Consider the following 72,089-nt stretch of genomic DNA (forward strand, 5'->3'; position numbering starts at 1 on the left):
TGGTATTGGATCACCAAAAAAATACAACTTTTACATTACCATGTAGTTTCCCAATAAAATGGTCTGAAAGGATTAACTATTAAAGGATTAGACCACTCACCTGATTCATTTTCAGAGTCAGAGAGAGTCAGCATGGCATAATCGTCCTCCAGAACGTCGTCCACCACAACTTTTCCCCACTGATCTCCGTCGATAGACCCTGCTAAATTCAGGGCAGCAATGTTGTTAGCAACACTTTTGCTGTTCTCTTAATCTTTCAAAAAAGCCATGGCTTCAAGGATTATCTACACATACTGAGCAATTCAATTTATAGACAGAAGCATGCTACATGTCATACCAATCCAAACTCATCTCTCGGCATGTCCAGCCCATGCCATTCATTATCTCAGCCAATCATGGCTAGCGGGAAGGTTTCTTGTCTTTTTCCATATGGCTAAACCAACTAGGCTCGTAATGTAACAATTTTATTTGTCATTTCAGATGGCATACAAGTTTATTATTAAGGCACATGCAAGTTCACATGTTCCAGAAGGCTTTTCTGCCAAAAAATGCATTTTGATTTAAAGAAATGTTTTTGTTCAAATGACTCTCCTGTGAAGTAGTGGCATGCGACATGCGCCTAGCTTCCTGAAACAGGTGTCAAATGTGTTAGCTCAACCACAGTATTAATATGCTACTGAAACATGTTTTTCACTTGTTTGTACAGATGACTGTTTTTGAGAGGTGGTGCAGCATGTTGTCTCTGGGTGTTGCTGACTTGTGTGTGGGACTTTTGGTTAAGCACCAATTGGAGTGGGACTGGAATAGTTTATGGCATAAATGTCAGTGCGAGTGATGAATATTCTCAACGGCTATTTTTCGAATGAATTGTGTGTCTGTGCATAATAACAGCATCAGACAACGACAGATTGCACGAACACAAACTGACACACACACATACACTCACACAACACACACACTCCTGCCCCCATTCAGTGTGCTGATTTCCAGGGGTGTTTTCTTAAAGAGTGGATAGTCAAGCCAGGTGATTTATGGGTCGGACCGGAGTGTCTCTCCCCTGCTCTGAAATATTTGCATTGAGCTTCTATACATCTCCATGGGAGATTTTGAGACCAGGGCCAGTGACATCAGCAGCATCAGGAGGAAGGTGCTAGCTAAATAAATGACCTTTCTAAAAATGTTGCTTCCGAATCAGACGTTCCGTTCCATGTTGAGGCGTTGAGTTGGCTAAGAGCAGAGTCCTTATGTGTACTAATAAAGTCCAGCCAGCTCATACCTGAGGGGGTGAGTGAGGTGTCTGTCAATTACACTTTAGGCTCCCACTCTATCTCTGTCTGTTGCTTGCTGTAATTGTTTGGAGCTATTAGCACAGTACTGTAAATCTGTAGAACGTCATATTTTAAAATGGAGAAAGAGAGGAGCTTTCTACGTGACCTTGTCTGTTTCACTCAGTGCTTGATGAATCTGTAATACTGTAAGAACAGTAACATTAATTATTTCATATTGTAATCATAACAGATATGGTTTTCAACCCTCTGATTTGACTAGTCTAAAAGCCTACACATTGGCCTACATCAGGGGTGAGGCAAGGGCCAAAACAGTCCCACAAGAGATTTTTATGGAACCCACAAGTTTTTGTTTTCTTGTATTGAAGGTTTTGGTTAAAATATACTGTAAAATCACCAGTGCTTTAGCTAAATATAATTTTAATTCAGGAAATCTGTGCACCAAGTATTCCCACAAATAAAAAAAGACACTTATGTGATCATGTCTCAATTATTATGTTATTTTCAAATACAATCTATTTTTGGGCTTCTTTCAGTCAATTTGCAGTGTACATATTATTATAATTATGTTCCAGCCATCCGCTCAGACAAAAATCAGCTCACGGCTGAATCTAGTTACCTACCCCAAAAACGACATAACACATTGTGTGAGCTCCCATATATTCTCTCTAACTGCAGTTTGATTTTGATCTGGCAACACCACAACCAACATACTCCAACCAATTTCCCCTAGTCATAAATGGATAGTCTTTGAGCAGTTATTACTAAGGCCAAGATTTTTTCCTGGTCAGGGTGTTTGGGACTTAATGATGCCTGTTAACCTGTGGCATGTAGAGCCATCAGTTGAGTGTTTAAAGGCCAGGAGTCTGGAGCTTAGCTCTCCTCTCAGTGAAGTTTTCCCAGTCCTGCTGGCTTACTGCAAGTTCATTCCTCATCTGTCCATGGTTTCCTGTGGTTCAGGCATCAACCTGCAGACAGCACCGCAGGATTCGCTGGTCTGATAGTGCTCCACACCGGCCACGCTATAAACAACCTATTTCATAAAAAAGAGAGAAAAAGAGAGAGAGGGAGGGAAGGTGGGAAGTAAAGTCCCCTCAATCAGTGGAGAGAGAGAATGAGAAGGGATGGGAGAGCAAAAGAGAGGGAGGAGGGTTAGAGTCCCCTAGGTGAGAGGGTTAGAGTCCCCTCAGTGAGAGGGTGAGAATCCCCTTAGTGAGAGGGTTAGAGTCCCCTAGGTGACAGGGTTAGAGTCCCCTCAGTGAGAGGGTGAGAATCCCCTTAGTGAGAGGGTGAGAATCCCCTTAGTGAGAGGGTTAGAGTCCCCTAGGTGACAGGGTTAGAGTCCCCTCAGTGAGAGGGTGAGAATCCCCTTAGTGAGAGGGTTAGAGTCCCCTAGGTGACAGGGTTAGAGTCCCCTCAGTGAGAGGGTGAGAATCCCCTTAGTGAGAGGGTGAGAATCCCCTTAGTGAGAGGGTTAGAGTCCCCTAGGTGACAGGGTTAGAGTCCCCTTAGTGAGAGCACAGTGTCAGTTGCCGTTCATAAGGCCATCCACGGGGCAAACGCTCCTGATAGATGTTCCAATAAGACGTAAGGGTTTTGGGGGCATGAAGAAGGCCATCAATAACATAGCCCTCTCTCTCTCTCTCTCTGCAGTCTGCACCCTTCCTCCCCCAAAGCGGGGCCAGCCAAATATCAGACCCCTCCATCTCTCCTTTCACCCTTCCTTTCCTAGCCTACTCTCCCCCAGCTCACTCTTCTTCCCAGGAGGTGATAAACGCCACAAATAAATCCGTGCAGGGGCCTTGGAGGTTGATGGGAAAAAGATGTGAGGTTTTATGAGTAACCTCCCCCTTCCTCGCCCTATCCCTCTTCCTCCTCCTCGTCCTGTCCCCTCGCCCTCCTCTCTCCAGTGGGACTAATGTGCTGTAAGTGAGATATGGTGAACAAACAGCTCACCGCAGGGGTGGGTGGAGAGGTGTAAAGGTGGAGATGGAAGCTGTTCCCTCACAGACACACTCTGTATGGGCTGTCTGCGGTAGAGGACAGGATATAGTTCCTCTTGAGTTGGGGTTTAGTCTCTGATGTGAACTGAATCCCCAAAGCCATCTGGAGCCTCTGTGACTCATGTGTTTCATAGAGTACACACCACAGAAGATACACACACACACACACACACACACATCCTTGCATTGACGAGTTCTATTCAGCTGTAGTGAGGATCAAAGTGCTACCACGTCAAAGCCTACTCATACTTTGTGTCAGATCAGCGGTACTCCACTCACATCATTCTCATTGAAGCATCGAAAGCCAACAGGTGTTGTGATGTCATTTTGCATCACTCTTACCATCCTCTGTGTCCTCTACCTGTGTGTGATGATGCGGTCTGACAAAGGTGTTCCTGTTGTGTGTGTCCTCTGGCCTGACGTAGTGAATGAGCCCACACACTGAAGTGCTTGCTGATGTGTGGCAGCTTTTATTACTCACAAGGCTAAAGCCAGATGACAGTCTGTCTGAATATGATGCTTTTTCAACCTCTGGCTGAGCAATACCTCACTCTATCAGACAAAACCATTGGCTGGTTGATGTCCTCTAAAGACAGCTGTGCAATTCAACCAAATCGTTTTTATAGTTATTTGTTTAACACCTGTACATGGCTCTACAGATCTAAAAATGATATAGTTGTTTGTATTTTATTTTCTCTCTGACTAAGACCAGAGGTTAATTTAGCCTGGAAAAATGCAGTAGAATAACTATTCATCAACAGTAGACAGAATTGGCTTTGACATTGGCCTAACACTTGCACCCAGATACCATACTGTACAATAACAACTGTACAATAAGCACTTTAGTATCAGTTACTAGCAGCCACTAGCTGCCACGACCCAGTCTGAGGTTACTGTACCTCAACATGCTGTATGATTGTAAAATGAGCACATCAGTATCAGCCCTCCTTCATTCCAGTGATTCATTGTGGCTGACCCTGTGTGGTTTTCAGTTGCATGGGGACAGCAGGGGGCCGTGTCTGTAGTGCAGTGCAAAATAGCCTGAGAACAGCCAGGCCTTATTGAAGGAGATGATTCCTCACCCTGCTACTTCAGAAGCGCTAGCTCAGCTCCACACGAAGCCGTCAACAGGCCTAAATGATGATGGCAGTCAGGTGAAGGGAAAATTAAATAAATATTCAGCGACTCTGGCGTTCCGCTAGCTGTCTGTGTGTGACGTGTAAGGGTGTGTCAGTGATGGGTTAGGGTTAGGAGTTAGGATTAGGTATAGTTTTAGGGTTTGGGGTGAAGGTTAGGCTTAAGGTTAAGGTTAGGGTTAGATTTCAAATCAAATCAGATTTTATTTGTCACATGCGCCGAATACAACAGAATATTACAGTGAAATGCTGACGTACAAGCCCTTAAACCAACAATGCGTTTTTAAGAAGAAAAAAAAGAAGAAGAAATAAGTAAAATAACAATAGCGAGGCTATATACAGGGGGTAGCGGCACAGAGTCAATGTGCCGGGGCACCAGTTAGTCGAGGTAATTGAGGTAATATATACATGTAGGTAGAGTTATTAAAGTGACTATGCATAGATAATAAGAGAGAGTAGCAGCAGTGTAAAAGAGGAGGTGGGGGGGGGGGGGCAATGCAAATAGTCTGGATAGCCATTTGATTAGATGTTCAGGAGTCTTATGGCTTGGGGGTAGAAGCTGTTAAGAAGCCTGTTGGACCTAAACATGGCACCCTGGTACTGCTTGCCATGCGGTAGCAGAGAGAACACTCTATGACTAGGGTGGCTGGAGTCTTTGACCATTTTTATGGCCTTCCTCTTTAGGGTTAGAGGTTAGGGAAAATAGGATTTGGGGTGGGAATAAATGATTTGGTCCCCACAAGGATAGCAATAAAAAACTGTGTGTGTGCTCTGCTTCATTGACTTCCAACCATTGACACAGTTCTAACTGGCTAGATGTTTGAGAGCTCTACCTTTCAGTACTCCGCCAGCACTGTCCAAACAGAGCACATAGAGCATTATTGCGCAGTGGAGCAAAACGATATCACCAACAGACTCTCAAAACACATAAAAGTTTACTTTCCCCAAACATCACCTCTGTCACCAGCCCATGCACTTTCTTCATAAACTATCTAACTTCACTTTATAGTGATGTAGGCCTATGTGTTGTTCTCACAGGAGCCGAAGATTCCTATGACTAGACAAACGCAGAAAGCTAATTAGCGCCTGTAACTCGACGTCTCACTCAGTATGTTACTGGAGGTGGAGATGAGATGCCTCAGCTGACATGGGAGGTGTGAGCAGTGTTGTTGATATGCAAATAAGACAGTTCATTATGATTAATTTTCTTCCTTATATGGAGATGTATGGATGACGAGCCATAATAAGGATGTCAAAGGTCAGTTTGTAATGTTTTTCAATAGGGATACTGCAAGTTTGTTGATGTCATTGAAATGAGTGCACTCACTGCAGTGTGAGTGTTTGTGTTTATGTGTTTTATGACCATATATGATGGCTATTGCCTGCCACTTTACATAGAGAGAGAGAATGTCGTATTGCAAACGACAGCAACTCTTAAATATAAAAGATACTTCATACATCAATCAAATGTATTTATAAAGCCCTTCTTACATCTGCTGATGCCACAAAGTGCTGTACAGAAACCCACCCTAAAACCCCAAACATCAAGCAATATGCAGGTGTAGAAGCACGGTGGCTAGGAAAAACTCCCCAGAAAGGCCAGAATTTAGGAAGAAACCTAGAGAGGTACCAGGCTATGAGGGGTGGCCAGTCCTCTTCTGGTTGTGCCGGGTGGAGATTATAACAGAACATGGCCAACATGTTCAAATGTTCATAAATGACCAGCAGGGTCAAATAATAATCAGTTTTTGTCGAGGGTGCAACACATCAGCACCTCAGGAGTAAATGTAAGTTGGCTTTTCATAGCCGATCATTCAGAGTATCTCTACCGCTCTTGCTGTCTCTAGAGAGTTGAAAACAGCAGGTCTGGGACAGGTAGCACGTCCGGTGAACAGTTCAGGGTTCCATAGCCGCAGGCAGAACAGTTGAAACTGGAGCAGCAGCACGCCAGGTGGACTGAGGACTGCAAGGAGTCATCAGGCCAGGTAGTCCTGAGGCATGGTCCTAGTGCTCAGGTCCTCCGAGAGAGAGAAAGAAAGAAGGAAATAAAGAAAGAAAAAGAGAAAAATAGAGAAAGAGAGAGAATACAAATTCCCACAGGACACCGGATAAGACAGGAGAAATACTCCAGATATAACAGACTGACCCGAGCCCCCCAACACAAACTATTGCAGCATAAATACTGGAGGCTGAGAGAGAGAGAGAGAGAGAGAGAGAGAGAGAGAGAGAGAGAGAGAGAGAGAGAGAGAGAGAGAGAGAGAGAGAGAGAGAGAGAGAGAGAGAGAGAGAGAGAGAGAGAGAGAGAGAGAGAGAGAGAGATGTGCATTCACTTGTGTACATAATGCCATATCAGTACATATTTTACTGTATCCATAGCAGCTCCTGTAAATGTGTCTCATGTAAACTCACATTGCCTACAGGTTCCAGTATTGTACATGCAGGAATACATTCATGCTCACAGCCGTGTCGCAAAATCTCAAATTACTGTCAACTTTATGGCAAAGATACTTACCCCCCCCCCCCCATTGGTTGCAGCACACTTGGATATTCAATTCGGACAAAATGGAAATAAATCATAGCTTTTGTTTTCCTTATGTCTAAAAAGTTTTTGATTATTACAGAAAATTAATACCGGTGTTATAACACATCCCATAATCCCTATATGAAGGACCAAGGCCCTGTGTGGAGATTCACAAATATGAACATGAGGTTGAATATGAATTTGAATTTCAACTTCCTCCATTATGGATACACATGTTGTACTGTATCACCATGTAGCCGTGAAAATCTTGAGTCGTAAGTCATGTAGAGGAAGCCCACTGGGCTTTAATCGTTTAAAACCGATCATGAAGATAAATAAGGTCTCCAGACCCATTCAAGTGACAAGGAAAACACAGCCACAGTCTATTCCCTAGAATGAGATAAATATTATAACAGTCTCTTCTTGTGAAGAGAGTGATTGGTGTGCAGAAACATTGCTCCTGTCCTGAGACTAAGTGGGGGGACTAGTGGGTGACTTCGACATCAAAATACAGTCAGGTCCAAACTTATTGAGAGCTGTTTGGCCATGCACACCCGTGGTGTGGAAACAAGGATGCATATGGAGAAAATAACCCCATACCTACTGAAAAATATGATGGATATTTCATATTATGGGGCTATTTTACTTCCACTGGTCCTCTGACCCTTGTTAAGATCAACAGCATCGTGAACTTTACCCAGGACCAGGACATTTTAGCCAAAAACCTGGTTTTCTCTGTCAGGATGCTGAAACTTTGCCGCAAGTGGATCTTCCAGCAAGACAATAACCCCAGGTACACATCAAAATCAACAAAGAAATGCTTATTGACCACATCTTTGGACTTGAACCTGATTGAAAACCTGTAGTTTGAATTGAAGAGGGCAGTCCATAATTACAGATGAAGGAAATCAAGGATCTGTTCTCCAATCACATTTTAGAAAAGGGGTCAGCGCCATTATCCTCGCAAGGTAAAGAGGTATTAAAAGGTATTGAAACAGGGGTGCCAATAATTTTGACCCCTATATTTTTGAGAATGTAAAAAATATTGTTAAAACGTGTTAATCTTGTTCTCTGGTGAAATGGCTTTTTTTTCCAAATAACTATGAATTAACTAACTTATTTTCAAATAATTGTCAACATTTAAGTTCAATGTATTACAGGGAACAATAGCAGGTTTATTTTGCTCCAGAGTAGCTCATTGTTCCCTCGTTGGTGCAGACGCTAGCCTAGCTTCTAAGTAATGTTAACTAGCTAGCTATCAGGTTTCCTTAGCAGCTTGTACACAGCCCACAGCCCTTGCAGCTAGGACGACAGATCGTCCCGGGAGTGTGACTGTTAGAATCCCTGCTGTTTGCATCTGCCCTGTGACCTGCCCTGTCTAGAACTGTGAGGAGTAACAGCGTAGTCTACGTTGCTACCATGACAAAGACCAAAGCCGGTGGGAGTACCATTGAGGACAGTGGTGTCTCTCTATCACAGGTGAAGGATATTTTAACATGATCAGTCCAATCAAAGCTACTGTACATATAATGTGATTTGACATCATTTTATCTATGGCCAATGACCTTGGGCCTTCTTGGAATGGCACTTCTAATGTAATTCTATGATAGCACCCAAAGGGATAGACTTTTCGCAGTCTGCCCTTAGACTTGGCAGTGATGTGGTGTCCTTTGAGTGACAGAACACTGAGCCAATCACAGCGCAACGCTCAATATTTTCTGCTGGCTTGCCCCGCCACCATAGAAAGCACTGAGCTAGACTGAAACACCTGCATTTTTGGAGCTGCCTTACTCAAGAAAACAAAAAAGAGACCATGTTTGTATGCGGCTTTATTAACTCAATGATATACAGGTATAGTTTTTTACATTGTTTGTAAACTGATATATGACATGTATTAATGGCAAAATAACATGCAAAACAGTTTTAAAAATATGTCTTGCTACAAATGTGGGGCTTAAAACCTGCCCTGAATGATGGCTCGGCACTGGGCAGAGTAATACAGGGTAGTGGGTTCGATCCCCGGGACCACCCATACGTAGAATGTATGCACACATGACTGTAAGTCGCTTTGGATAAAAGCGTCTGCTAAATGGCATATATTATTATTATTATTATTAATAAATAGAAAACATTCAGAGTTCAGGAGGTACCAAAGGGCAGGCAGGCAGGCTTAAGGCCAGGCAGAATGGTCAGGCAGGCGAGCATGGAGTCCAGAAAACAAGCAAGGGTCAGAACCAGGTGGTTCTAGCAAAAGGAGAATAGGCAAAAGCAGGAAAACGGGAAAACCGCTGGTAGGCTTGGACATACTAGACGAACTGGCACAGAGAGACAGGAAACACAGGGATAAATACACTGGGGAAAACAAGCGAAACCTGGAGGGGGTGAAGACAATAACGAGGACAGTTGAAACAGGTCAGTGTGTGACACCATTTTAATATATGTAGCCAAGGAAATAAGGTTCATAAAATCATATCTGAGCATAGAGGAAAGTGTTTGTCCTCCGGACTGGAGGTAAGCCAAAGTCATTCCGCTACCCAAGAATGGTAAAGCGGCCTTTGGAAAAAATTGGGTTTGACCAAATAAAATGCTATTTTTCTGTAAATAAATTATCAACAGACTTTCAGCATGCTTATAGAGAAGGCCACTCAACACGTACTGCACTGACATAAATGATTGGTTGAAAGAAATTTGTGGGAGCTGTACTATTAGATTTCAGTGCAGCCTTTGATATTATTGACCATAACCTGTTGAAAAAAAACATATGTGTTATGGCTTTTCGACCTCTGCCATGTCGTAGATTCAGAGTTGACTATTAGAACAGAGAGGGTTTTAATGGAATCGTCTAATTTTAAACATGTAAAGTGTGTTGTATCGCAGGGAAGCTCTCTTGGCCATCTGCACTTTTCTATTTTTACCAATGATCTACTACTGGCATTAAACAAAGCCCTTGTGTTTATGTATGCTGATGATTAAACCATATATGTGTCAATAACCACAGCTAGTGAAATCACTGCAAGCCTAAACAAATAATTTCAGTCAGTTTTAGAATAGGTGGCCAGTAATAAACTAGTCCTGAACATCTCTAAAACTAAGAGCATTGTATTTGGTTCTAGACCTCAGCTGAATCTGGTAATGAATGGTGTGGCGATTGAGCAAGTTGAAGAGACTACATTACTTGGTGTTAGATTGTAAACTGTCATGGTGGAAACATATTGATTGATTCAATGGTTGTAAAGATGGGGAGAGGTCTGTCCGTGATAAAGTGATGCTCTGTTTTTTTGACACCCCACTCCACAAAGTCCTGCCGGCTCTAGTTTGATCCAATCTTGATTATTGTCCAGTCATATGGTCAGGTGTTGCAAAGAAGGACGTGGTTAAGCTGCTGCTGACTCAGAACAGAGCAGTATGCTTTGCTCTTCATTGTAATCAGAGGGCTAATATCAGAGCACACTCCCAGCCTTTCGTCATGAGCCATCCGACCGTTACTGACAACCACATACCGGATTTTTAACAAGGTCGTTAGCATTAGGGTCATCAGACAATTTTTTGCCCAGAACTGGGTCAATATCTAACCATTGGATAAGAATTAGACCACAGAGTTCATAAAGTGACCGTTAGATTTGCCACTTTTCTGACTGAGTATGTTTATAGGGGCAAGAGTTTTGATTACGTTTATAATTTATTGCTCTCAACGTGCTCATTTTTAGTCCGTTAAGAACCAACGATTCGCTACCTTTTTGTAGTATTTCTGACAATGCTAACATCTTTTCAGCCGAAACTCAGAGTTTGTCACGTCCTGACCATAGAGAGTCCTTATTTTCTATGGTGGAGTAGGTCAGGGCATGACTGGGGGGTTAGTCTAGTTTATATTTTCTATGTGGGGTTCTAGTTTTGTTTTATATGTTGGGGTTTGGTATGATTCCCAATTAGAGGCAGCTGGCTATCGTTGTCACTAATTGGGGATCATATTTAAGTAGCATTTTTTGGTGGGATATTGTTTATGTGTAGTTGTATGTTAGCACTCCATTGTCGTCATGTTTAGTTTATTCTTTATTTTTTGTTGTGTGGTTCACTTAATTTAAATAAAAAGATGTTGAACCCAGATCACGCTGCACATTGGGATAAGTATGCTTCCAAACGATCGCGACTGAATATCCCACCACAACAGGACCAAGCAGCGTGCCCAGTAGGAGAGGGTAACATGGACTTGGGAGGAGATTCTGGATGGGAAGGGATCCTGGACTTGGGAGGAAATCCTGGCAGGACAGGATCACTTTCCTTGGCGAAAAGAGAGGACAGCGACGCCGCCGGGGTTCGTGGCCATAGAAAATGCCCAAAAGACATCCCGAAAAAAAGGGGGGGACACATGGGGTGGTCACATGGGGTGGTTGGCGGCGCTGAGGAGTGAACCAAAGCCAATCTGGGAGAAGAGGGAGAAACTGGAGGAGAGTGAAAGGAGAGAGTCAGAGACCGTCTGTGAGTGGATGGAGGTATTGGACGAGAAAGAGCGGAGAGAGTTGTTGAGTTGGTAGAAGATGCACGACAGTCGCCCTAAGGAGCGTGTAATCAGTTTAATGCCACCTGAGTAAGCTCCCCATACTCGTCCTGAGGAGTGTGCTATTAGTCTGGTGAAATCTGTGCCGGGTCCACGCACCAGGTCTCCAGTACGCATCCACAGCCCAGTAAGTCCTGTGCCAGCTCTCCACACTCGTTTTGATGAGCGTGTCTTTTGTCCGGTGCCTTGTGTGTCGGCTTTACGCACCAGGTCTCCAGTGCGCCTCCACAGCCCAGTATGTCCTGTGCCAGCTCCTTGTACTCACCGTGCGAAGCGCCTTCACAGCCCAGTACGTCCTGTGCCAGCTCCTCGCAATTTGCCGTGCGAGGCGTGTCATCGAACCGGTACCATTGATGCCGGCTATACGCACCAGGTCTCCAGTACACCTCCACAGCCCAGTACGTCCTGTGCCAGCTCCACGCATCAGGCCTCCAGTGCGCCTCGCCAGTCCGGTATGTCCTGTGCCTGCTCCCCGCACTCGCCCTGAAGTGCGTGTCACCAGTCTGTCGCCACCTGTGCCGGCTCCACGCACTAGGCCTCCAGTGCGTCTTCCCAGTCAGGTGTGTCCTGTGCCTGATCCCTGCACCTGCCCTGAGGTGTGTGTCACCAGTCTGGTGCCACCTGTGCATCAGGCCTCCAGTGCGTCTCCCCAGTCCAGAGCTTCTGGCGACGATCCCCAGCCCTGAGCTTCCGGTGATGGTTCCCAGTCCAGGATCTGCAGGATGAGCGGGTTCTTCGTCCCACACCAGAGCCGCCCCCGATGCTGGCGGATCCGCGGGATGAGAGGGTTCTTCGTCCTGCACCAGAACCCGCAACTAACACTGCACACCCCCCTAATCCTCCCTTTCGGTTTCAGGTTTTGCGGCCGGAGTCCGCACCTTTGGGGGTTGGGGGGGGTACTGTCACGTCCTGACCATAGAGAGACCTTATTTTCTATGGTGGAGTAGGTCAGGGCATGACTGGGGGGTTAGTCTAGTTTATATTTTCTATGTGGGGTTCTAGTTTTGTTTTCTATGTTTGTGTTTGGTATGATTCCCAAATAGAGGCAGCTGTCTATCGTTGTCTCTAATTGGTGATCATATTTAAGTAGCAGTTTTCCACCTGTGTGGAAGTTAGCACTCCATTTGTCACAGTTCGTTTATTCTTTATTGTTTTGTTGTGTTGTTAACTTACTTTAAATAAAAAATATGTGGAATCACGCTGCACGTTGGTCCGAGTATGCTTCCAACGATTGTGACAGAGTTCTAACACCAGGTCAGTTGCTCGGCACAACACAGCTGCTTGCACCATGCTGCCAGTCATCAAATGTGTATGCGTACAAACCTAGGCTACGGTATATAGCTAGCTACAGTATATGGTGGTATTCAAGCTGAGGTTAATCAATAAATGCAAGCAGATATTTTGATTAGCTAGGTAGCTAACTAGCTACCGTTACCTAGCTAACGTTGGTTTGATTGTGTAAAGTCCAGCAGCTAGCCTCTGTAGCTAGCTTACACCAGTCACTTGAAAGCTAGCTAGCTAAAGAACGGGCGAAAAGGTAGCAAGCCCATAAATGTGCTTTTGTTTTGATTAGCTAGGTAGCTAACTGGCTAACTAGTTAGCTAATGTAATGTTATACCAGTCAGATGAGCGCTAACATTGGTTAGCTACCTACTCAACAAACAAGGTAAGCTAGCTAGCTATATTTTTCCAAGGAAGGTTTTTCATAAGACTAAAGTCATTTGTAAACTGCTGATCTAGACAATTGCGTGCAATTGGAGCAAAAACATGCAGAAATATGTACAAATAAGAAAACAAATGTCATTGGCCGCTATGATAGCCAGTTAATGTTAACTAGCTAGGTAACATTAGCCAATTTAAGACTGCAATGTTAGGTCATGTGTATGTTCATTCACCACAATATATACTTTCTTACACAAAACATAGCTAGTTAATGTTAGTTAGGTTAAGTTTAAACCAACACATTTTGGGAAAATGCAATGCTGTTCACGTTCATTTTGCATTGAACAGAACAGATTTCAGACAGGAAAAACACTGCAGTTAACTAAGTTACATTTCCTCAACTAAGAACAACAAAGATCACAACACAAACTATAGCCGAGAAAAAAAATGGCTTTGTTAATTAAGAAACATTAAACTAGTTATGAACCGCATAGATCTATAGTCAATGGTTGAACCCCAAATGCACATAAGCCTCAGTTCAGTTGTGCACAGCAAGTGTGCAAATGCATGCTAGCATCAGACTTACGACACTTACCACACTCGCTGTTTCAAACATGCAGAATACTTTCCTGTTCCCTCTCCTGCCTTGTCATTATTAAAATCCTTATTTGTGCTGACTGATTAACACAGTGTCAAGTTACTTTTCAGTGTGTTTCCAGAAAATCTGAAGTTGCATTCAAAAAGTAGTCAGGGGGTGCGGGTGCTGCACACGATGCAACCAGGTAAAACAACATCGGAATCATTGAGGGGTTCGATTAATCTTGCCCGGGTGCCCGTGTAGAAATGTTTAGCAACAGCTGAAAGTTGATCACATTCAATTTGGAACCGGGCTGCTTCCCGGACGTGAGACAAGTGCCCACTTTGTCCGACGGCCAAATAGGCTCAAAACAAAAGTGACGTAGTTAAGCATGTGTAGGAATGATTTGTGTGCCATGCTGTGCACAGTCAAAATAAAATTACATGCTTGCTAACTTGGTTCGCTATGTGATAAAATTAGTCTGTTTTCAACAAATAAACTGTTTTAGACTTGTATTTTAACCAAGCAAGAGAAATAAACAAACAATTTTGCTTTTGAAAGAACGCTTCAAGATCGTCCATTTAAATGGTCTATCGAAATAAGTGTTTTAAGAACAGGGTTCGTAGTGTAATAGATACGCCCCGTGTAGCTGAAGATTGTGAGTTCGCCTCCCGGAGGATACAATTAGACAATTATAGTTTAGAATTTTGACAGTTACTGACATAAACACACACATACTTATTTTAATTTATTAGGTGACTCTTAAACGAGCTTTTGGTTTCATTGATGGCAGGCGAGTGGCAGTGAGTGTTGTTGTGTGTACTACTACGTGCATCTTGCTAGAACGGAGGAGAGACCAGCTCTCAGACTCTCAAGGAAGAGGTCATTGCCCTCATCCATGAGATGCAAGCCATCCCTAAGGTACTGCCTAGGGACACAGTGCTTTATGGTCGAGTGGCGAATTGTGGAAATGCGCCCATCACGGAGAAATGCAAGCTGGCCCGTGTGGAACTTACAAATGACTTATGCCAATTCAAAATGCATGCAGTAAACATGGTGCTTTGCACTCTATCAATACTTAAAATGTATGTTCTGTTCCAAATATGTGAGTTCTCCCACCTGTTTTCATATTCATACTGCCATTTATAAATGAGGACATGTGTGCTCTTTTACTGGAGATGGACAGCTGTGTACAGCATTACTTTGGACATGTGTAGCTGAAGTTCTGTGTCCAAGGGTTTAGAGTACCAATCCAATTTCAGATTTGCAAATATGTGTATAATTTCTCTTAAGAGTTTTGTACTTGTTCAATGACTTAGTTTTTTGCAGGTGTTTCTCAGCAGTTTGTCATTTGTTACAGTGTTTGTATCAGGAGTTATCAATGATCCACAGGGTTATGCAGGATTTCTTATTCAAGTCCAGTGCTACCACACCTGAGTAAACTACTCAGCTGTTCATCGTGACCATCAATAGTAGAAAACAGGTGTGCTAGAACTAAAAGCCTGCATAAGACCGTAGCGTTTTAACCATTCCTGAATTGTGTAAACAAAGTTGATGATAACTGATAAATGTACATTTGCTTGTGCATTTTGTATTTAGTGATAATTCCCCTTTGTTTACAGGTATGTTGCATAGTCACATCCTGGTGTTTTAAGTGAGAAGAGGCATTGGTCTGGAGCCTAAAATGAAAATAAATTCACATGAGCACCACAATGCCTATTCCACCCATGCCTTACCAAGGTTATCCAGCACACAGCTTTGACCTACTTTAGTAGATATGTTGGTACTGTACTTCAAAGTATGTGTAGGAAGGATGCTTAGGATTCAAACCTTCTCAAACAGCCTAATTCATATTCCTCAGAGAGATAATGGACTTGACAGTGTCCTGTTGTTAAAATTATGTATATAAACTCAAGAAACATCCCTTTTTCAGGAACCTGCATTTCAAAGATAATTTGTAAAAATCCAAAAAACTTCACAGATCTTCATTATAAAGGGTTTTAACACTGTTTCTCATGCTTGTTCAATGAACCATAAACAATGATTGAATATTAACCTGTGGAACGGTCGTTAAGACACTAACAGCTAACAGACAGTAGGCAATAAAAGGTCATAGTTATGTAAACTTAGGACATTAACGAGGCCTTTCTACTGACTCTGAAAAACACCAAAAGAAATATGCCCAGGGTCCCTGCTCATCTGCATGAAGCCATGAGGACTGCAGATGTGGCCAGGGCAATGAATTGCAATGTCCGTACTGTGAGACGCCTACGACAGCGCTACAGGGAGACAGGATGGGAGACATCATTGTCCTCACAGTGGCAGATCACGTGTAACAAAACCTGCACAGGATCGGTACATCCGAGCGTTCATCCACCTCTGGCCTGCTCGCCTCCCTACCACTGAGGAAGTACAGTTCCCGCTCAGCTCAGTCAAAACTGTTCGCTGCTCTGGCTCCCCAATGGTGGAACAAACTCCCTCACGACGCCAGGACAGCGGAGTCAATCACCACCTTCCGGAGACACCTGAAACCCCACCTCTTTAAGGAATACCTAGGATAGGATAAAGTAATCCTTCTCACCCCCCCTTAAAATATTTAGATGCACTATTGTAAAGTGGTTGTTCCACTGGATGTCATAAGGTGAATGCACCAATTTGTAAGTCGCTCTGGATAAGAGCGTCTGCTAAATGACTTAAATGTAAATGTAAATGTAACATCACACCTGTGGGACAGGTACAGGATGGCAACAACAACTGCCCGAGTTACACCAGGAACGCACAATCTCTCCGTCAGTGATCAGACTGTCCGCAATAGGCTGAGATAAGCTGGATTGAGGGCTTGTAGGCTTGTTGTAAGGCAGGTCCTCACTAGACATCACTGGCAGCAACGTTGCCTATGGGCACAAACCCACCGTCGCGGGACCAGACAGGACTGGCAAAAGTGCTCTACACTGACGAGTCTCGGTTTTGTCTCACCAGGGGTGATGGTCGAATTCGCGTTTATCGTCGAAGGAATGAGCATTACACTGAGGCCTGTACTCTGGAGTGGGATCGATTTGGAGGTGGAGGGTCTGGAGCGATGTGTCACAGCATCATCGGACTGAGCTTGTTGTCATTGCAGGCAGTCTCAACGCTGTGCGTTACAGGGAAGACATCCCCCTCCCTCATGTGGTACCCTTCCTGCAGGCTTATCCTGACATGACCCTCCAGCATGACAATGCCACCAACCATACTGCTCGTTCTGTGTGTGATTTCCTGCAAGACAGGAATGTTAGTGTTCTGCCATGTCCAGCGAAAAGCCCGGATCTCAATCCCATTGAGCACATCTGGGACCTGTTGGATAGGAGGGTGATGGCTAAGGCCATTCCTCCCCAGAAATGTCAGGGAACTTGCAGGTTCCTTGGTGGAAGAGTGTGGTAACATCTCACAGCAAGAACTGGCAATATGGTGCAGTCCATGAGGAGGAGATGCACTGCAGTACTTAATGCAGCTGGTGGCAACACCAGACCGTTCAGGGACACATTATTCCATTTCTGTTAGTCACATGTCCGTGGAACTTGATCAGTTTATGTCTCAGTTGTTGAATCTTGTTATGTTCATACAAATATTTACACATGTTAAGTTTGAACGCTTTTGACAGTGAGAGGACATTTCTTTTTTTGCTGAGTTTATATATTTAAAATCTGGTTTGACTGTATATATTTTTAGATATAAGCCTATTTTAAATGTGCATTATATTTGCGTCACCATCTTTATTTACAAAAATAAATTAAAGTACAAACAACTTTAATGCACCATACTAGACAGAGGTAATGAACTGCCCCTTGATCAGCACAGCAATTCTTAAAAGAGGACCATGTTTGAAACACAAGTGGTACTTGAAACACAAGCTTATGTAAATATTACACAGGTAAACTAACAGTTACAGAAATCAGGAAACAAGACAGACTCAAGGAATTACCACTTAACCAAGGAGCAAAAATCACAAATAACAGTACAGTGCCGTTCTCACATTGTCTGTAGCGTTCCCACCTTGTCAATAACAGCCTTTACTTTGGTTCTGTATCCAACTGGACAACAAGCAATGGATAGGAGAGGCTATTGTCTATGGTCCATGTGATGAGAGTATTTTTATTACATTTTTTATTTCACCTTTATTTAAACAGGTTGGCCAGTTGAGAACAAGTTCTCATTTACAACTGTGACCTGGCTAAGATAAAGCAAAGCGGTGTGACAACAACAATAACACAGAGTTACACATGGGATAAACAAACGTAGAGTCAAAAACACAATAGAAATATCTATGTACAGTGTGTGCAAATGTTGTACGGTTAGGAAGGTAAGGCAATAAATAGGCCATAGTGGCGAAATAATTACAATTTAGCAATTAAACACTGGAGTGATAGATGTGCAGATGATGATGTGCAACTATAGATACAGGGGTGCGAAAGAGTAAAAAATAAATAACAATATGCAGATGAGGTAGTTGGTTGGGCTATTTACAGATGAGCTGTGTACAGGTACAGTGATCGGTAAGCTGATCTGACAGATGATGCTTAAAGTTAGTGAGGGAGATATAAGTCTCCAGCTTCAGTGATTTTTGCACTTTGTTCCAGTCATTGGTAGCAGAGAACTGGAAGGAATGGCGGCCAAAGGAGGTGTTGTCTTGGGATGACCAGTGAAATATACCTGCGGGAGTGCATGGTACGGGTGGGTGTTGCTATGTTGACCAGTGAGCTGAGATAAGGCAGAGCTTTATCTAGCAAAGACTTATTGATGACCTGGAGCCAGTGGGTTTGGCGACGAATATGAAGCGAGGGCCAGTCAACGGGAGCATACAGGTCGTAGTGGTGGGTATTATATGGTGCTTTGGTGACAAAACGGATGGCACTGTGATAGACTACATCCAATTTGCTGAATAGTGTTGGAGGCTATTTTGTAAATGACATTGCTGAAGTCAAGAATCGGTAGGATAGTCAGTATTATGGGGGTATGTTTAGCAGCATGAGTGAAGAAGGCTTTGTTGTGAAATAGGAAGCCGATTCTAGATTCAATTTTGGATTGGAGATGCTTAATGTGAGTCTGGAAGGAGAGTTTTCAGTCTAACCAGACACCTAGGTATTTCTAGTTGTCCACATATTCTAAGTCAGAACCGTCCAGAGTAGTGATGCTAGGCGGGCAGGCAGGTGCGGGCAGCAATCGGTTGAAGAGCATACGTTTAGTTTTACTAGCATTTACAGCAGTTGGAGGCCACGGAAGGAGAGTTGTTTGGATGACCGCGGCAGGTTTCCAATCTTTAGGGATCTCAGAAGATACGAAAGAGAGGCTAAACAGGCTAGTAAATAGGGGTTACAACAATTTCAGAGGATAATTTTAGAAAGAGAAGTTCCATATTGTCTAGCCCAGCTGATTTGTAGGTATCCAGATTTTGCAGCTCTTTCAGAACATCAGCTATCTGGATTTGGGTGAAGCAGAAGCAAGGGGGCTTGGGCAAGTTGCTGCGGGGGATGCAGAGCTGTTGGCCAGGGTAGGGGTAGCCAGGTGGAAAGCATGGCCATCCGTAGAAAAATGCTTATTGAAATTATTGATTATCATAGATGTATCGGTGGTGACAGTATTTCCTAGCCTCAGTGCAGTGGGCAGCTGGGAGGAGGTGCTCTTATTCTCCATGGACTTTACGGTGTCCCAAAATGTTTTGGAATTAGTGCTACAGGATGCAAATTTCTGTTTGAAAAAGCTAGCCTTAGCTTTCCTAACTGACTGTGTATATTGGTTCCTGACTTCCCTGAAAAGTTGCATATTGTGAGGACATTTCAAAGCTAATGCAGTACGCCACAGGATGTTTTTGTGCTGGTCAAGGGCAGTCAAGTCTGGAGTGAACCAAGGGCTATATCTGTTCTTAGTTCTACATTTTTTGAATGGGGCATGTGAGGTGGTGAGGAAAGCACTTTTAAAGAACAACCAGGCATCCTCTACTGATGGGACGAGGTCAATGTCCTTCCAGGATACCTGGGCCAGGTCGATTAGAAAGGCCTGCTCGCTTAAGTGTTTTAGGGAGCGTTTGACTTTGATGAGGGGTGGTCATTCGACCACGGGCCCATTACGGACGCAGGCAATGAGGAAATGATCGCTGAGATCCTGGTTGAAGACAGCATAGGTGTATTTAGCGGACAAGTTGGTTAGGATGATATCTATGAGGGTGCCCATGTTTACGGATTTAGGGTTGTACCTGGTAGGTTCCTTGATAATTTATGTGAGATTGATTTGTATCTCGCTTAGATTGTAGGACAGCCAGGGTGCTAAACATATCTCAGCTTACGTCACCTAACAGTACGAACTCTGAAGATAGATTGGGGGCAATCAATTCACATTTGGTGTCCAAGGCACAGCTGGGGGTTGAGGCGGGTCTATAACAAGCGGCAATTATTTCTAGAAAGGTGGATTTTTAAAAGTAGAAGCTCGAACTGTTTGGGCACAGACCTGGATAGTGTGACAGAACTCTGCAGGCAATCTCTGCAGTAGATTTCAACTCCACCCCCTTTGGCGGTTCTATCTTGATGGAAAATGTTGTAGTTGGGGATGGAAATATCTGAATTTTTGGTGGCCTTCCTAAGCCAGGATTTAGAGATGGCTAGGACTGGTTGGTGGATTGTGCTAAAGCAGTGAATAAAACACATTTAGGGAGGAGGCTTCTGATGTTAACATGCATGAAACCAAGGCTTTTACGGTTACAGAAGTCAACAAATGAGAGCACCTGTAAATAGGTGTGATGCTGGGGGCTACAGGGCCTGGGTTAATCTCTACATCACCAGAGGAACAGAAGAGGAGTAGGATAAGGGTACAGCTAAAGGCTATAAGAACTGGTCGTCTAGAGAATAAAAGGGGCAGATTTCTGGGCATGGTAGAATAGATTCAGGGCATAATGTATGGTAGGATGTGAGTACAGTGGCGGTAAACCTAGGCATTGAGTGACGATGAGAGAGCTTGCATCTCTGGAGACACCAGCTAAGCCAGGTGAGGTCTCCCCATGTGTGGGGTGTGTGACAAAAGAGCTATCTAAGGGTTGTTGAGCTGGAGTAGGGGCTCTACAGTGAAATAAAACAATAACTAACCGAAACAGCAGAAGACAAGGCATTTTGACATTAGAAAGGCATGTGTAGCCGAGTGATCATAGGGTCCAATGAGCAGCAATAGGTGAGTCCTGGAGCCGTTCGGTAGTTGCTAATATGCTAGGCGAGCGGGAGGCACGCGGGCCGAGGCTAGCAGATGGGTCTTTGGTGACATCGCAACGGAAAAGCCTGTTGAAACCATATCGGACGATTACGTCGGCAGACTACTCGTGATGGATTGGCGGGGCTCCATGTCGGCAATAAAGAGTCCAGGCCAATTGGCAAAAGAGGTATTGAAGCCCACGAATTAGCGGGTATACCTCTTCGGCTAGCCATGGGATGGGACTAGCTGCGATGATCCAGTGTAATGGTCCAGGGCTTGCAGCAGGAATCCGGTGATGTGATGGAGAAAAGCAGCCCGCTATGCTCTGGGTTGATATCGCGCTGTGCAGACTGGCAGGTATTGACCGAGCTAAAGCTGACTGGTGACCGAGCTAAAGGTGAAGACTGCTAACTGTGGCTAACAGTGACTACTAGCTAGCTGGCTAGCTCCTGATTGAGGTTCCAGTTATAATGTATAAAAATAACAGATCCGTACCACATTGGGTGAGGCGGGTTGCAGAAAAGTATATTTAGATCGTAGATGGAAAGTGAGATTAAAATATATACGAAAGAAAATGATGAGAGCGACTATTTACATGGGACAAGACAAACACACGTCCGACTGCTACGCCGTCTTGGATCATAAGTATGGCAGAGCAGTGGCACATTGCCTTTCAGGTTTCAACTTCAAAGTTTCACGCTGTATTAGATACACATGGTATACACCATCCAGCGAAATTCTTACTTGCAGGTTCCTTCTCAATGCAACAGCATTAAGAAATAACAAAAGATAAGAATAAGAACATAAAGTAAATGGCTCAGTAGAATAGAATACACATTTTAGCATAAGTACACTTGAGATAAAAATGTGCTATCTAGAACCTAAAAGGGTCCCCAAAGCATGACCCTTTAAAGTGCCCTTTTTGGTTCCAGCCAAAGAACCCTTTTGGAATTGGTTTTAAGAGTGTATAATACAGGGTGGCACAATTCATAGTCCAATATTTCCACATGTTTTAGAGAAAGTGTTTAAATTGTGCTGTATTTAGCTATCATTATAAGTCTGGCAACAGCAGTTGTGTTGTGTGTGTAGCATGAATGTGTGTGTGCGTGTGTGTGTGTGTATGTGTGGGTGTGTGCATGAGTGAGTGCATGTGTGCTAAGGTGTGGAGAATCAAAGCAGGTGGTCAGTCCAGTTCAAGTGTTCAGCAATCTGATGGCTTGTAGATAGAGACTCTCTCTGAGCCGGTTGGTATCAGATCTCATGATCTGATACCGTCTGCCCGACGATAAGGGAGTGAACAGCTTGTGGCTGGGGTGTGTGTGGGGTCCTTGATGATGCTGCATGCCTTCCTCAGGCACCGTTTTGAGTAGATGTTCTGGATGGGTGGGAGCGCTGTCTAGGTGATGTACTGGGCCGTCTTCACCATCCGCTGGAGGGCCTTGCGGTCGTGGATGGAGCAATTTCCATACCAGGCCACAATGCAACCGGTCAGGACACAGCGGTAATATTTGGAGAGAACCCAGGGAGGCATGCAGAATTTCTTCAGCCTCCTCATGAGGTACAGACTCTGTTGCGCCCTCTTGACAAGATTGGTGGTATTGTTGGACCATGTCCTCTGTGATGTGGATGCAGAGGAACATAAAACTACTGACTCTCTCTACTGCAGTCCCGTTGATGTGGATTGGGGCATGTTACCACCTCTGCTTCCTGAAGTCAACAATCATCTCCTTTGTTTTGCTGACGTTGAGGGAGAGGTTGTTGTCCTGGCACCACAATGCCCGTTCGTTTACCTCCTCCCTATAGGCTGACTCATCGTTGTTGGTTATCAGACCTACAACCGTGGCGTCGTCAGCAAACTCTGAACCTTAAGCTCCTTCAGTCCAGTGCTGTGCCCCTGCCAACCACTGTGAACTACTCCAGGCAGAACAAGGTCAGCAGAGGATGGAGGGAGACTGCAGTTCAGGTTGCTGGTGAAGTGGTGATTGTGTGCGTGAGTGTGCATGTATACCTCACCATCTGTTGCAGGAACAAGCTGTAGTTATGCTGCTGGTTTGTAGCTACATCTCTCATGTTCAGCTTGGGGAGGACAAGGTTGTTGTTTATCTAATCTAGCAGCTAATTGATCCAATTAGAGGAAGGAAGCCCTTTGTGTAGCGACAGAGAGGCTCCTCTGGCCCCTTCAGTAAACTGGTGAAGTAGCTGCTTTAAGGGTATGACTCACACAGCTGGGTTATGGGCCTCAGAGAAAGCATGGTGCAGATTAGAAGCTGCAGATATATTAGGCTGGGGGAGGGGAATCATTCTCATCATCATAAATTCTGCCTGAGCTCATTACAGGAGTGTGGGTCTGACTCCAGGAACAAATATATATAATCTTGTTTGTGAAAGAATATTGTGAACACGCAGACATACAGACACATGTGCTGAACGCGCGTGCACGTGCACACACACACACACACACACACACACACACACACACACACACACACACACACACACACACACACACACACACACACACACACACACACACACACACACACACACACACACACACACACACACACACACACACACACACACACACACACACACAGCCATCAAAGGGTACATATCTACTGTATGCTTTAGGGAGAGAAAGATAAACACTTGTAATTAAAAAATACTGCCCTGTCAAACTCATTTACATGCTTTTGTAAAGCTATAAACACACTGAAACTAATGCTTATGTTTGCATGGGAATCATATTTTGCTGCTCAACTAAAGATAAGTGGCATTTCTGTCTCATCACGACCACATGCTCAGTATCTGATGGTAACAATGTCTCTCTTGGTTCTCTCTTGGTCTGTAGAATCACAGTGCACACTGTGTGGTGAGCCAGAAGGTGAGTGTGCCTCGCCGTTCAAAGCTTCTGTCATCATCCAAGCTTATGCAGTGTTGGAAGGGAGGAAGCAGGCTTTTGTTCTAGCCAAGCACTAATACACCTGATTCAACTAATCCTGGTTCAGACTGATGACTGTGATTAGTTGATTACAGTATTTGAACAGATGTGTTAGTGCTGGGCTGGAACCAAAGCCTGCAAACCCAGATAGATGAACCATTCTGGCTGTTTTCCATTACTAACTAATACAGAGGAGATATGGGCTGGGGCCCTGATGTATTGTCTTGTTAGGAGACATATTAGATGTTACATATTATTATTATTATTATTATTATTATTACAGAGTGGCTGAAAGCATCGTAGTCGTTGAGCCTCTTCTTCGTATTCACCTCTTTATTTTATTGGCTAACATCTGGCAATCTTCATTATTCAAGTGGAAACCATCTTAACAAGGCACAGCTGATGTCATCCATCATCTTAAAGGGGCAATCTGCAATTGCTAACTTTTAAACTAGTGACCCATTAATTATTTTATAATAATATAACTATGTTTACAAACAATTTCATAATACATTTTTAATTGTAAAAAAACACTGTATAGCCTCAAAAAATGGTTTAAACTATCAATTTAATCTCATGGATGGTCAGTCCTCGACAGCCCCATCTCTCTGCTGTTTACCAAATCAGTGTCAGGGTGCCCGCATTGTTGTTGTTTGAAATGCAGATTGCCCCTTTAATAGTATTTTTGAAAGATCTGCATGCATTAGGTTTTGATTTTTGGAGTGCTTTTGTGTCCTGTTTCTCATCACTGTATGTGAGAGCTGGTGCTATTCGTTATCCTGCCTTTTGCTTCATTCAACCAGCTCAGTGTAAATGTATGTTGCTGTATCACATTTTGTCTACCTGTTTGTCTTTTTTACTACTTGTACAACTGCACACCGTGTAGGTCTACAAAGATTTACACTGAGTATACAAATCATTAAGAATACATGCCACTTTCAATGACATAGACTGAACAGGTGAATCCAGGTGAAAGCTATGATCCCTAATTGATGTCACTTGTCAAATCCACTCCAATTAGGGTAGATGAAGGGGAGGAGACAGGTTAAATAATTATTTTTAAGCCTTGAAACATTTGAGACATTGATTGTGTATTTGTGCCATTCAGAGGGTGAATGAGCAGACAAAAGATTGAAGTGCCTTTGAACATGGTGTAGGGTGTGGGTCTCAAAGACCTTCCCCATTATTGATTAAGGGGAACTAAGATTCACATGTTTTGCTGCAGGCCTGTTGCTATGTGTCTAAAAACTCTGCCACTATACGTTGCACAAGCTATGCATATTAGTGTTTGTGGTTAAGCCCTGGCTGTTGTGAGAGTGTGCTTGCAGGCTGGGTCTGAGTCAGGCCGAAACTAGATCAAGAGAAGTAACCACTGTCTGGTTTTGACATTTTGATCTTGTGTGACAGTGGACAATGCTAATAACTTCAGAGAAGCTACTGTAGTAGGTTGCCTTATAAGGTAACCTCAGCTTATTGATACACACATACATTGACGTAGGTGATCAGACCACTAGGGAGAGATCACATGTATAAAATCAGCTGTGCCCTTAGGTGGGATGCAGAACTTACTCTGAGACATGCGTGCTCTGTTTCCGTTGTCGACTTCGGTCTGCAATTGCATTAATAAAGGTTTCATTGATTTACTTAAAAAAGATATTGTCTGATTGCTGATTTCACCAATAAGTACATTTTTTTGTTATTTCAATTTGTTTTATTATTTATTTATTTGTATAGTTTTTTATTTATTAACCCCTTCACCCCCCCCCCCCCTGGAGGACAAATATACATGTCTTTTTTTTTTGTTGAGCTTTTCTGCTCTGTACATACATTTTACATACACATTTTGCATACATGGTACTTTTATATAAAGCAGTCACATCACAATAATGCATTATCCAACATCAGCTCTTTAATGCCACCTCTCAGCCACTGTCAGCCTATCACTAGACCACCCTCATTTGGTTGGTTTCCATGTGCCATATATTTTTCAGTTGTGCTGTGATGTTTTGCATACTTTTTTTGACCTTTCTAATCGTACAGATTGTGAGCTAAAGATGAAAACCTTTCCTACTAGTATTATTATATTATTTATTGACATGGTTTTATGGCTTTTCCTTTCGCCCAACACTACTATTTGGAAGGTTAAGAGCATGTTGTGATTTTTGAACCATTCCTGAACCCGTGACCAGAAACAAGCTACATAGGGGCAATAACAGAATAATCTATTGATTCTGTCTCTTCACAACAAAATATACAGAGCTGAGATTGTTGTATGCCCCATATATATAGGATTCTATTGGTGGCAAGAATTGTATATATTAATTTAAATTGAAAAACTCTAAGTGTTGAATCAAGTGTCGTTTTTTTGTACCAGTTCATAAACCATGTGCCGTGGAATTGGTACATCGAAAATCTCTTCCCATTTATGTTGCAATCTGTATCAACATTTTTGTCCTCAAATGAAACTGGTATATTTTTCTATTTATGGCAGTTGCTTTCAGCCAATTTGTATCTTTAGTATATGGCAGGCAAACAGTTTCCCTACATTCTCTCCTCCATTTTTGTGGTAATGCTGCAGTTGGTTGTACGTTTGTATTGAGCTGATATCCCCATATATTTTCGATAGGGGTATATGTGACATAACTCCTCAGTTTCTATTCATAATATCATTAATAAATATAATACATTTTGTTGTTTGGTTTTAATCAGTATATTTGAATTTAACCATGACATTTGTTGTAATATTTGTTCTATCTTTTCTGGAGAATAAAACTCAAATTGTAACCAGCTTTGTATGGCTTGTTTAAGAAAGGACGATACTTTCAACAAAATTTCATTTTCAATTAGTCGGGAAATGAGAAGTTGTAATCTGTATAAAGGCAAAAAGGCAAAAAGGCCAGGATGAGCCTTTCTTAAACCCAACCTGGTTCTCCAGTAGATTATTAATTATAATTTATGAAAGAGTGAAGCTTTTAGTGAGAGGTTTAAAGCTTTAATATTTCATCATTTCAGCCCCCCAAACACACATTCATTATTTAAATATGCACGTTTAATTTTGTCTGGTTAAGCATTGCAAATAAAATGAAATATTTTTTGCTCATATGATTTACAAAAACGAGTCGTCTGGAGTAGTCAGAGCCATTAGTAAGTAACAGGGTATGCTAGTAGGTGCCAGGCGCACTGGTTTATGTCAAGAACGGTTTCGCGTGTGTATCAAGAATGGTCCACCACCCAAAGGACATCCAGCCAATTTGACACAACTGTGGGAAGCATTGGAGTCACCATGGGTGAGAATCCCTGTGGAACGATGTTGTTCCAAGGGGAAAGGTGGGGGGGTGCAACTCAATATTAGGAAGGTGTTCTTTTAATTTATTGTACCTTTATTTAACTAGGCAAATCCGTTAAGAACAAATTCTTATTTTCAATGATGGCCTAGGAACAGTGGGTTAACTGCCTTGTTCAGGGGCAGAATGGCAGATTTGTACCTTGTCAGCTCAGGGATTTGAACTTGCAACCTTAATGTTCTTAATGTTTGGTACACTCACTATACATCTAATGCAAAAACCTTCAAACAGTACACATGACTAAGCATAATAGCTTTTATCTCTATTGCTCTGGTGGAATTGAGAAGTATGAAATCAAGAAATTGAGAAATGTTTTCATGTACAGTATATGTTAAACAGCAGGAGGATGGTTACCAGAGAATGTCATGCATAACCTTGCCAAGGTTTCACTCTGTATAACAGAGCTCTCTCTGGATGCTTATTGGATTAAGACATAATCAGATGGACTGCGGTAATTGTGGATGTGACCTTTTCATAGAGTCAGGAGAGCGGTCCAGAAGGGCCGGGGGGATGGTTGAGGGCCGGCCCGCGCAAAAGGGTCCAGATCAGCCGGGACTTTATTTTGAGTTCCCAGTATGCTGGATCCTCCAGAGTCAAGCTGCTCAGTGCCTCTGCTCATGTCACTGCTCAGTGCCTCAGCTCATGTCACTGCTCAGAGCCTCAGCTCATGTCACTGCTCAGAGCCTCAGCTCATGTCACTGCTCAGTGACTCAACTCATGTCACTGCTCAGTGCTTCTGCTCATGTCACTGCTCAGTGCCTCAGCTCATGTCACTGCTCAGAGCCTCAGCTCATGTCACTGCTCAGTGCCTCAGCTCATGTCACTGCTCAGTGCCTCAGCTCATGTCACTGCTCAGTGCCTCAGCTCATGTCACTGCTCAGTGCTTCTGCTCATGTCACTGCTCAGTGCCTCAGCTCATGTCACTGCTCAGTGCCTCAGCTCATGTCACTGCTCAGTGCCTCAGCTCATGTCACTGCTCAGTGCTTCTGCTCATGTCACTGCTCAGTGCCTCTGCTCATGTCACTGCTCAGTGCCTCAGCTCATGTCACTGCTCAGTGCCTCAGCTCATGTCACTGCTCAGTGCCTCTGCTCATGTCACTGCTCAGTGCCTCAGCTCATGTCACTGCTCAGTGCCTCAGCTCATGTCACTGCTCAGTGCCTCAGCTCATGTCACTGCTCAGTGCTTCTGCTCATGTCACTGCTCAGTGCCTCAGCTCATGTCACTGCTCAGTGCCTCAGCTCATGTCACTGCTCAGTGCCTCAGCTCATGTCACTGCTCAGTGCTTCTGCTCATGTCACTGCTCAGTGCCTCAGCTCATGTCACTGCTCAGTGCCTCAGCTCATGTCACTGCTCAGTGCCTCAGCTCATGTCACTGCTCAGTGCTTCTGCTCATGTCACTGCTCAGTGCTTCTGCTCATGTCACTGCTCAGTGCCTCAGCTCATGTCACTGCTCAGTGCCTCAGCTCATGTCACTGCTTAGTGCCTCAGCTCATGTCACTGCTCAGTGCCACACAGAGACTGATGTCCCCCAGATCCCCACAGCCTGGAGGAACCTAAAGCTAGGATGAACTGAGAGATGACGTGTTAGACAGAGTGAGAGAGAGAGAGAGAGAGAGAGAGAGAGAGAGAGAGAGAGAGAGAGAGAGAGAGAGAGAGAGAGAGAGAGAGAGAGAGAGAGAGAGAGAGAGAGAGAGAGAGAGAGAGAGAGAGAGAGAGAGAGAGAGAGAGAGAAGAGGGTGGAAGCATCAGAGGATGTGTAAGGGAGCTTGATTCCCTCCAGGTAATCCCAGCTGAGAGATACAGTAGAAAGAACTGACAACATGCACATCTTATCTCCATGCTTATGCACCGAGTACTGAGCCATTACCAACAGCCCTAACACACACAAACATGCAGTATATACACACACACACACACAATAAACAGTGACATTCTCCAAAACGCCATTGGAGAAAACCAAAGCCCCTGAACGTGAAGGGAAAGCTGGCAGGTTTTATTTATCTGGTTGAAATAAATACATACATTCAATAGTCCACAATGTAGAGCACACAGAGAGGGGCTGTGTCTTCTGTGATTTGTCCCCTGGAGCCAAAGGGATTGTGGGGTTGTTATAGTCTCTCTCCCATCATGCCGGTGTCGATCATAGGGATTTACAGCTGAGTGTCCCCCAGCATCACACTCTGTTACTCTGTTACTCACAGGGTAATGCCAGGGATTGACACAAGGTCCCCAGGTTGGGATACAAAAAAAATTGGGGGGGATGCAGAGATACCGTTTGTCAATATGAGTTACAGATTGTCCTTGAAAATCAAGCAAAATCGTGATAATCTACAATAATAGCATTTACTTTTGGACATCAGGAAATACAGATGGCATATCTTAATTTGATCATCCTGTTGAAGCAGGAAATACAAACATGACAAATGGAAGGTTATGTCGTTGAAAACAAAACTGACTCAAATTTTGTTGTTTCAAGCCGTTTCCATTGGGGATATCCTAACGTTCGGGAGAGCCACTGTTGTTTATTTTTCCATTCACAAAGACTCCTATTACATCTTCTGTGGGGTAGTTAGTCTGGTGAAATGTATCGTGACCTGAATTTATATTCAAATAAGCTATGAGACGACCCAAACAAGATGGACCACCAAAACAAGGAATCAATGTGACAATAATAATGCACACACATGCAGTTCGATGAATATATGGAAATGCATTACTGGCCTGACTGTCTGAATATCCTATTTTATGGAGAGGAATGGGGAAAACATGAGCTTCAAATGTATTTTTTAATTGAATAGTAATAATATACTGTTCCTTCAGAAAGTATTCATACCCCTTGACATATTCCACATTTTGTGGTGTTACTGCCTGAATTCAAAGTGGATTAAATGTTTCTTTTCTCTCATCCTACACACACTCTACACACAGTACCCCATAATGAAACATTTTACACATGTTTTTATACATTTTCGCTAATTTACTGAAAATGAAATACAGAAAAGCATGTATTTTATTTGATTTAATATCCGAAACATGCAATATACAGTTGAAGTCGGAAGTTTACATACACTTAGGATGGAATCAATCAAATTTGTTTTTCAACCACTCCACAAATTTCTTGTTAAACCTGTTTGGGGTAGGGGCAGCATTTTCACTTTTTGATAAATAGCGTGCCCAAACTGCACTGCCTCCTACTCTGTCCCAGATCCGAATATATGCATATTATTAGTAGTATTGGATAGAAAACACTCTGACGTTTCTAAAACTGTTTGAATCATGTCTGTGAGTATAACATAACTTTTTTAGCAGGTAGAACCCCGAGGACAAACCATTCAGATTTTTTTTTTTTAAGTCACTGTCTTTTCAATATGTTTTCATGGGGAATCCAGAATTCTAATCGACTTTCCTGCAGTTCCTACCACTTCCACTTGGATGTCACCAGTTTGTAGAAATTGGTTGAGGTTTTTCCTGTGTGTAATGAAGAAGTACCATAGCTCAGAATGAACATCACTTCATGTGTACCTTTTGATAGAGGCGTGTAACCAGAAAAGTAGTGTCAGTTTGTTTTGCTCCTGTATTGAACACAGATCATCCCGTCTTCAATTTGCTCGATTATGTACGTTTAGAAATACCTGAAGTTGTATGACAAAAGTACAAAACTCTTTGCTTGACATCATGGGAAATCAGCCAAGACCTCAGGAAAAAAATTGTAGACCTCCACAAGTCTGGTTCATCCTTGGGAGCAATTTCCAAACACCTGAAGGTACCACGTTCATCTGTACAAACAATAGTATGCAAGTATAAACACCATGGGACCGCACAGCCATCATACCGCTGTCAAGTTCTTGGAAATGAGCGGACCAAGGCGCAGCGTGAGTATAGTTCCACATATTTATTTAAGTGAAACTAACAAAACAAAATATAAAAACTTACAAAGACCGCGACGACGTAGTGCACAAACACACTAAACACAAACAATATCCCACAAACACAGGTGCGAAAAATGCTACCTAAATACGATCCCCAATTAGAGGCAACGATTACCAGCTGCCTCTAATTGGGAACCAACCCAAAACGCCAACTAAGAAATTTTAAACTAGAACACCCACTCATCACGCCCTGACCTACTACACCATAGAGAAACAAGGGCTCTCTATGGTCAGGGTGTGACAACTGCTCAGGAAGGAAACGCGTTCTGTCTTCTAGAGATGAACATTTTTCCATGCGGAAAGTGCAAGTGAATCCCAGAACACTAGCAAAGTACCTTGTGAAGATGCGGGAGGAAACAGGGACAAAAGTATCTATATCCACAGTGAAACGAGTCCTATATCGACATGGCCTGAAAGGCCGCTCAGCAAGGAAGAAGCCACTGCTCCAAACCGCCATAAAAAAAGCCAGATTCTGATTTGCAACTGCACATGGGGACAAATATCATACTTTTTGGAGAAATGTCCTCTGGTCTGATGAAACAAAAATAGAACTGTTTGGTCATAATGACCATTGTTATGTTTGGGGGGAAAAGGGGGAGGCTTGCAAGCTGAAGAACATCATCCCAACTCTGAAGCACGGGGGTGGCAGCATCATGTTGTGGGGGTGCTTTGCTGCAGGAGGGGCTGGTGCACTTCACAAATGGCATCATGAGGAGGAAAATTTTGTGGATATATTGAAGCAACATCTCAAGACATCAGTCAGGAAGTTAAAGCTTGGTCGCAAATGGGTCTTCCAAATGGACAATGACCTCAAACATACTTCCAAAGTTGTGGCAAAATGGCTTAAGGACAACAAAGTCAAAGTATTGGATTGGCCATGACAAAGCCCTGACCTCAATCCTATAGAATATTTGTGGGCAGAACTGAAAAAGTGTGTGCGAGCAAGGAGGCCTACAAACCTGACTCAGTTACACCAGCTCTGTCAGGAGGAATGGGCCAAAATTCACCCAACTTATTGTGGGAAGCTTGTGGACAGCTACCCAAAACATTTGACCCAAGTGAAACAATTTAAAGGCAATGCTACCAAATACTTATTGAGTGTATGTAACCTTCTGACCCACTGGGAATGTGATTAAAGAACTAAAAGCTGAAATAATTCATTCTCTCTACTATTATTATTCTGACATTTCACATTCTTAAAATAAAGTGGTGATCCTAACTGTCCTAAAACAGGGAATGTTTACTAGGACTAAATGTCAGGAGTTGTGAAAAACTTAGTTTAAACGTATTTGGCTGAGGTGTATGTAAACTTCTGACTTCAACTGTACTTGCAGTGAAGCCACTCAACAACTACGTCATACCAGTCATCCAACAGACTCCTATTCAGAGCTACACACAGAAGCATCCAGGGTCAACGCCCTGCTCAAGGGCATGTTGACCGATCTACCACCAGGCCAAAAAACGTGAACCCGAACCCTCCAAGATCCCCCCCCCCACACACACACAGTTCCCCAACAGCTGTCCCTCAACCATTTGAGAATCCTCCCCTCAAACAAGAAAAATACAAATAAAAAATGCAATTATTCCATTCCCCACCCCCAAGAACCCCCCAATGTGTAACAGTATAATTTTAAACCGTCCCCTCGCCCATACCCGGGCGCGAACCAGGGACCTTCTGCACACAACGACAACAGTCACCCTCAAAGCATCGTTACCCATCGCTCCACAAAAGCCACGGCCCTTGCAGAGCAAGGGGAACTACTACTTCAAGGTCTCAGAGCAAGTGACGTAACCGATTGAAACGCTATTTAGCGCACACCGCTAACTAAGCTAGCCGTTTCACATCCGTTACACTCACCCCCCTTTTGACCTTCCTCCTTTTTTCCCCGCAGCAACCAGTAATCCGGGTCACGGCACCAATGTAACAGTATAATTTTAAACCGTCCCCTCGCCCATACCCGGGCGCGAACCAGGGACCTTCTGCACACAACGACAACAGTCACCCTCGAAGCATCGTTACCCATCGCTCCACAAAAGCCGCGGCCCTTGCAGAGCAAGGGGAACTACTACTTCAAGGTCTCAGAGCAAGTGACGTAACCGATTGAAACGCTACTTAGCGCACACCGCTAACTAAGCTAGCCATTTCACATCCGTTACAAATGCACCAACAATCAAGAGAATGAACTCTGCATGTCTGGCAGACATATCAGTGTGGATGACGGATCACCACCTCAAGCTGAACCTCGGCAAGACGGAGCTGCTCTTCCTCCCGAGGAAGGACTGCCCGTTCCATGATCTCGCCATCACGGTTGACAACTCCATTGTGTCCTCCTCCCAGAGCGCTAAGAACCTTGGCGTGATCCTGGACAACACCCTGTCGTTCTCAACTACCATCAAGGCGGTGGCCCGTTCCTGTAGGTTCATGCTCTACAACATCCGCAGAGTACGACCCTGCCTCACACAGGAAGCGGCGCAGGTCCTAATCCAGGCACTTGTCATCTCCCGTCTGGATTACTGCAACTCGCTGTTGGCTGGGCTCCCTGCCTGTGCCATTAAACCCCTACAACTCATCCAGAACGCCGCAGCCCGTCTGGTGTTCAACCTTCCCAAGTTCTCTCACGTCACCCCGCTCCTCCGCTCTCTCCACTGGTTTCCAGTTGAAGCTCGCATCCGCTACAAGACCATGGTGCTTGCCTACGGAGCTGTGAGGGGAACGGCACCTCAGTACCTCCAGGCTCTGATCAGGCCCTACACCCAAACAAGGGCACTGCGTTCATCCACCTCTGGCCTGCTCGCCTCCCTACCACTGAGGAAGTACAGTTCCCGCTCAGCCCAGTCTAAACTGTTCGCTGCTCTAGCCCCCCCAATGGTGGAACAAACTCCCTCACGACGCCAGGACAGCGGAGTCAATCACCACCTTCCGGAGACACCTGAAACCCCACCTCTTTAAAGAATACCTAGGATAGGATAAGTAATCCTTCTCACCCCCCCCCCCTTTAAGATTTAGATGCACTATTGTAAAGTGACTGTTCCACTGGATGTCACAAGGTGAATGCACCAATTTGTAAGTCGCTCTGGATAAGAGCGTCTGCTAAATGACTTAAATGTAATGTAAATGTAATGAACTAAAGAGAAGACAGAAAGAAATCAGAAAAATATAATGCAACATTTTTTTATGAAAATGTAAAATCATAACAGCAATGCCAGCAGTATATGTTTGTGTGCATGTCTGGCACTATTACACATACAGTATGTGTGTGTTCTTGTATGCATTTAGTTGAATGAGAGTGTGTGTATATGCATGTGTACAAACACCTGCACAGCATCAGCCAGGCTAACTGGTATTAGTTGTGAACTAACTAATAACTCATTTACATGAGTATTCACACCCCTAATTCAATACTTTATAGGAGCACCTTTGGCAGCGATTCCAGCTGTAAGTCTATCTGGGTAAGTCCCTAAGAGCTTTCCACATCTGGATTGTGACACATTTGCCCATTATTCGTCTCCAAATTCTTTAAGCTCTGTTAATTGGTTGTTGATCATTGCTAAGACAATGATTTTCAGGTCTTGCCACAGATTTTCCACTCAAGAACATGTAGATTTGGCCTCGTGTTTTACATTATTGTCCTGATGAAAGATTTTGCCTGTACTTAGCACCATTCAGTTTATTTTTTATCTTGAAAATATCCTCAGTCTTTAACGATTACAAGTATACCCATGACATGATGTGAAAATATGGAGAGTGGTACTCAGTAATGAGTTGTATTGGATTTGCCCAAAACATAACACTTTGTATTCAGGACAAAAAAAGTGAATTGCTTTGCCACATTTTTGCAGTATTACTAGGGTGCCAGGATGCATGTTTTGGAGTATTTTTTATTCTGTACATGCTTCCTTATTTCCACTCTGTCAATCGGGTTAGTATTGTGGAGTAACTACAATGTTGTTGATCCATCCTCAATTTTCTCCTATCACAGCCATTAAACTCTGTAACTGTTTTAAAATCACCATTGGCTTCATGGTGGAATCCCTGCACAGTTTCCTTCCTCTCTGGTAACTGAGTTAGGAAGGACGCCTGTATCTTTGTAGTGACTGGGTGTATTGATACACCATCCAAAATGTAATTAGTAACTTCACCATGCGCATAGGGATATTCAATGTTTGCTTTTTATTTTATTTTTACCCATCTACCAATACGTGCCCTTATTTGACTTACAGTCATGTGTGCATACAGATGTAGGATCTTCATTTGAGACAGTGTGCTACAGCTGGAAAATAATCCTGCTGCAACAGGAAATGTGAATTATTATGTGGATTATAATTAATGTAAATTTTCATCATCGCAAGTCTGACATTTTTAATTGAAAATTACAAACTATAGAAGCAAACTTTTTAAACCTTGAATACAATACAAGGGGTGTAGGGTTTAAGCATAGTCTGAAGGTAGGGAGGGGCAGTGGAGTGTGTGGAGGAGCGGGGTGACATGGGAGGTCTTGGGAAGGTTGAAAACCAGGCGGGCTGCACCGTTCTTGATAAGTTGCAGGGGTTTGATGGCACAAGCAAGGAGCCCAGCCAATTGCAAGTTGCAGTAGTCCAGGCGGGACAGGACTGAATTAGGAACTGCACCACTTCCCGTGTGAGGCAGGGTCGTACTCTATGGATGTTGTAGAGCATGAATCTGCAGGAGCGAGTCACTGCTATGATGTTTGCCAAGAACGACAGGATGTTGTCCAGGGTCATGCCAAGGTTGTTTGCACTCTGAGAGGGCGACACTGTGGAGTTGTCAACCGTAATGGAGAGGTCTTTGAATGGGCAGGCCTTCCCAGGGAGGAAGAGCAGCTCCATCTTGTCAAGGTTGAGCTTGAGCTTGAGGTACTCGGCCAACATCCAAGCTGAGATATCTGCTAGGCACGCAGAGATGCATGTCACCCCTGGGGTGTCAGAAGAGAGAAAGGAGAAAAGTTGTTGAGAGTCATCTGCATAGTAATGATAGGAAAAACTGTATGAGGATATGATGGAGCCGAGTGACTTGGTGTATAGAGAGAAGAGGAGAGGGCCTAGAACCGAGTGAGAGTAAGTGGTGCAGACACAGATCCTCTCATGTCACCTGGTAGGAGCAACCTGCCAGAGAGGGTGGAGAGGAAGATATGATGCTTCACGTTGTTGTAAGCAGCAGATAGATCTAGGAGGATATGAACAGAGGAGAGAGAGTCAGCTTTGGCAGTGCGTAAAGCACCCGTGACACAGAGAAGAGCAGGCTCGGTTGAGTGACCCATCTTGAAGTCTGAGATAACAAGAGAGTTGACCAGAGACCGCACGCTCAAGTGTTTTGGAAAGAAGCGATACATGTCTAGGCAGGTTGTCGGGCGGCCAGATCTCACTAGTTGGAGGATTTCATCTGGGGAGAGAGGGGAGAAAGAGGTCAAGGCATAGAATAGTTCTGTGTGTGTGGGAACAGTGGACTCAAAACGCTGAGTGAATGAGGAGCATACATGTCATTCGGAAAGTATTCAGACCCCTTGACCTTTTCCACATTTTGTTACGTTACAGCCTTATTGTAAAAAGTATTCAATAAATGGTTTTCCTCATCAATCTACGCGTAATACCCGATAATGACAAAGTGAAAACAGAGTTTTCAAAATGTTTTGCACATTTATGAAAAGTAAAAACTGAAATTCCTTATTTATATATGTATTCAGACCCTTTGCTATGAGATTCGAAACATTTATCTCAGGTACATCCTGTTTCCATTGAACCTTGAGATGGTTCTACAACTTGATTGGAGTCCACCTGTGGTAAACTTAATTGCTTGGACATGAAAAGGAAAGGCACACACCTGTCTATATAAGGTCCCACTGATAACAGTGCAAGTCAGAGCAAAAACCAAGTCATGAGGTTGAAGGAATTGTCCATAGAGCGCCAAGACAAGATTGTGTCCAAGGCACAGATCTGGGGAAGGGTACCAAAAACTATCTGCAACATCGAAAGTCCCCAAGAACACAGTGGCCTCCATCATTCTTAAATGGAAGAAGTTTGGAACTGTAACGATTGTCCTCTTCTTCTGACGAGGAGTAAGAGAGGTCGGACCAATGTGCAGCTTGGTAAGTGTCCATTTTAATATATATAATATATAAAACTGAACACTACAAAAATACAAAATAACAACGTGAATGAACAAACGAAAATCAAAACAGTCCCGCATGGTACAAACACAGGAAACAATCACCCACAACTCAAAAGTTAAACCAGGCTACCTAAGTATGGTTCTCAATCAGGGACAACGAATGACAGCTGCCTCTGATTGAGAACCATACCAGGCCAAACACAGAAATCCCAAATCATAGAAAAAGGAACATAGACAACGCACCCAACTCACGCCCTGATCATACTAAAACAAAGACTTAACAAAAGAATTAAGGTCAGAACGTGACAGGAACCACCAAGACTTTTCATAGAGCTGGCCACCCAGGCAAACTGAGCAACCGGAGGAGAAGGGTACTTAGTCAGGGAGGTGACCTAGAACCCGATGGGATGGGACACGTGACATCCCGTCAAAATCAAAATAATATATTTGTTTAACACTTTTTTGGTTACTACATGATTCCATGTGTGTTATTTCATTGTTTTGATGTCTTCACTATTATTCTACAGTGTAGAAAATAGCACAAATAAAGAAAACCCCTTGAATGAGTAGGTGTGTCCAAACGTTTGACTGGTACTGTGTACTGTACAGGTTATTTGGGTGGAGATCTATAAATAGCGACTGAGTCGCAAAGGGGGTTTGAAGAGCCACCTACGTCTCAAAAGCCGCTGGTTTGCTGACCCCTGGTTTAGGCTGTTTAGAAGAGGGCTCTTCAACCATGTTCCTGGAGAGTTACCGTCCTGTTGGTTTTCGCTCCAACCCTAATCTAGCACACCTGATTCTAATTATTAGCTGGTTGATAAACTGGACCAGGTTTCTTACAAATGGGGTTGGAGCGAAAACCTACAGGAGGGTAGCTCTCCAGGAACATGGTTGTAGAGCCCTGGTATAGAGTGTAGCCTATACTGCAGCTATGGAAGTGAGCCAGTGTTTAACATGCTATTTTTATAAGAATGAGATTGTTCATTTAGAATTTAAAATTGAGAAAATAAAACCAACAAACTTCCAAAAACAAAATATTTATTATGTTCAAGGTATTCTCTGCGAAACGCGGTGTCATATCCTTCAACCCAGGCTCCATTATTTATTGAATATTCACTGGCCATTACAATCTTTTCCTGGTTTCTCCTCTTGTCCATGTAAATCAATAGGAGGTGTTTTATTATGAATAAGACATTCACTGAGGGCCTGACCTTCTGAGGCTATTGACTGAATGGCACCCTGACCTGATCACCAGACGTGCTACCTCTCTCAGACCTGCTGTTTTCAACTCTCTAGAGACAGCAGGAGTGGTAGAGATACTCTGAATGATCGGCTATGAAAAGCCAACTGACATTTACTCCTGAGGTGCTGACCTGTACAACCACTGTGTTTATTATTATTTGACCCTACTGGTCATCTATGAACATTTGAACATCTTGGCCATGTTCTGTTATAATCTCCACCCAGCACAGCCAGAAGAGGACTGGCCACCCCACATGGCCTGGTTCCTCTCTAGGTTTCTTCCTAGGTTCTGGCCTTTCTAGGGAATTTTTCCTAGCCACCATGCTTCTACACCTGCATTACTTGCTGTTTGGGATTTTAGGCTAGGTTTCTGTACAGCACTTTGTGACTTAGCTGACGTAAGAACGGCTTTATAAATACATTTGATTTGATTTGCTGGTTTTGTGTTGTAGATGTGGTAGTGAAACAGGGGCCCGAGGGCACACTTAATGTTGTGAAATCTGTTGTGAATGTATTGTATTCAAAATTGTATAACTTCCTTCATTTTTTCTGAACCGCAGGAAGAGTGGCTTCTGCCTTGGCAGCAGCTAATGGGGATCCATAATAAATGCACATACAAACACTTATGGAAAGAGAAGTGGGGTTAGAGAGAGATGGGGGGGGGAGAGTGGTAAAAGAGAGACAAAGAGGAGGAGAAGAAAAGGGAGAGAGAAAGAGAGGGTGACAGAGTGATGCTCAGTAAGAGAGAGGGGACGAGAATGATTCACAGAAAGAGAGAGAATTAGAGAGAGCAAGAGAACGAAAGAAAGAAACAGAGAGAGAGCAAGCCTCATGTCGAGATGCAAATGAGCATGTGACTGTGTAAATGCCAGGAGGGATAAGAGAGAGTCCGTGAAGCGTGGTTCTAACACAGGGTTTCCCAAACTCAGTCCTATACTTTAGTTTTAATTATGTCCAATTTGTCAACCACTGAACCAATGAAATTGGCATAAGGGGAATACATGTTTTGGACGCTATTGTTCTTAGGGGCTTGAGTTATGCAGTACAGATAGACGGCTTGGTTGTTTAGCAACAAAACCGACGCATGCACAACTATGGGCAAAAACAGACAGGGTTGGCTGAGATTGTTGATAACATGTCAACTATTGTAACGGCTTTCTTCCTGGGAAGGAGAGGCGGACCAAAACGCAGCGTGGTTAGAGTTCATGTTTTTTAATAAGAAAACTAAACATGAACAGAATAACACAACCTAAACCTATAGGGGATGGTCTGGGTGGGCATCTGTCCGCGGTGGCAGCTCTGGCGCTGGATGTGGACCCCACTCCATCATTGTTTTTGTCCACCTCCTTAGCGTCCTTTGGGTGGCGACCCTCGCCGCCGACCTTGGCCTAGGAACCCTAACAAAGGGTCCTACTGGACTGAGGGGCAGCTCCGGACTGAGAGGTAGCTCAGGACTGAGGGGTAGCTCAGGACTGATAGATAGCTCAGGCTGGTTAACGGCTCTGGCAGATCCTGGCTGACTGGCGGCTCTGGCAGATCTTGGCTGACTGGCGGATCCTGGAAGACTGGCGGCTCTGGCGGATCCTGGCAGACTGGCGGCTCTGGCGGCTCCTTCCAGACTGCCGGCTCTGGCGGCTCCTTGCAGACTGCCGGCTCTGGCGGCTCCTTGCAGACTGCCGGCTCTGGTGGCTCCTTGCAGACTGCCGGCTCTGGCGGCTCCTTGCAGACTGGTGGTGGCTCCTTGCAGACTGGCGGTGGCTCCTTGCAGACTGGCGGGAGACTCTAGCGGCTCTGGACAGGCGGGAGACTCTAGCGGCTCTGGACAGGCGGGACAGGCGGCTCTGGACAGGCGGGAGACTCTAGCGGCTCTGGACAGGCGGGAGACTCTAGCGGCTCTGGACAGGCGGGAGACTCTAGCGGCTCTGGACAGGCGGGAGACTCTAGTGGCTCTGGACAGGCGGGGCGCACTGTAGGCCTGTTGCATGGTGCCGGCACTGGTGGTACTGGGCCGAGGACACGCACCTCAGGGCGAGTGCGGGGTGCCGCCACCAAAGGGCTGGTGCGTGGAGGTGGTACTGGATAGACCGGTTCGTACAGGCGCACTGGAGCTCTTGACCACTGAGTCTGCCCAACCTTACCTGGTTGAATGTTCCCGGTCACCCTGCCAGTGCGTCGAGGTGGAATAGCCCGCACTGGGCTATGCAGGCGAACCGGGAACACCATGCGTAAGGCTTCATGGCACCTAGTTCGATGCCCACGAGGAGCTGGTATGTACCGCACCTGGCTATGCACCCTCACTGGGGACACCGTGCGCTCCACAGCATAACACGGTGCCTGCCCGGTCTCTCTCGCCCTCCGGTAAGCACAGGAAGTTGCCGCAGGTCTCCTACCTGGCTCCGCCTCACTTCCTGTGTGCCCCCACCCAAGACATTTTTGGGGCTGACTCTCGGGCTTCCATCCGCGCCGCCTCCTTATTCCAGCGCCTCTCCTCCTTCGCTGCCTCCAGCTCTTCATTGGGGCGGCGATATTCTCCTGGCTGTGCCCATTGTCCTTTTCCGTCTAGGATCTCCTCCCAAGTCCATTTTTCCAAATAGTTCTGCCTCTCTTGCTGTTGCTGCTGCTGCTGCTGCCTCTCCTGCTGTTGCTGCTTTTCACCACGCTGCTTGGTCCTGTTGTGGTGGGTGGTTCTGTAACGGCTTTCTTCCTGGGAAGGATAGGCGGACCAAAACGCAGCGTGGTTAGAGTTCATGTTTTTTAATAAGAAAACTAAACATGAACAGAATACAAAACAATAAACATGGCAAAACCGAAACAGTCCTAACTGGTGCAGAAAACACAAAGATAGGAAACAACCATTCACAAAACCCAACACAAAACAGGCTACCTAAATATGGTTCCCAATCAGAGACAATGACTAACACGTGCCTCTGATTGAGAACCATATCAGGCCAAACATAGAAATAGACAAACTAGACACACAACATAGAATGCCCACCCAGCTCACGTCCTGACCAACACTAAAACAAGGAAAACACACAAGAACTATGGTCAGAACGTGACAACTATATTTAGTCTCAATGTTTATTGAAAGCATAAATCAATTGACCACTTATCTCTCAAATTCATTGTTACGGTTGTTGGCTAGAATTTATGGGGCACATTAGCATACACGTGACATCAGTCAAAACATTTCAAAACAAGACATGGTATCAAGAACAAGATCAAACAAGATGAAACAAGTCACTTACAATTCACCACATGGCAGTTTATTGTTATTGTTGCTATCTGGCCATCCAGAACCATAACAACACATTGCCTTCAGTCCCTTCGAAGTGCGCGCAACGTTTTCGTGATGTGGTCCGCTAACCCGTCTAGAGGTGACTTCTCAAGGTCAATTACTATTATAGGGTATTGATTAAGCAAAGATTTAAAAGATGTGTTCTAAAATCAATTTAAGGGTAATTGCAGTGGATGTGAAAAGTACTGTTGTAATAGTAAGTTAGCAGGATGTTGGGGGACAAGAGAATATATATAGCCTGCTGTGGTCTCCTCATTTTCTCATACGGTAATATAGCCTACTACAAATCAGTATCCCATATCAGAACATTTTTCATGCATAAACAATAACAACATCCCAAAACAACAAACAGACAGTGTAATTTAATTGTGGGAGACCATCTTACTGTATGCTCTTGCCCCACCAGGCATTACAGCGACTCTGGGGCTCCTGGTAATAGAATTAAGACCTCATGTATATTCCCCCTGAGCCCAGAAAGCATTGTTCCATGTTGAATTGGGAAGAATGGATTTTTTTATTTCAAAAACATTTACATTGTTTAGAGACTAGACTGGCAAAACATTTTCCAAGCTGCAGCCGAAGGTCAATGCCCAGTATAGACCAGGATTAGATGTGATGGGATTGTAGATAGCAACAACAGCACAGCCAATACAACAATACTAAACACATGCTCTGTTTCAGTAGGCCCTATGAAGGCTCGGTCTGAGCCGTAGTAGTTAAGCAGGTCCAGTGGATAGAGTACCAGTGGATTTCTGTGAATTTCACAGCTCTGAGCAGAATACAACATTGCGAGGGCTTAGTATCTCTGAGTATGGCAATGCAGGGGCTTTGTGTCACCAACAGCCATCATAGGGAGAAAAAAACAACGTCTAAAGATTGCCTCCGGCAGCCTGGTGAAGTGGATTAAGCAAACATGCCATTAAAACTGCAAGTAGTTTTTACCAGGCCCACTCTCCAGGCTTATCGTCAACTAAGCAAAGTCTATCTTTCTCTCTCTGCTCTCAGGCCAGCTTGCTCCCAACACAGCAATTTATGCAGTACTTTTCCCCTCATTTCTGAGTTCTTTCTTGTCAAATGTTTACTTAAGTCTGTTATGATGGAGTCTGAACAAATACTTGTTTAACAAACCTTTTGATGACTCAGTGAAGACTTGCCACTTGCTACAAGTCATACCTGCCCATACCTGCTCCAAAGTACGCACAGTAAGAATACAGTTCACAAGTAGAAAGTCATTGCTCTGGCTCGATAGCTGGCATGGACTAAAATATCACATCATCAAATCCAAGTTCAATTTCAGCATGATAAGTGTGTGAAGATAAATCTGCCTCGGAAGAAGATCACTATCTCACACAGAGGACACACAGATAATCACTCCATCCATCTATCTATCTATCTATATTGATCCAAGATGGCGTAGCAGTAAGTCGTCCTGTCGCATCGTGTCCCTTGTATATATCGTTTCTTTTTCGTTTTTAAATATTTTTCTTCGCATATCTTTAAAAACATTTTGCTAAACCTAAGCTTCCAAATACCCTCCTGCAACCCGCCTCACCCAATGTAGCTACTTTTTCCTAAGGTATTTATATTTACTTCGGAACCGGAACCCCTCAACTGAAGCTAGCCAGCTAACCACCAGCTATGCTAGCGGTCTTCAGCTAGGAAAGCTCTCGCCAGTTCGAACAAGGCGACGCTAACCAGAGCATAACGGACCTATTTATTTTTTATCCCCGGATTCCCAACGCAAACGGATTCCCAACGCAAACGGAACATTTTTCAGCTGGATCTTCACAACTAGCTATCTTGCTAAACCGCAACCCCGGATGATTACTCCCAGCTAGTGTTTCCACCCACTTAGCTTGAAGCTAGCCCGGCCAGAGCACCTGTGCTTACCACCGTAGCATACTCCTGGGCTACAATACCCGGGCCCATGACCGGTCTATCGATGTCACCACATGAAGAGGAATAAACAGACTCACCCCATCGCGACATCCCCCAAAGGCGAACTCTCTAGCCCTTGCTATCTCCTTGCTTGCTAATTCGGCCTGCTAACTGCTAGCTTGTTAGCCCTGGTCCGCTAACTGCTACCTTGTTTACCCCGGCCTGCTAACGGTTAGCTTGTTAGCACAGGCCTGCTAACCGTCTGCATCGCCGTGTCCCAAACACTGACTGGACCCATATGTACTTTCTATCTCTTTCCGATTTTTAATTTGTTTATACCTTCCGGAAACCTGCCTCACCCAATGTGATACGGAATCACTATTATTTTTCATTTTTAGAACACACTCAAGAACCTCTAGAAGCTAACCAGCTAACTAGCTACAAGCTATTTAGTCATTGTTAGTTTTTTAACCTGGATAACACTCGCCAGTCCAGCTTCCCTGCCCCATCCACCGATGCCCCCTGGACACTGATCACTTGGCTACATAGCTGATGCATGCTGGACTGTCCATTAATCACGGTACTCCATTCTGCTTGTTTGTTTTATCTGTCGGCCCGTTGCCTAGTCAACGCCATTTTACCTGCTGTTGTTGTGCTAGCTGATTACCTGTTGTTGTCTCACCTACTGTTTTAGCTAGCTTTCCCAATTCAACACCTATGATTACTGTATGCCTCGCTGTATGTCTCTCTCAAATGTCAATATGCCTTGTATACTGTTGCTCAGGTTAGTTATCATTGTTTTAGTTCACAATGGAGCCCCTAGTTCCACTCTTTATACCCCTGATACCTCCTTTGTCCCACCTCCCACACATGTGGTGACCTCACCCATTACAACCAGCATGTCCAGAGATACAACCTCTCTCATCATCACCCAGTGCCTGGGCTTACCTCCGCTGTACCCGCACCCCACCATACCCCTGTCTGCTCATTATGCCCTGAATATATTCTACCATGCCCAGAAACCTGCTCCTCTTATTCTCTGTCCCCAACGCTCTAGGTGACCAGTTTTGATAGCCTTTAGCCGCACCCTCATACTACTCCTTCTCTGTTCCGCGGGTGATGTGGAGGTATACACAGGCCCTGCATGTCCCCAGGCACCCCCTTGACTTCTGTGATCGAAAAAGCCTTGGTTTCATGCATGTCAACATCAGAAGCCTCCTCCCTAAGTTTGTTTTACTCACTGCTTTAGCACACTCTACTAACCCTGATGTCCTTGCCGTGTCTGAATCCTGGCTCAGGAAGGCTACCAAAAATTCAGAGATTTCCAAACCCAACTATAACATCTTCCGTCAAGCCCAGTCAAAACTGTTCGCTGCCCTGGCCCCCCAATGGTGGAACAAACTCCCTCACGACGCCAGGACAGCGGAGTCAATCACCACCTTCCGGAGACACCTGAAACCCCACCTCTTTAAGGAATACCTAGGATAGGTTAAGTAATCCCTCTCACCCCACCCCCCCTAAGTTTTAGATGCACTATTGTTAAGTGACTGTCCCACTGGATGTCATAAGGTGAATGCACCAATTTGTAAGTCGCTCTGGATAAGAGCGTCTGCTAAATGACTTAAATGTAAAATGATAGAACTGCTAAAGGGGGAGGAGTTGCAGTCTACTGCAGAGATAGCCTGCAAAGTAATGTCATACTTTCCAGGTCCATACCCAAACAGTTCGAACTACTAATTTTGAAAATCACTCTCTCCAGAAATAAGACCCCCCTCAGCTCCCAGCTGTGCCCTGGACACCATTCGTGAATTGATCGCCCCCCATCTAGCTTCAGAGATTGTTCTGTTAGGTGACCTAAACTGGGATATGCTTAACACCCCGGCAGTCCTACAATCTAAGCTAGATGCCCTCAATCTCACACAAATCATCAAGGAACCCACCAGGTACAACCCCAACTCTGTAAGCAAGGGCACCCTTATAGACGTCATCCTGACCAAGTGGTCCTCCAAATACACCTCCGCTGTCTTCAACCAGGATCTCAGCGATCACTGCCTCATTGCCTGTATCCGCTATGGAGCCGCAGTCAAACGACCACCCCTCATCACTGTCAAACGCTCCCTAAAACACTTCTGTGAGCAGGCCTTTCTAATCGACCTGGCCCGGGTATCCTGGAAGGACATTGACCTCATCCCGTCAGTTGAGGATGCCTGGTCATTCTTTAAAAGTTATCTCAGTTCACTGGTCACGATGGCAACACCCATCCGTAGCACGCGCTCCATGAGGTGTATCTCACTGATCATCCCTAAAGCCAACACCTCATTTGGCCGCCTTTCGTTCCAGTACTCTGCTGCCTGTGACTGGAATGAATTGCAAAAATCGCTGAAGTTGGAGACTTTCATCTCCCTCACCAACTTCAAACATCAGCTATCTGAGCAGCTAACCGATCGCTGCAGCTGTACATAGTCTATTGGTAAATAGCCCACCCATTTTCACCTACCTCATCCCCACACTGTTTTTATTTATTTACTTTTCTGCTCTTTTGCACACCAATATCTCTACCTGTACATGACCATCTGATCATTTATCTCTCCAGTGTTAATCTGCAAAATTGTAATTATTCGCCTCCCTCCTCATGCCTTTTGCACACATTGTATATAGACTCCCCTTTTTTCTACTGTGTTATTGACTTGTTAATTGTTTACTCCATGTGTAACTCTGTGTTGTCTGTTCACACTGCTATGCTTTATCTTGGCCAGGTCACAGTTGCAAATGAGAACTTGTTCTCAACTAGCCTATCTGGTTAAATAAAGGTGAAATAAAAATAAAAATAAATAAATAAAATCTATCTATCTATATATCTGTCTAGATAGGAGATTGAGATGAGAAATTAGGTAGCTGAGTTGCAGATACTAGGCACAGCTCACGACTGGACCAGGGTCACTCAAAATACTTCTGACTGGAGCTTGAATGAAGGCAAGGGGGTAGTTTAACCAGAGAGTGAGAGAGAGCTGTTTTCAAAATATGTTCTGAGACTCCCCAGGGATTCCCTTCCCAATCATGATGCCGGTAGAGGAGATGAGCCAGTGTGTATGTGTGTACCGGATGAGCAGCTGTACAGGTTTGTGCTGTGTTGGGTAATTGCTGTAGGGACTGCTGGAAATGCTGCTCTGCCCACTAGAGTAGAGAGGAAAGCCCTGGAAGGGGAAGGGCTGTGTAGACAAAGTAAGATATGGGATTTGGCTTGAATGTTCCTTAGCTTTGGTTATCAATCTGCATCTTGATACTGGCCTGGTCAGGGTGAGGTTTTAACACAAGAATAACAACAAGCACTTTTTTGGATGACCTGATTCAATGATAAAGACGTTTGAGACTACGGTATTAGCATAATTTGTTTATCTTACACATTTGAAACCAAATCGAGGGTGCTTAACATGTAATGGAATGAGATGGATCTCTGTGAATGTGCCAGTGACTGTCAGAGCTCTGGAGGCCACTCGTTTTTATGGGCACCTACCAGAGCTTTAAACATGAGCAATTGACCTTCAAAATGCAAATAGGCCCATTATCATTACTGAAGCACTCCTGCCCTGGTCCTGGGGGACATTGCAGTGTAAATAGCCCAGGGATGTGTCATCACTCCACGCCTGCCAGGCCATGGCATCATTCACCTGTCTACTACCATCAGAGAGGGATTAAACGATGCCATTCCAACTGCCAGTTTCATTTACATTCTAAACCACGGCTCAGATTGATAGATGGAAAGGGGAAAACTGGCTACAAATGGCAAAGTGCACAAGTGCAGATTGTAAGCCAGTGTCATTTTTTCTGAAGGTACATTAATGTGTCATTTTTTCTGAAGGAACATTAATATGTAATTATTCCTCAATGAATAAAACATTTTCAGGTTGATGCTGAAGCATGAAGTGGCTTCACTAATTGGTAATTAACATGTAGTTATAGGTTAAAAAAAGTATCACTCATGATTCATTCACTCTGTCCACTCATCTCTCTCTCTCTCTTTCTCTCTCTCTCTCTCTCTCTCTCTCTCTCTCTCTCTCTCTCTCTCTCTCCCTCTCTCTCTCTCTCTCTCTCTCTTTTTCACTTTTTTCCTTCTCTCTCTCTCTCTCTCTCTCTCTCTCTCTCTCTCTCTCTCTCTCTCTCTCTCTCTCTCTCTCTACCTCTCTCTACTCTACCTCTCTCTCCTCTCTCTCTACTCTCTACCTCTCTCTACTCACTACCTCTCTCTACTCACTACCTCTCTGTCTCTGTCTCTGTCTCTGTCTCTGTCTCTGTCTCTGTCTCTGTCTCTGTCTCTGTCATGTTTGTCATTTATTATCATGTCTTGTCCCTGTGCTCCCCATTCTATTCGTTTCCCTCTGCTGGTCTTATTTGGTTCTTTCCCTCCTTCTATCCCTCTCTCTCCCCCTCCCTCTCTCACTCTCTCGCTCTCTCTTCTCTCTATCGTTCCGTTCCTGCTCCCAGCTGTTCCTATTCCCCTAATCATCATTTAGTCTTCCCACACCTGTTCCCGATCCTTTCCCCTGATTAGAGTCCCTATTTATTCCTTTGTGTTCCGTTCCTGTCCCGTCGGTTCCTTGTTTAGTATTCACCGTGCTGTGATTGTGTTTCGCCCTGTCCTGTCGTGTTTTTTGCCTTCATCAGATGCTGCGTGTGAGCAGGTGTCTCTGTCAACTACGGCCTGCGCCTACCCGAAGCGACCTGCAGTCTGTGGCCGCTTCTCTTGTTATTCCCCTCTACAGACTAGAGGATTTCTGTTATTCCCTGTTTGGACTTGAATAAACTCTGTTTCTGTTAAGTCGCTTTTGGGTCCTCTATCACCAGCATGACAGAAGGAACCGACCAAGGAATGGACCCAGCGACTTCAGACGCTCGTTACACTGCCGTCAAGATCCAAGGAGCCATGCTCGGCAGACACGAGCAGGAATTGTCTGCTGCTCGCCATGCCGTGGAGAACCTGGCCGCTCAGGTTTCCGACCTCTCTGGACAGTTCCAGAGTCTACGTCTCGTGCCACCTGTTACTTCCTGGCCTGCCGAGTCTCCAGAACCTAGGGTTAATAACCCACCTTGCTACTCCGGGCAGCCCACTGAGTGCCGCTCCTTTCTCACGCAGTGTGAGATTGTGTTCTCTCTCCAACCCAACACATACTCTAGAGAGAGCTCGGGTTGCTTACGTCATTTCACTCCTTACTGGCCGGGCTCGAGAATGGGGCACAGCTATCTGGGAGGCAAGGGCTGATTACTCTAACAAGTTCCAGAACTTTAAAGAGGAGATGATTCGGGTTTTTGACCGTTCAGTTTTTGGTAGGGAGGCTTCTAGGGCCCTGGCTTCCTTATGCCAAGGTGAACGGTCCATAACGGATTATTCTATTGAGTTTCGCACTCTTGCTGCCTCTAGTGAGTGGAACGAGCCGGCGCTGCTCGCTCGTTTTCTGGAGGGACTCCACGCAGTGGTTAAGGATGAGATTCTCTCCCGGGAGGTTCCTTCAGATGTGGACTCTTTGATTGCTCTCGCCATCCGCATAGAACGACGGGTAGATCTTCGTCACCGGGCTCGTGGAAGAGAGCTCGCATCAACGGTGTTTCCCTGCTCCGCATCGCAACCATCTCCCTCCTCTGGCTTTGAGACTGAGCCCATGCAGCTGGGAGGGATTCGCATCTCGACTAAGGAGAGGGAACGGAGGATCACCAACCGCCTGTGCCTCTATTGCGGAGTTGCTGGACATTTTGTTAATTCATGTCCAGTAAGAGGCCAGAGCCCATCAGTAAGCGGAGGGCTACTGGTGAGCGCTACTACTCAGGTCTCTTCATCTAGATCTTGTACTACTATGTCGGTCCATCTACGCTGGACCGGTTCGGGTGCTACATGCAGTGCCTTGATTGACTCTGGGGCTGAGGGTTGTTTCATGGACGAAGCATGGGTTCGGAAACATAACATTCCTTTCAGACCGTTAGACAAGCCTACGCCCATGTTTGCCTTAGATGGTAGTCATCTTCCCAGTATCAAATTTGAGACACTACCTTTAACTCTCACAGTATCTGGTAACCACAGTGAGACTATTTCTTTTTTGATTTTCCGTTCACCGTTTACACCTGTTGTTTTGGGTCATCCCTGGCTAGTATGTCATAATCCTTCTATTAATTGGTCTAGTAATTCTATCCTATCCTGGAACGTTTCTTGTCATGTGAAGTGTTTAATGTCTGCCATCCCTCCCGTTTCTTCTGTCCCTACTTCTCAGGAGGAACCTGGCGATTTGACAGGAGTGCCGGAGGAATATCATGATCTGCGCACGGTCTTCAGTCGGTCCCGAGCCAACTCCCTTCCTCCTCACCGGTCGTATGATTGTAGTATTGATCTCCTTCCGGGGACCACTCCTCCTCGAGGTAGACTATACTCTCTGTCGGCTCCCGAACGTAAGGCTCTCGAGGATTATTTGTCTGTGTCTCTTGACGCCGGTACCATAGTGCCTTCTTCTTCTCCGGCCGGGGCGGGGTTCTTTTTGTTAAGAAGAAGGACGGTACTCTGCGCCCCTGCGTGGATTATCGAGGGCTGAATGACATAACGGTTAAGAATCGTTATCCGCTTCCCCTTATGTCATCAGCCTTCGAGATTCTGCAGGGAGCCAGGTGCTTTACTAAGTTGGACCTTCGTAACGCTTACCATCTCGTGCGCATCAGAGAGGGGGACGAGTGGAAAACGGCGTTTAACACTCCGTTAGGGCATTTTGAGTACCGGGTTCTGCCGTTCGGTCTCGCCAATGCGCCAGCTGTTTTTCAGGCATTAGTTAATGATGTTCTGAGAGACATGCTGAACATCTTTGTTTTTGTCTATCTTGACGATATCCTGATTTTTTCTCCGTCACTCGAGATTCATGTTCAGCACGTTCGACGTGTTCTACAGCGCCTTTTAGAGAATTGTCTCTACGTAAAGGCTGAGAAGTGCTCTTTTCATGTCTCCTCCGTTACTTTTCTCGGTTCCGTTATTTCCGCTGAAGGCATTCAGATGGATTCCGCTAAGGTCCAAGCTGTCAGTGATTGGCCCGTTCCAAGGTCACGTGTCGAGTTGCAGCGCTTTTTAGGTTTCGCTAATTTCTATCGGCGTTTCATTCGTAATTTCGGTCAAGTTGCTGCTCCTCTCACAGCTCTTACTTCTGTCAAGACGTGTTTTAAGTGGTCCGGTTCCGCCCAGGGAGCTTTTGATCTTCTAAAAGAACGTTTTACGTCCGCTCCTATCCTCGTTACTCCTGACGTCACTAGACAATTCATTGTCGAGGTTGGCGCTTCAGAGGTAGGCGTGGGAGCCATTCTATCCCAGCGCTTCCAGTCTGACGATAAGGTTCATCCTTGCGCTTATTTTTCTCATCGCCTGTCGCCATCTGAGCGCAACTATGATGTGGGTAACCGTGAACTGCTCGCCATCCGCTTAGCCCTAGGCGAATGGCGACAGTGGTTGGAGGGGGCGACCGTTCCTTTTGTCGTTTGGACAGACCATAAGAACCTTGAGTACATCCGTTCTGCCAAACGACTTAATGCCCGTCAAGCTCGTTGGGCGTTGTTTTTCGCTCGTTTCGAGTTTGTGATTTCTTACCGTCCGGGTAGCAAGAACACCAAGCCTGATGCCTTATCCCGTCTGTTTAGTTCTTCTGTGGCTTCTACTGATCCCGAGGGGATTCTTCCTTATGGGCGTGTTGTCGGGTTAACAGTCTGGGGAATTGAAAGACAGGTTAAGCAAGCACTCACGCACACTGCGTCGCGCGCGCTTGTCCTAGTAACCTCCTTTTCGTTCCTGTTTCCACTCGTCTGGCTGTTCTTCAGTGGGCTCACTCTGCCAAGTTAGCTGGTCATCCCGGTGTTCGAGGCACTCTTGCGTCTATTCGCCAGCGCTTTTGGTGGCCGACTCAGGAGCGTGACACGCGCCGTTTCGTGGCTGCTTGTTCGGACTGCGCGCAGACTAAGTCGGGTAACTCTCCTCCTGCCGGTCGTCTCAGACCGCTCCCCATTCCTTCTCGACCATGGTCTCACATCGCCTTAGGCTTCACTACCGGTCTGCCTTTGTCTGCGGGGAAGACTGTGAGAGCCGCCAATAAACGCAGGATTAAGGGTCCAAGGTATTGTTGCGGCCAGAGAGTGTGGCTTTCCACTCGCAACCTTCCTCTTACGACAGCTTCTCGTAAGTTGACTCCGCGGTTCATTGGTCCGTTCCGTGTCTCCCAGGTCGTCAATCCTGTCGCTGTGCGACTAAGCTTCTTCCGCGACATCTTCGTCGCGTCCATCCTGTCTTCCATGTCTCCTGTGTTAAGCCCTTTCTTCGCACCCCCGTTCGTCTTCCCTCCCCCCCTCCCGTCCTTGTCGAGAGCGCACCTATTTACAAGGTACATAAGATCATGGACATGCGTTCTCGGGGACGGGGTCACCAATACTTAGTGGATTGGGAGGGTTACGGTCCTGAGGAGAGGAGTTGGGTTCCGTCTCGGGACGTGCTGGACCGTTCACTCATCGATGATTTCCTCCGTTGCCGCCAGGATTCCTCCTCGAGTGCGCCAGGAGGCGCTCGGTGAGTGGGGGGGTACTGTCATGTTTGTCATTTATTATCATGTCTTGTCCCTGTGCTCCCCATTCTATTCGTTTCCCTCTGCTGGTCTTATTTGGTTCTTTCCCTCCTTCTATCCCTCTCTCTCCCCCTCCCTCTCTCACTCTCTCGCTCTCTCTTCTCTCTATCGTTCCGTTCCTGCTCCCAGCTGTTCCTATTCCCCTAATCATCATTTAGTCTTCCCACACCTGTTCCCGATCCTTTCCCCTGATTAGAGTCCCTATTTATTCCTTTGTGTTCCGTTCCTGTCCCGTCGGTTCCTTGTTTAGTATTCACCGTGCTGTGATTGTGTTTCGCCCTGTCCTGTCGTGTTTTTTGCCTTCATCAGATGCTGCGTGTGAGCAGGTGTCTCTGTCAACTACGGCCTGCGCCTACCCGAAGCGACCTGCAGTCTGTGGCCGCTTCTCTTGTTATTCCCCTCTACAGACTAGAGGATTTCTGTTATTCCCTGTTTGGACTTGAATAAACTCTGTTTCTGTTAAGTCGCTTTTGGGTCCTCTATCACCAGCATGACAGTCTCTGTCTCTGTCTCTGTCTCTGTCTCTGTCTCTCTGTCTCTCTCTCTGACATTGTGCTGTGGTCATCAATAGTTCTCTCTGAGGTCCTGTCTATCTTCCCTCTGGCCTCAGGCAGCTTTTCAAAGCCTTATTAAAATCAGAACGTGGCCGATGGGAGCCATGGCACATCAGCTTTATGCTTTGCATAAAGTCTTTACATATTCAGGTGACAAGAAGCAATTACTTTAATAAGGCTTCTCTCCATTGGACCCACAAAACTATCATCTCCAGTCATTCCTGCCCTTCCATCCTACACTGAGCTGCTTTATGATCAGTGACTTGTGCGCCAAGCCTCCACACATACATTAATCACAGTGGTCTGTAAGAATGCACCGACGGTTATAGATGAAGACCGCCAATGAAAATGTGTTAACCGAGTGGCGCAGCGGTCTAAGGCACTGCATCATAGTGCTTGAGGTGCCACTACAGCCCCTAGTTCGTTCACAGGCTGTGTCACAGTCTGCTTCTGCCTACCACCGCTCAGTCAGATGCTTGTATGCTCAGTCAGATTATATGCAATGCAGGACACGCTAGATAATATCTAGTACTATCATCAACCATGTGTAGTTAACTAGTGATTATGATTGATTGTTTTTTTATAAGATAAGTTTAATGCTAGCTAGCAACTTACCTTGGCTTACTGCATTCGCATAACAGGCAGTCTCCTCGTGGAGTGCAATGAGAGGCAGGTCGTTATTGCGTTGGATTAGTTCACTGTAAGGTTGCAAGATTGGACCCCCCGAGCTGACAAGGTGAAAATCTGTCGTTCTGCCCCTGAACAAGGCAGTTAACCCACCGTTCCTAGGCCGTCATTGAAAAAAAGAAAGTGTTCTTAACTGACTTGCCTAGTTAAATAAAGGTATAACAATTCGGCACTAATTAATCGGCCATTCCGATTAATCGGTCGAGCTCTAGTCCAAACACACCAAGACAGTTGTGAGGAGAACACGAAAACACCTTTTCCCCCTCAGGAGACTGAAAATATTTGGTATGGGTCCCAAGATCCCCAAAAGGTTCTACAGCTGCATCATCGAGAGCATCCTGACCTGTTGCATCACGGCATGGCGCTACAGGACCTATATATTAGGTGGTGTCAGAGGAAGGCCCAAAAAATTGTCAGACTCCAGTCACCCAAGTCATAGACATTTCTCTTTGCTACCGCATGGCAAGCGGTACTGGAGCGTCATGTCTAGGTCCAAAAGCCTCGTTAACAGCTTCTACCCCCAATTGCTGAACAATTAATCAAATGACCACCCGGACTATTTACATTAATACTCCTGCCCCCCTTTGTTTTTACACTAGTGCTACTCGCTGTTTATCATCACTTTAGCCCGACCTACAAATTGCCTGGTGGGGCAAGAGCATACAGTAAGATGGTCTCCCACAATTAAATTACACTGTCTGGGAGGTAGACCCTGTCACGCCTTGGTCATAGTATTTTGTGTTTTCGTTATATATTTGGTCAGGCCAGGGTGTGACATGGGTTTAAATGTTGTGTTTCGTATTGGGGTTTTGTAGGCATTGGGATTGTGGCTGAGTAGGGGTGTAGCATAGGTTTGGCTGCCTGAGGCGGTTCTCAATCAGAGTCAGGTGATTCTCGTTGTCTCTGATTGGGAACCATATTTAGGTAGCCAGGGTTTCACTGTGTATTTCGTGGGTGATTGTTCCTGTCTCTGTGTTAGTGTTCACCAGACAGGCTGTATAGGTTTTCACGTTCCGTTTTTTTTGTATATTAAGTTATTTCATGTATCGTCATTAGTTTCATTAAAGACACGAGTAACCACCACGCTGCATTTTGGTCCGACTCTCCTTCAACAGACGAACGCCATTACAGAATCACCCACCACACACGGACCGAGTGGCGTGGTAACAGGCAGCGACAGCAGGAGCAGCAAAGGGAGGACGTTATGGACAGCAGAAGTATGGAGTATACGACGTGGGAGGAAATAGACAGGTGGGCGGTCAACCCAGAGAGAGTGCCGGAGCCCGCCTGGGATTCGCTGGAGCAGTGCGAAGAGGGCTATAGGAGAATGGAGTTGGAGAGACAATCACGACGGCGCAGAAGAAAGCCCGTGAGTCAGGCTCAGAGGGAGAGTGGCAGAGTCAGGAGATAGACCTGAGCCAACTCTCCTTGTTAATCGTGAGGAGCCAAGGAGGAGACCAGAACCAGAGCCGGTGTAGGAGGTGAGCGAAGCAGAGACTGTGAAGGAGTTAATGGGGAAAGTGGAGTGGAGAGTAATGAGGGAGTTGCTAGCTTGGTGCTTTAGGTACAAGATTCGTCCGACGGAGCGTGTCGGGATTTGATGGCACCTGGGTCAGCACTCCATACTCGTCCTGAGGTGCGTGTTAGTCTGCTGGTGAAAAATGTGCCAGCCTCACGCACTAGGCCTCCTGTGTACCTACCTAGCCTTGCACGTCCTGTGCCAATCCTGCTCTCAGGCTCTCCAGTACACCTTCACGGTCCAGTCCATCCTGGGCCACCTTCACATACCAGTCCTCTGGTGGCAGCTCCCCACACCAGGCTTCCTGTGCGTGTTCTCGATCCAGTACCACCAGTTCCAGCACCACGCACCAGGCCTTCAGTGCGCCTCGCCTGTTCAGCGCAGCCAGCGCTTTTCCCCTCTCCTGCACTGTCGGAGTCTCCCGCCTGTTCAGCGCTTCCAGAGCCTTCCTCCTCTACAGCACTGCCGGAGCCTCCTGCCTGTTCGGAGCAGCCTGAGCTGCCAGACTGCATGGAGCAGCCAGAGCTGTCAGCCTGCATGGAGCAGCCTGAGCTGTCAGACTGCATGGAGCAGCCTGAGCTGTCAGACTGCATGGAGCAGCCAGAGCTGCCAGTCTGCATGGAGCAGCCAGAGCTGCCAGTCTGCATGGAGCAGCCAGAGCTGTAAGCCTGCATGGAGCAGCCTGAGCTGTCAGTCTGCATGGAGCAGCCAGAGCTGTCAGTCTGCATGGAGCAGCCAGAGCTGCCAGTCTGCATGGAGCAGCCTGAGCTGTCAGTCTGCATGGAGCAGCTTGAGCTGTCAGTCTGCATGGAGCAGCCTGAGCTGCCAGTCTGCATGGAGCAGCCTGAGCTGTCAGTCTGCATGGAGCAGCCTGCGCTGTCAGTCTACATGGAGCAGCCAGAGCTGCCAGTCTGCATGTAGCAGCCAGAGCTGTCAGTCTGCATAGAGCAGCTTGAGCTGTCAATCTGCATGGAGCAGCCAGAGCTGCCAGTCTACATGGAGCAGCCAGAGCAGCTAGATCCGCCAGTCAGCCATGATCTTCCAGATCTGCCAGTCAACCAGACTCTTCCAGATCCACCAGCCATCCAGGATCTGCTACCTGCCTGAGCTTCCTCTCAGTACTGGGCTTCCTCTCAGTACTGGCTGCCCCTCAGTCCCGAGCTGCCCCTCAGTCCCGAGCTGCCCCTCAGTCACGAGCTGCCCCTCAGTCACGAGCTGCCCCTCAGTCACGAGCTGCCCCTCAGTCACGAGCTGCCCCTCAGTCACAAGCTGCCCCTCAGTTCAGTGGGGTTCTGGGTGAGGACTATTAGGCCATGGTCGGCGGCGAGGGTGGATTATCCCAGGACGCGAAGGGGAGGAACTATGACATTAATGGAGTGGGGTCCACGTCCCGAGCCGGAGCCGCCACCATGGACTGACGCCCACCCGAACCCTCCCTATGGTTTTGAGGTGCGTCCGGGAGTCCGCACCTTGGGGGGGAGGTTCTGTCACGCCTTGGTCGTAGTATTTTGTGTTTTCGTTATATATTTGGTCAGGCCAGGGTGTGACATGGGTTTAAATGTTGTGTTTCGTATTGGGGTTTTGTAGGCATTGGGATTGCGGCTGAGTAGGGGTGTAGCATAGGTTTGGCTGCCTGAGGCGGTTCTCAATCAGAGTCAGGTGATTCTTGTTGTCTCTGATTGGGAACCATATTTAGGTAGCCGGGGTTTCACTGTGTATTTCGTGGGTGATTGTTCCTGTCTCTGTGTTAGTGTTCACCAGACAGGCTGTATAGGTTTTCACGTTCCGTTTTGTTGTTTTTTTGTATATTAAGTTATTTCATGTATCGTCATTAGTTTCATTAAAGACATAGTAACATAGTAACCACCACGCTGCATTTTGGTCCGACTCTCCTTCAACAGATGACCCACAGAACATGTAAATATTAGTTATATTCTGTTGTTTTGGGATGTTGTTATTGTTTATGCATGAACATGTTTCTAACAATATGAACAAATGTACAAATGACCTCAACTAACCAGTACCCCGCACATTGACTCGACTGCAGTACCCCCTGTATTTAGCCCCGTTATTGTTATTTCATTGTGTTACTTTTTATTTTTAACTTTAGTTTATTTAGTAAATATTTTCTTAATTTTCTTAACTCTATTTCTTGAACTGCATTGTTGGTTAAGGGCTTGTAAGTAAGCATTTCACAGTAAGGTCTAAACCCGTTGTATTCGGAGCATGTGACAAATACAATTTGATTTGATTTGAATGCATGGAGGAACATACAGTATTTCTACCAAACCAGCTCCTACTGAGAGAGTGTGTTTGCATTGAGTCCTCTGCTGCTGTCTAGCCCAGCAAAACCTGCTAAGGGAAGGAGTGGGAGGGTGAATCAAAAGGGACCTTAGTCTGCAGCGCTGCAGCACTGCTAGAAGTTAGGTTGTATTTTGATCAATGCAGCACAGGAATGACTAGAGGAAGGAAAATCTCCCTCCTACACCTTGTGTTTCTATCTCATATAGAAGGTTTGAATTTTCATTTTTCAGTGGCTTCATTGAGTTTGACAATGCCTTGTATGAGTTAACCAGGGATTCCACCTCCATATTGCTGTGGCACTGCACTCTGGGGGACTGGATGTTTCCCATATCAGTGTTGTACACTCTTAGAAAAAAGGGTTCCAAAATGGTTCTTCGGCTGTCCCCATAGGATAACCTATTTTGTTTCCATGTAGAACCCTGTTTGTTTCCAGGAAGAAACCCTTTTGTGTTCCATGTAGAAACCTGTGTGGAAAGGGTTTTACATGGAACCTAAAAGGATTCTTCAAAGGGTTCTCCTGTGGGGACAGCTGAAGCACCCTTTTAGGTTCTAGATAACACCTTTTTTTAATGAAAACAGAAGGGTGGGAGTCCTCCTCTCTTTGGCCCTCCATCCTCTCCTCCTCTCCCCTCAGATGCAGAGATGTGATTGATTAGAGCATTCTCTAAATTTCTCCTGAGTACTAGAGAGCTGAGGTTCAAGCTGCTGCTCCTAAAGAGTATATAAATGGCCCACTGGGGATAGGTTAAAGTCGGTTATGTAACTTACGTGAATTGGGGAGTCAGGAGAAGGAATTAGTAAAGTGCTAGAAGAGGTCAAGTCCTTTATGACCTTGGTGATCAACCTTAGGGGCCCCGAGGGCCACTAGTCACATGACTTCACAGAACATGTCATCAATGTCAGGGAACTAAGAAAAAATAGAGATAAGTTAATGAGTTATTATCTATCAACTATCTAATACACCAAACATAGCCATTAACATTCTGAGCACTGAGCAAGGGGCCGACATCAATTAAATCCCCACCTCACATTGTTCAAATCCAAGCAGCATAAACTATGACAAGTGAAACATAATTAGGTATTAAATTGTATTAAATTGACCAGCGAGTGAAACAGATTTGCAGCGTGTTTCATATATTCCCTGTTAATTCAAGCAAAACAACATTAGTCCATCATAACCATGCCTCTGCTCACTTCTCGTCCTGAATTAATTCTGCCGCACCAATTCATCTACCTCTCCTCTGAGATGAGATCACCATGACGATTGCGAATCAGGAAACGCATGCATGCACACACGCACGAACACAGACACATACTACGACTTTCTGCATGTCATTAAAGTTAGATTATCGATACACACATAAAGATTTGTCCATTCTGAATTCTCTATGGGTTTTACAGATACACACACCTGCAAATTATAAATATTATATTTTGTCATGTTTAGCATTATGTTATCCTCCTAATGAGTATGGGGAATCCATTAATTAGCTCCTCTCTGCATGATCTAAAACAGTGGTGTTTTAATGATGATGATTTGGTCAATTAAGGAAAAAAGTTGGAGGCCTAATCTGATTAATTTGCAGTGTGTACATATGAAAGTGTTGTTTCAAAGGTTTCGTCTGAAGGACAACCATTAGAGGACAATCACAAGGCTGTGTGATGCAGTGTGATGTGACGAGGCAGCCGTTTCCCTGGGGACCTATAGTGGTAAATATGCTAATCAGTCTGCCAATGATGTCACAAGGATTTTAATTGACTCCAATAGAAGAGCAGGAGATGTTACAATATTAGACCCTCCAACTCTAATTCTGATGATGCTGATCCCATATAGACAACAGAAGCATAACGAGCACAATCACTGTCAGAACAGACACATATATCGTCAGTCTGATGCAGTGTTATCCACAGTGGCTGATGATGGCTCTGTGACTCTGCAGTCATTGGACAGATGTCTCTACATTATGTGGTAATGTCTGGGAGGTCGTCAAAGTGTCATTGGCCGACAGAGATGGCGTGATGCTAACGTTGATTATTATCCTATGCTAGCTTTGAAGCCAAAGTAGGATGATGGTGTGTATTTGAAAGGGGCCACGGAGTCGTTGAATGTTGCCGTAATAAACTCTCTAACTTTGTTGATATGAGGTTGTAAAACAGTATCATTCTCTCGTAATATATACAAATATTTCATACCTGCCCAATTTACGAGCACAGGTTTTCTCTGAACATTGCAGTAGTCCTGTTGCAGATGAGTAGTTTATCCTTGGGTTGAGTCAGTCCTAGTAAATTATAATGATACTCTGAGAGATGGCAATATGTGGCTGCCAGGTATCTTAATGGGCTTTGCAAAATATGGTTCTTATGGTTAATATATCTTGTTCAGGCTTGCAATAAACGCAATGCTGAAAACCCCAGCCAGCAAATTGTCCACTGTTATGTAGCTAACTCCATTGCAGAGAGAGTCATACTGTGAAGGCAACACCAACTTGGACACATGTCTTTCAGACATCTCACACCTGTGAAGTGATGGAGTACTAAAGTGCCTCACTTCACCTCGCATCACTCTGACTGTAATTGTGACATTTCTCTGTGTTGTGGCTTCAGGCGCTGACTAACACTGAGATCTATGTTGTCATTAACCTTCTGTTACTAAGCAACCCCTAACTCAGGGCTGTGAGGAGTGACAAGACTGTGCGTGTGTGTGTATGTGTGTGCTTGTGTGTGTGCGTGCGTGCGTGCATGCGTGTGTGTGTATAAGCCACGGCTGATGGGGGGCCTCGGTGGGATGGATGATGGCTGGATTATTGCAGCTCCTCCACCGGGTGTTGTGGCAGCACAGACGCTCTCTCTCTGAGGGGCTGGGTTACAGCATTGTGGATGGTGCTAGCTGTTGTGGCAGCACAGATGCTCTCTCTCTCTCTCTGAGGGGCCGGGTTACAGCATTGTGGATGGAGCTAGCTGTTGTGGCAGCACAGACGCTCTCTCTCTCTCTCTCTCTCTCTCTCTCTCTCTCTCTCTCTCTCTCTCTCTCTCTCTCTCTCTCTCTCTCTCTCTCTCTCTCCGAGGGGCTGGGTTACAGCATTGTGGATGGAGCTAGCTGTTGTGGCAGCACAGATGCTCTCTCTCTCTCTCTGAGGGGCTGGGTTACAGCATTGTGGATGGAGCTAGCTGTTGTGGCAGCACAGACGCTCTCTCTCTCTCTCTGAGCGGCTGGGTTACAGCATTGTGGATGGAGCTAGCTGTTGTGGCAGCACAGACGCTCTCTCTCTGAGGGGCTGGGTTACAGCATTGTGGATGGAGCTAGCTGTTGTGGCAGCACAGACGCTCTCTCTCTGAGGGGCTGGGTTACAGCATTTTGGATGGTGCTAACTGTTGTGGCAGCACAGATGCTCTCTCTCTCTCTGAGGGGCTGGGTTACAGCATTGTGGATGGAGCTAGCTGTTGTGGCAGCACAGACGCTCTCTCTCTCTCTCTCTCTCTCTCTCTCTCTCTCTCTCTCTCTCTCTCTCTCTCTCTCTCTCTCTCTCTCTCTCTCTCTCTCTCCGAGGGGCTGGGTTACAGCATTGTGGATGGAGCTAGCTGTTGTGGCAGCACAGACGCTCTCTCTCTCTCTCTCTGAGGGGCTGGGTTACAGCATTGTGGATGGAGCTAGCTGTTGTGGCAGCACAGACGCTCTCTCTCTGAGGGGCTGGGTTACAGCATTGTGGATGGAGCTAGCTGTTGTGGCAGCACAGACGCTCTCTCTCTCTCTCTCTCTCTCTCTCTCTCTCTCTCTCTCTCTCTCTCTCTCTCTCTCTCTCTCTCTCTCTCCGAGGGCTGGGTTACAGCATTGTGGATGGAGCTAGCTGTTGTGGCAGCACAGACGCTCTCTCTCTCTCTCTGAGGGGCTGGGTTACAGCATTGTGGATGGAGCTAGCTGTTGTGGCAGCACAGACGCTCTCTCTCTGAGGGGCTGGGTTACAGCATTGTAGATGGAGCTAGCTGTTGTGGCAGCACAGATGCTCTCTCTCTCTCTGAGGGGCTGGGTTGCAGCATTGTGGATGGAGCTAGCTGTTGTGGCAGCACAGATGCTCTCTCTCTCTCTGAGGGGCTGGGTTACAGCATTGTGGATGGAGCTAGCTGTTGTGGCAGCACAGATGCTCTCTCTCTCTCTCTCTCTCTCTCTCTCTCTCTCCGAGGGGCCGGGTTACAGCATTGTGGATGGAGCTAGCTGTTGTGGCAGCACAGACGCTCTCTCTCTCTCTCTCTGAGGGGCTGGGTTACAGCATTGTGGATGGAGCTAGCTGTTGTGGCAGCACAGATGCTCTCTCTCTCTCTCTCTGAGGGGCTGGGTTACAGCATTGTGGATGGAGCTAGCTGTTGTGGCAGCACAGACGCTCTCTCTCTCTCTCTCTGAGGGGCTGGGTTACAGCATTGTAGATGGAGCTAGCTGTTGTGGCAGCACAGATGCTCTCTCTCTCTCTGAGGGGCTGGGTTACAGCATTGTGGATGGAGCTAGCTGTTGTGGCAGCACAGACGCTCTCTCTCTCTCTCTGAGGGGCTGGGTTACAGCATTGTGGATGGAGCTAGCTGTTGTGGCAGCACAGATGCTCTCTCTCTCTCTTTGAGGGGCTGGGTTACAGCATTGTGGATGGAGCTAGCTGTTGTGGCAGCACAGACGCTCTCTCTCTCTCTCTCTGAGGGGCTGGGTTACAGCATTGTGGATGGAACTAGCTGTTGTGGCAGCACAGATGCTCTCTCTCTCTCTCTGAGGGGCTGGGTTACAGCATTGTGGATGGAGCTAGCTGTTGTGGCAGCACAGATACTCTCTCTCTCTCTCTCTCTCTCTCTCTCTCTCTGAGGGGCTGGGTTACAGCATTGTGGATGGAACTAGCTGTTGTGGCAGCACAGATGCTCTCTCCCTCTCTCCGAGGGGCTGGGTTACAGCATTGTGGATGGAGCTAGCTGTTGTGGCAGCACAGACGCTCTCTCTCTCCCTCTCTCTGAGGGGCTGGGTTACAGCATAGTGGATGGAGCTAGCTGTTGTGGCAGCACAGATGCTCTCTCTCTCTCTCTCTCTCTGAGGGGCTGGGTTACAGCATTGTGGATGGAGCTAGCTGTTGTGGCAGTGGATCAGACTGTCTTTGTTTTTCTCCTTGTGTATCTCCCTCACCCTCTCTCGTTGGTCCCACTCTCACCCCCTACTTTCTCTCTCTCCTGTCATAGTCATACGCCACACACACACACACACACACACACACACACACACACACACACACACACACACACACACACACACACACACACACACACACACACACACACACACACACACACACACACACACACACACACACACACACACACACACACACACACACACACACACACACACACGTCTCTCATACTCTCACTGAGTGGTCTGACATGGAGTAGTATTTATCATCACCTCACCAGGGTTCAAGCTGAGCCTGTTGAGACTTCACCTGTAAAATGCTTCCTTCAGAGAGAGAGAAGTGGGGGAATGGATAAGGACAGAAGAAGATATAAATCATTGATGGATGTCGGGAGAGATACGGGACCTTAATAATGATACATGTTGAAGAGTTGATTTCCATACTGCTGTTGATAACAGGCAGTATAAATGCAGCACCCGGCCAACTCTACCCCGGGAGCCCCATCCCCTAACACCCTCCCATCTATGTAACAGGAACTTTGCAGCTAGCTGTCTGTGTTCATTGGTGTTCCCCTTGTGGGAAAGGACAGAAACATGATAGTTGTTTTTCCTGACCATATCACCTTACCAGGAATAACTCTGACTCAACTGACCTGTCGAATACCATTTTACTCCACGGGGAACAGAGATCAAACACAAAAGGAAAAACCTTTCAGGAAAACCTTTTGGCCCAAAAGGAAACTTTTGTCATGTCCAGTCCGGTCCTCCAGGAGATAATATGCCAGGTTTCCCAGCTCTCCTCCCATCCAATCACCACTGCATGTCCTGGGGAGGGAAACTAAATCAGCTCAGTCCATTGAATGATTAGTTGAATCATGTGGCTTGAGTGAGTTACTTGAGATGGAACCTAGAGACGTTCAGGCTCACGTTGTGGCTCTATTCAAAGGGCCCTACACAGATGCTGACTGCCTGACCTGAGTACCTATCTGATACATGACCTTTACTAGCTCTAGCAAACCACTCTTTCTCTCAGTCATAGACAACATTTCAGAGGTTATTGAACAGTGATAACTATGTTTTAGATGTGATAAAGAACTGTCACATCATTGTAGTCAGTAGATCCTTGTAATCCCATACAGCTCAACAAGGTTATCAGTACACTCTCATCAAGTCCCATTTTCAGTCCTGAACATTTTGGTGGTCCAGCGACAGCGAGTAGTCCTCTGTTGGCTGCGTTGTGAGTGTTTTCTGGGCCAGGGTCAATAGCAGTCCTTTTATTTCACTGCCTCTGAAACAGCCACTTACACTAATTACACTGAACAAAAATATAAACCATGTTTATATTGGTCCCATGTTTCATGAGCTGAAATAAAAGTTCACAGAAATGATCCATATGCACAAAAAATATATTATTATTATATTAAAAAATGCTTATTTCTCTAATTTTGTGCACAAATTTGTTTACATCCCTGTTATTGAGCATTTCTCCTTTGCCAAGATAATCCATCCACCTGACAGGTGTGGCAAATCAAGAAACTAATTAAACAGCATGATCTTGTATGGGGGACAATAAAAGGCCACTCTAAAATGTGCAGTTTTGTCACAAAACTTAATGCCATAGATGTCTTAAGTTTTGAAGGAGTGTGCAAATTGGCATGATGACTGAAGGAATGTCCACCAGAGCTGTTTCCAGATCATTTCATGTTTATTTCTCTACCATAAGCTGCCTCCAACGTTGTTTTAGAGAATTTGTCAGTACGTCCAACCGGCCTCACAAATGCAGAACATGTCAAACCACGCCAGGCCAGGCCAGAGTCCAGCCAGGCCAGAGTCCAGCCACCCGGGAAGCTGATGAAACTGGGTTTGTACAATCAAATAATTTCTGCATAAACTGTCAGAAACCATCTTAGAGAAGCTCATCTGTGTGCACGCCATTCTCAACCGGGTCTTGACCTGACTGCAGTTTGGAATCCTGACCAACTTCAGTGGGCAAATACTCACCTTTGATGACCACTGGCACACTGGAGAAGTGTGCTTTTCACAGATGAATCCCGGTTTCAACTGTACCGGGTAGATGGCAGACAGCGTGTATGGCGTCGTGTGGGAGAGCTGTTCTCTGATGTTAACGTTGTGAACAGAGTTTCCCATGGTGGTGGTAGGGTTATGGTATGGGCAGGCATAAGCTACGGTATGATGGCAATTTGAATGCACAGAGATACCGTGATGAGATCCTGAGGCCCATTGTTGTGCCATTCCTCCACCGCCGTCACCTCATGTTTCAGCATGATAACGCACTGCCCCATGTCGCAAGGATCTGTACACAATTCCTGGAAGATGAAAATATCCCAGTTCTTCCATGGCCTGCATACTCACCAGACATGTCACCCGTTCAGCATGTTTGGGATGCTCTGGATCGACATCGTGTTCCAGTTCCCGCCAATATTTAGCAACATCGCACAGCCATTGAAGAGGAGTGGGACAACAGGCCACAATCAACAACCTGATCAACTCTATGTGAAGGAGATGTGTCACACTGCATGAGGCAAATGGTGGTCACACCAGATATTGACTGGTTTTCTGATCCATGTCCCTGCTTTTTTTTAGAGGTATATGTGACCAAAAGATGCGCATCTGTATTCCCAGTCATGTGAAATCCATAGATTAGGGCCTAATGAATTTATTTAAATTGACTGACTTCCTTATATGAACTGCATGTTGTGATTATATTTTTTGTTCAACCAACAGCAACCTTTTCAAACTGTTTGTGTGAGTTTGTGTGTGTTTGTGCGCGTGTGTGTCCATGTGCACTATGTGCATTTGTTTGTATGTTAATTATCCAGTGCTGAACACTAGTCTCCCAATCACGACCATCCATTCATGCAAATAAATTGAACAATCATGAATTGAATTAGGAGTTGAATTTGAAACAGAAAAAAGCGGAGCTCTCTTTATCCTCTTACATGCTTTCGATACAGAACATCATTTACTGAGATATGTGGCAATTGCTTCTACCAGGTATAATCAGCACAGGAGCTGTACAGCTCAGATTAACATCACAACAAATCATTTAACATGCTGATTGGCTTTGTGCTTCTAATGTTTTGGTTTACTTTGAAAAGTAGACAAGGATCTGAACCCGACTGCCTGTATCACCTCAATCTCCCAAGTCATTACCGTTACACCCAGGAGAGACAGAGCGATAGAGAGAGAGACGGGGAGAGGTAGAGAGAGATAAACAGAGAGAGAGATAAACAAAGAGATGAAGACAGAGAGAGAGAAGCATCACATTAGAGAAGTGTGGTGGAACAGGTGAACAGGGATTTTGCTGTGATGGAATTGGAGTGTTCAGCTAGACATCCTGATCCTGAAGTGGGCTTTCAGAGACAGGATCTTTCCTCATGTTTTCCTGTGATAATAGATACCAGTTTCTATGGCTACAGTGAGAGGTTTTGAGGCTTTAGTCATGATATCAAAATGGACTCTTTTCTCTATTCCATAGGAGGAGTAGTTGAAGAGGAACAGTGATTCTGTCACTTCAGAGATTTGGTTCCCCTTCATTCTGCTCCCTGTTTGACTGACATATAGAAGGACAGTTCCATACCGCAGAACACTGAGCACAGCACCGATAAGACGATGGCTTCTTCATTACGCTGCTAATTCGCTGCGCCACACTGATAAGTATTCAAGCATTCTGCTGCCCCGCTTATCTGGCTAAATTAATCTCATGGTAGGAAAGTAAAGTAAGAGTCCCCTTGGCTCCTGACTGTGGAGTTCTTCTGGAAAATGGAAGGAGATTGTTGGAAAGAGAAAAATTGAAATTTTACTCAGGGACACTGGACCTAATCTCTTTTGGAGGGATTAATGGTGAAAGGTCTGATAGGTTTGTGTGTTAGGTGGCCATGGCAGGATTATGGGCTACATTGGCTATACAAAGGCTGTCTTCTTAGACTCTCAGTCTCAAATGTGTATCCCCCCCCCTCTCTCTGTGTCTCTCTATCTGAGTCTGTCTCTCTCTCATACATAGTTTCTCTCTCACACACCCTCACTTTCCCACACACTCTCTCTCTACTCATTGATGTTCTGTTATGCAGCTCCTCTCTTCCCACTAAAAAATCCCACTGCGGCATTAGCAGCGGTAGTAGTAGTACCTCTGGTCTAATCTAGCTCTAGCCCCAGTGTTGCTATCCCAGAGATGGTGGGGTGCTGCTCTGATTGCTCCAGCACGCTGTTTAGGCCCAGCAGGCTGTGGCTGGCTATCTGTCTTCACTCACATCCTCACTGAGCTGGCAGCTCTGTGGACCAACACAACACAATGGGCAGAGCAACAGGATGCGCCTCAGGCTCCGGCACAGCCAGCCAATACTGTGCAACACCCACCCAGTAATGTTCTGTCTCTCTCTCTCTCTCTCTCTCTCTCTCTCTCTCTCTCTCTCTCTCTCTCTCTCTCTCTCTCTCTCTCTCTCTCTCTCTCTCTCTCTCTCTCTCTCTCTCTCTCTCTTTCATATTCAGCACTGTATTAAGCATCAACAATTGAAATAATTATCTTAAATCATATTAGTTAATTATCACATAAGTAACTAACAGTACCTCAATAAGTGTTTCTGTTTGAGAAGCACAGTCATGTCTGCAGCAGAGGTTCTCTTGACAATAACCCTATATCATCTCATTGATTAGTGTGAGAACTGCCTTTTTGATTTGAACCCCCCGGCTGGGCTGCATTCAGAAAGTAGACCTGTCGTCTGTATGATCTGTGACAAGCTGACTCAGCACCTCCACAACCCCACATATTCTCCCAGAGCCTTTTGCTTTCTCCTCTCTTTCCACGTATTACCTTCCAGACCTCTCTCTCTTTCTGCTTGTGAAAGGCCTAATAATGTTTTCTGTCGCGGGGCGTTGGGATGGGCTCGAGAGGGCGGTCAAGCCGTGTCAGTGAAAAAGATTGTCTGTCGGATCCCTGGCTGTCTAACAGATTGACCTGAGCATCTGTGAGGGGAGAGGCGAGTGTAGATAATCAGGCCCTGGCCATCACAGCTCTTCTGCCCTGTCCGTGTAGCTGTCCATCAGCTCTCACTCCAATCTAATAGCCTGGACCAGGAAAGGGCAACTTTGATGGGGGTGGGGGTCACAAAAAATCTGAGCTCATCATGAGGGGCTGCATAGCGAGCAGTTTTACAGCTCATTTCCTGCAATTCTACACATTTTGCCATAGATTGGAAATAAATGTTTGCAGTTTTAATATCATATATCTGAGTGACAATGATTTAGAAACACAATGGGGGGCCCCTGGCCGGTAATTCAACCATGATAACAAGCAAACAAATTTGCTGACATGGGCTAATTGACCGACTAGCAGTGACTGACACAACAAGAGGAAAACTGGTGATGCACAACCAAATTTTGAATTCCACTTTGTGCATTCTGCTATTCTATCTGGCAACAGTAAGATGACTGGGAAGGGGGGGGGGATCCGAGGGCCTTCAAGCCGCCAGTTGCCAATCCCTGGCCTGGACCATCACCTGGACCATCACTTGGACCATCGCTTATCCCCTGGGTGTTAGGACACAATTCACCCCCTTAGTGATGAAAGACCAGTATTTCCGGGGAGACTGTGTTTAACCTTTGGGAGATGGTTAATTAAGCTGCTCTATCGATTTGCTTTTCTTAGAAAGGGGGCTTCTTTTCCTGGATCAGATGTTGTTCTCATAGCTAGCTGTTGCTCTTGTTATTGTCAAGTGCTCTCAAACTAAAGCCTACTTTGTACGCCTGTGTTTATGGTATTTATTGGTGAAGAGATGATATACTGCTCTGATGCCTAGTGCTCCCTGTATTGGCCCTGTATTGGCCCTGTATGGCCCCGTATTGGCCTTTTATTTTATTTATTTATTTATCTATTACGTAATACTGAGGTACAATGATATTGCCAAATCTGAAGGTCGTGGGCCATTTTGCGCTGTAGATATTTGAGCTTTTGTTACCAAGTCCTGTTCCGGGCTAAATGAGGGGAGGTGTGTGCCAGTCAGTTACTCTAGCAGATATAATGCTATTTAAATGGTCATGTAATAACAGGAGCAAAAGCACCTTTATTTATACTACGTACTGGACTGGAGCCCTTAATATATGAGGCCCTTCCTCTGACTCTCTCTCTCTAGCCTCCTGCATGTCAGAGTTCCAGAATAGATCACTTAGGGGGTTCTTGGAGCATTGACAATATTGGGCCAATGGCTCTGTGCCAAGTGTTGAGTCAGGCATGGTCAGTACATGGCTAAGCAGACCACAGGCTCATGACTGATGCTTCTCTCCACATGGTCAGTACATGGCTAAGCAGACCACAGGCTCATGACTGATGCTTCTCTCCACATGGTCAGTACATGGCTAAGCAGACCACAGGCTCATGACTGATGCTTCTCTCCACATGGTCAGTACATGGCTAAGCAGACCACAGGCTCATGACTGATGCTTCTCTCCACATGGTCAGTACATGGCTAAGCAGACCACAGGCTCATGACTGATGCTTCTCTCCACATGGTCAGTACATGGCTAAGCAGACCACAAAGCAACATGTTAAGTGTTGTTCTCATGTATCATCAGCTGAAATTAAAGATCCCAGAAATGTTCCAGACACACAAAAAGGGTATTTCTCAAAAATATTGTGCACAATTTGTTTACGTCACTGTTATTTAGCATTTCTCCTTTGCCAAGTGTGACTAGGGTGGGCATTCTAGTTTTTTTATTTCTATGTTTTCTATTTCTGTGTGTTTGGCCGGGTGTGGTTCTCAATCAGAGGCAGCTGTCTATCGTTGTCTCGGATTGAGAATCATACTTAGGCAGCTTTTTCCCACCTGTGTTTTGTGGGTAGTTGTTTTCTGTTTTGTGTCTGCACCAGACAGAACTGTTTCGGTTTGTTCCATTTTGTTATGATCTCTCAGTGTTCAGTTTAAATAAATTATCATGAACACGTACCCCGCTGCTCTTTGGTCCACTCCTTCTTCATTCAATGACGAGCGTTACACCAAGATAATCCACCTGATAGGTGTGTCATATCAAGAAGCTGATTAAACAGCATGATCATTAAACAGGTGCACCTTGTGCTGGGGACAATGCAAGGTCACTCTTAAATGTGCAGTTTTGTCACACAACACAATGTCACAGATGTCTCAGTTTTTGCGATCAGCATGCTGAATCCAGGAAAGTCCACCAGAGCTTAATTTCTCTACCATAAGCCGCTTCCAATGTCATTTTAGAGAATTTGCCAGTACATCCAACCGGTCTCACAACCGCAGACCACGTGTATGTCGTTGTGTGGGCGAGAGGGAGGCATAAACCACAGACAACAAACACAATTGCATTTTATCAATGGCAATTTAAATGCACAGAGATACCGTGATGAGATCATGAGGCCCGTTGTCCTCTGCCATCACCTCATGTTTCAGCATGATAATGCACAGCCCCATGTCGCAAGGATCTGTACAAAATTCCTGGAAGCTGAAAATGGCCCATTTCTTTCATGGCCTGCATACTCACCCGATATGTCACCCATTGAGCATGTTTGGGATGCTCTGGATCGACGTTTACTACTCTGTGTTTCAGTTCCCACCAGTAACCAGCAACTTCACACAGCCATTGAAGAGGAGTGGGACAACATTCCAGAGGCCACCAGCACAAGAGCCTGATCAACTCTATGCAAAGGAGATGTGTCGCGCTGCATGAGGAAAATGGTGATCACACCAGATACTGACTGGTTTTCTGATCCACGTCTCTACTTTTTTTAAAGTTATATGTGACCAAAAGATGCATATCTGTGTTCCCAGTCATGTGAAATCCATAGATTAGGTCCTAATGAATTTATTTAAATTGACTGGTTTCCTTATATGAACTGTAACTCAGAAAAATCTTAGACATTTTTGCATGTTGCGTTTATATTTTTGTTCAGTATACATATACTGTAAAGTGGTAAAACAGTATGTAAACATAATTAAAGTGACCAGTGTTCAATGACTCTATGTACATAGGGCAACAGTCTAAGGTGCAGGGTAGAGGACCCGCTGGTAGCCAGCTAGTGACAGTGTCTAAGGTTCATGGCAAGGTACTGGGCGGAGGCCAGCTAGTGATGACTGTTTAGTATTTTCTTTAACAAAGATATCTACATTGCAGTTTAGAAAACAAATCTTGTCCAAAATAAAGTGGTGTCTTGGGGTACGTTGAGCTGTGGGACAGGGCAAGTTAAGCCGCCTGAAAATGTCTTTACTGAATTAAATATTACCACTATCTTTTAAAAATCATATCTATCTTTATTCCCCAAACAAAATTAAACACAATCACAATCTATTTTCGTCTTTTAATAATTTGAAGCATCTTTTAACACAGGCTTAACACTTAACAAACACTTTGTACCATTTTTTAAAACTTTTAACATAGGCCTCATATCCCAGCGATAATGCCTTGCATTACGCCTGGGAAAAATACACTTACATTTGCTCAACTTGTCATTGACTCAACTTACCACATGGCCATTGGCTCAACTTACCCCAAGGCAAACATTTTGACTATATTAGTCCACATACAGTGCCTTCGGAAAGTATTCAGACCAATTGACTTTTTCCACATTTTGTTACGTTACATCCTTAATTAAAATTGATTAAATTAAAATCCTCAGCTATCTACACACAATCCCATAGTGTCAAAGCAAAAACAGGTTTTTAGACATTTTTGCTAATTAAAAACATATACAGTGCCTTGCGAAAGTATTCGGCCCCCTTGAACTTTGCGACCTTTTGCCACATTTCAGGCTTCAAACATAAAGATATAAAACTGTATTTTTTGTGAAGAATCAACAACAAGTGGGACACAATCATGAAGTGGAACGACATTTATTGGATATTTCAAACTTTTTTAACAAATCAAAAACTGAAAAATTGGGCGTGCAAAATTATTCAGCCCCTTTACTTTCAGTGCAGCAAACTCTCTCCAGAAGTTCAGTGAGGATCTCTGAATGATCCAATGTTGACCTAAATGACTAATGATGATAAATACAATCCACCTGTGTGTAATCAAGTCTCCATATAAATGCACCTGCACTGTGATAGTCTCAGAGGTCCGTTAAAAGCGCAGAGAGTATCATGAAGAACAAGGAACACACCAGGCAGGTCCGAGATACTGTTGTGAAGAAGTTTAAAGCTGGATTTGGATACAAAAATATTTCCCAAGCTTTAAACATCCCAAGGAGCACTGTGCAAGCGATAATATTGAAATGGAAGGAGTATCAGACCACTGCAAATCTACCAAGACCTGGCCGTCCCTCTAAACTTTCAGCTCATACAAGGAGAAGACTGATCAGATATGCAGCCAAGAGGCCCATGATCACTCTGGATGAACTGCAGAGATCATCTGAGGTGGGAGACTCTGTCCATAGGACAACAATCAGTCGTATATTGCACAAATCTGGCCTTTATGGAAGAGTGGCAAGAAGAAAGCCATTTCTTAAAGATATCCATAAAAAGTGTTGTTTAAAGTTTGCCACAAGCCACCTGGGAG

Source organism: Oncorhynchus gorbuscha, linkage group LG17 (genome assembly GCF_021184085.1).
Source record: "Oncorhynchus gorbuscha isolate QuinsamMale2020 ecotype Even-year linkage group LG17, OgorEven_v1.0, whole genome shotgun sequence".
Classification (NCBI taxonomy): domain Eukaryota; kingdom Metazoa; phylum Chordata; class Actinopteri; order Salmoniformes; family Salmonidae; genus Oncorhynchus; species Oncorhynchus gorbuscha.